This window comes from Ochotona princeps, chromosome 8, assembly GCF_030435755.1.
Source record: "Ochotona princeps isolate mOchPri1 chromosome 8, mOchPri1.hap1, whole genome shotgun sequence".
NCBI classification, from domain to species: domain Eukaryota; kingdom Metazoa; phylum Chordata; class Mammalia; order Lagomorpha; family Ochotonidae; genus Ochotona; species Ochotona princeps.
In genome coordinates this window covers 44150554-44212208 of record NC_080839.1, presented here as the reverse complement: position 1 = coordinate 44212208, position 61655 = coordinate 44150554, and the positions used below count along the sequence as shown (strand labels likewise).

General features: G+C 45.8%; 2 protein-coding genes across 3 annotated transcripts; both read right to left on the bottom strand.

The window, feature by feature from the left end:
* Nucleotides 1-11950: 11950 nt before the first annotated feature.
* On the bottom strand, nt 11951-38785 carry MXD1 (MAX dimerization protein 1). Of its 2 annotated transcripts, none has more exons than XM_058667922.1 (6): nt 38606-38785; nt 37108-37207; nt 32160-32189; nt 16464-16578; nt 14786-14945; nt 11951-14519 (listed from the first exon to the last, which is right to left on the bottom strand). In XM_058667922.1, the coding sequence occupies exons 2-6, from the start codon at nt 37182-37184 to the stop codon at nt 14332-14334; spliced, it is 570 nt and encodes a 189-aa protein (XP_058523905.1). In that variant the 5' UTR covers nt 37185-37207; nt 38606-38785; the 3' UTR covers nt 11951-14331. The 2 variants fall into 2 exon arrangements, with proteins under 2 accessions (XP_058523905.1, XP_004580121.1); XM_004580064.2 differs by lacking the exon at nt 38606-38785 and adding an exon at nt 37923-38252.
* An 8889-nt stretch (nt 38786-47674) lies between these two features.
* Nucleotides 47675-61361, bottom strand: SNRNP27 (small nuclear ribonucleoprotein U4/U6.U5 subunit 27). The gene is made up of 6 exons (XM_004580066.4): nt 61258-61361; nt 60370-60490; nt 58339-58451; nt 56635-56714; nt 49131-49195; nt 47675-48079 (listed from the first exon to the last, which is right to left on the bottom strand). The coding sequence occupies exons 1-6, from the start codon at nt 61289-61291 to the stop codon at nt 48025-48027; spliced, it is 468 nt and encodes a 155-aa protein (XP_004580123.1). The 5' UTR covers nt 61292-61361; the 3' UTR covers nt 47675-48024.
* Between the last annotated feature and the right edge of the window lie 294 nt (nt 61362-61655).

The following is a 61655-nucleotide window of genomic DNA, read 5'->3' as shown; positions in this document are numbered from 1 at the left end:
CAGGGAACCTTTAAGGAAACTCCAGGAGGCCAGGAAGGCAGCAGATCTAAGATGGATCCAAAAGTGTGTTAGGACACCCTGGAGCATGAGCGGACATGCCAACAGACTATACCCCTCTCTGAAAAGCAGTGACGTGTGTGGGGCAGTGCGGGCGTGAGGGATATGAGAAACACCTGACCTCACCTCAGGTACAGCTCAGATCCACGTGCTGCCTGGGGGCAGTGCCACGGAGGATGCTGGGTTTTTGTCCAGAGAGAGCCAGGAAGAGACCGTGATTGATTAGTGATGTCTGCCCCAGGAGGGAAGGTGGTGAGTGGACGCCTCTGCCCTGGGGTCCTTCAGGAAGTGGGAGCCACGTGGCAGTGCTGTAGGCAGTACAGGGATGCTATGACATCCGCCTTCTTCGTGGACTGAACCTCAGGCCCCCAAAGATGTCAGTGTGAGCGAGCTGTTGTTTTTAAAGGTGTTTTCTGTAATGAAAGCTAATTGAGCCCGGGGCTGCGTTCTCAGTTCACCCAGCTGCTGAGAAAAACATTCTGGTTCACTTTCCGCTCTGGACTGGGGACAATCCCAGCATCCCATGCAGCAGGGGCATCTGTGGTGCAGTTGCTCCGTGCTGCAGCTGCCTACCATGCTGGCAAGCCACATGTCTGTGCTGCTCCCCGTACCAGGCCTGGGGCATCAGGAGCCCCGAGTCGCAGGTCCCACCCTCCCAGTCGGCAATCCCCGCCCCCACTGCAACCAGCCCCCACCATAAGGAATGCCACTTCCTCAAGGTCGTAGGCTGCCTGCCCAGTGCCTGTCAAGCAGCTCTACCCACCTCACTCCAAGACCATCCTGGGACTCTGCCCTGTCCAGGCCCTGGGATACATGCTCATTCTCGGGGTTGGCCAAGTGAGAAGGCCGGGACTGGCACTGCTGAGAGGCCTGGCTGTTTGCCCAGGCACGACCAATCCAGGGAAGCAGGTGTGGCTCATCCGATGCCTGCTCTTGCTCCTGCCATGCCTTCTAGCAGCCCTGGGACAGGGTAGTGGCCCGGGGACCCAGACCCAAGGGAAGGAGGTCCATAGGTATTGGGGTGGGGAGGGCGGCTGGAAGGGGCTGAGCCAGCCAACGGGAAGGGGGCATGGCATGGAGGAGCCAACAGAACGGGGCTGACTGTGTACTATGGAGGTGAGAGGGGGCACGAGCCCAGGATACACTTGGTGGCTGCTGACCTTGCTGGTGTTCAGCAGAGGCTGGGGCTGTGCCAAGCACCCTGGCACACAAGTCCCTCCCCCACCGGGAGCGCCTCCTCGCAGCAGGCACCTCCTGGGTGGCTCACGTGGCCGCTTCGTCCTCATTCTCACAAAACCATCTCCCCTGGCGATTTTCTCACCATCTAACGGAGGGTGGTTGAGATTCGGGAGAGGTTGATCTGCTCAGGGTCGCTTGCGGATGAGTGGCAGCTTGACTTTGGAATGTTACATACGGGGGCGGGGCGGGGGGGAGCGCAGCCCTGTGGACAGAGAATGGAATGAATTTCAGGTGTTTTCATCTGTTACAAATAGAGCAAGTAAGACCAATGGGGGGAACAGCCTCAGAGAAGAAGCCCAGGCGTGCTGGCTAACTCAGTAGCGACTGTTCTGTTCGTAAACCCCAAAACATGTTAGCAGTGGCTGGAGACGGTCCTTTTTCATCAACTTAGGGAGGTAAGAAATTTACCAAAAAAATAACCAACAAGTATAGGAGGAGACATAATTAGCTAAAAATAAGCCAAGAGGACCCAAATACTAACTTTTTTCTTTTTTGCTTACTGCCTTTAAAAAAAAAAAAAACAAAAACCAACAAAACAACAACAACAAATGAGGGCTTGTTACAAGAAAATGACAAATTTAACATCAGTAAAGAACATATATGGGACCAACAGCATGATGCAGCAGTTTAAGCCGCTACCTGCGACTGCTGTGTCCCATCTGAGCGTCTGTTCAAGTCCTGGCTGCTCCTTCTCTGACCTAGCTCCCTGCTGAAAGCCCGAGAAAGCAGTGGAGGAAGGCTCTGGTGCTTGTGCCTTGCACCTGCATGGGAGACACGGAAGAAGCTCTGGTTGTTGCAGTCGTTTGGAGAGTGAACCAGCAGATGAAAGATGTCTCTCTCTGTGTCTCTCCTCTCCATAAATCTACGTTTCCAATAAAAAGAGATACTAAAAACAATACGTGTAGAAAATCTCCATCAAAGAACCACACATCCACTTACCCCGCTTAAGTCAAGCCCAACATATTTTTCCAGACCTTTCTCTACCAACACTCATCGATCCGTTTTCTTTCTCTTTCCCTCTCCAGCTCTTGTTTTCCCTTCATTCCTTTGGGAAAAGAGGAGATTCCATGGCTTTGTAAAGACCCACGCTGTATCTAATGCAGTGCTAGTTTTGGACGCATAGAAGGGTTCTGACCATGTGTAGTTATGAGCTCCTGTGGCGGTAATGAGAAGCAGTGCCGTGAGCTTATGGTAGCCATCCATGCCCACAGCACCAGCACTCTTGGAAAACACTGCCCAGGATGCTGAGACCCAGCCTTACGTGGCTTGATCCATGCCCCCCGCCCCCCAATTTTGGACCAACTATATTGTTTTCTAGCAAGGGGCTCTCTCTCTTGAGCAAGCTGTTTGTCTTTTTCTAAAGCCTGGCATTTTCCGTGGCCCACACTGGGCTGCACAGCTCTGCCAGGCTGGGGACTTTCACTCTAAATTGTTGTTGTTGTTACTTGTTTTCATTTTATCCAAAAGGCTGAGAGAGGATGAAGCAGAAAGAGTGTCTACGCATCGCTTCATGCCTCGTATGCTCACAGCCTCCACGTCTGGGCAGAGTCCAAGCCTAGAGTTGCACCCCACCCAGGGTTCCCAGGCAACTGACAGGGGTCCGAGCATTTGAGCTGTCTCTGTGCCTCCCAGGGTGTGCGCTAGCAGGAAGCTGCATCTGAAGCTGAGGAGCTGGGGTTCAAACTTGGCAACTGACATAGACTGACACCGATGCGAGTTTCACAAGCGCTGTCTTATTGCCAAGGCTTTCCTGCGCAGAGTCCTTAATTTATGAAAATCACACCTAACAGGTGTCATCTGCCTTGGGGGCCATGTGGCATTGGAGATAATTTTCCTGCTTTAGCTCCCAGCCTTCAGTTTGCCTCTCTCTCTCTCTCTCTCCCCCTCTCTGTTTTTTAAACTTTTTAAAAATATATTTATTTATTTTATTGGAAAGTCAGATTCACAGACAGGAGAGACAGAAAGATCTTCCATCTGCTGGTTCACACCCCAGGTAGCTCAAAAGCCAGAGCTGAGTCAATCTGAAGCCAGGAGCCTCCTCTGGGTCTCCCACGCGGGTGCAGGGTCCCAAGGCTTCAGGCCGCCTTCGACTGCTTTCCCAGGCCACAGCAGGGAGCTGTACGGGAAGCGGAGCAGCCGGGACTTGAACCGGCATCCATATAGAATCCCGGCTCATGCAAGGCAAGGACTTTAGCCACTAGGCCCAACCTCTGTCTCTCTTAAAGAACATCCATCCATCAGTCTATCCCGCCTCCCACCCACTCACAGGTGGGTGTTGCTGAGCCCCATCTGGGCACCCCTCCATCAGAGGGCCCTGGACAGTTCAGTCTGTGTCCTGATAGAACTCCAGATCTGAGCCCAATAAACGCTGAGAGTCATGTCGAGGAGAAAAACCAAATGGGGCAGTCAGTCAGAGTGAAGATGAGGAGAACTTTGCCCAGAAAACTGAATGAAGCAAGGGAAAGGGGGCCTTTCCAGGCACACAGCGAGCAGGGTTCGGCATGGGAGCGGATGAGGTCCCGACCAGAGGGAGGGAGACGCGTGCTAGGAGAGGAGGCCAGGAGGGTGGCCAGGGCCAGGGCAGGCTGGGCTTGGGGCTACAGAGACCTGACTGCCATGCTGGGCAGGAGGGCTGGCCTCTGGCTCCTGCTTGAGCAGGACCCTGTTGGTGTGTGGCAGGGGAGCAGGGGAGCAGGGGGAGGCAGGAGACCAGTGTGGAGGTGCCCAGCAGGCCCAGAGCACAGAGCCAGCTCTCGCGGCCCAGTGACCCAGTCACAAGTGGCTTCCATGGCTCTGGTTTGATGGTCTTGCCTCTCCCTGAGGCTTAGGGCTTCCTGCCAGAGTGGTGATCCCTGCCCTGGGGAGCCTGCACTGAAGTTCTCCAGTCACGGCACCCTTTTCCTTTGGACCTGCCAGGCAGGAACCCCGTGCAGGTCTTGGTCTTACTCTTTTTAATTAATTTATTTGAAAGGCAAAGAGACAGGGCCCAGCATGATGGGTCAATGGCTAAATCCTCACCTTGCAAGTGCGGGGAATTCTATACTATCCCATACCAGTTTGTGTCTCGGCTGCTCTATTCCCATCCAGCTCCCTGCTTGTGGTTTGGGAAAACAGTAAAATATGACCTAAAGCCCTGAGACCCTGCAGTCACATGGGAGACCAGGAAGACACTCCTGGGTCCTAGCTTCAGATTGGCTCAGCTCTGGCTATTGCAGTCACTTGGGGAGTGAACCAATGGGCGGATCTTTTTCTCTGTCTCTCCTTCTGTCTGTAAATCTGACTTTCCAATAAAAATAAATAAATCTTTAAAGAAAAAAAAAAGGCAAGGAGACAGAGTGGGAGCATCCATTTGTCGGTTCACTGCCCAGATGCCCCCAAAGCACCCCAGGATGGGACAGGGAGCCTGCAGCTCTCCCCTCCCTAGGTTTCCCACATGGGTGGCAGGAAGCCAAGGAGCTGAGTGTGGGGTGATACCAGCTGCTGTGACAGAGAGGCTCCCCCTGTCATCCCAGTGAGTTTTCCTGAGTGGCACTGGCTTCCCGCCCCTGATGAGCGAGTCAGCCCAGGTCAGCTGGGCTGCTGCCTGCAGCCTCTGCGGGACACAGCCCCCCACCCTGCCCTACCGGGAGCCTGGGCAATGCCCCGCTCTGCTGTTTCCCCTCAGAAGCCCACATTCACCTTCCTGGTCCACGCTGCTGACCCCAGGGAACTCAGTCTTGCTTAGTCAGCCTCTACTTCTTATCTATCATCTATCTATCTATCTATCTAGTCATTGCACACAGTGATCTTGCATGACAGTTAATGTTCCTCTGTTCCCTACCCAGACTTCGGAAGTTAGGTAGATTAAAATCTGAAAAGTTGGGGGTGGCGCTATGATATAGTAAGCTGAGTTTCCACCTGTGGAGTCAGTATCCTGTATGGGCACCAGTTTGTATCCTGGGTGCTCCGCTTCCCATCCAGCTCCCTGCTTGTGGCCTGGGAAAGCAGCAGAGCATGGCCCAAGGCCTTGGGACCCTGTACCCACGTGGGAGAACTGGAAGACGCTTCTGGTTCCTGGCTTCGGATCATCTCAGCTCCAGCCGTTGCAGCCTTTTGGGGAGAAAATCAGAGGATGAAAGATCTTTCTCTGTGTCTCTCCTCTGTGTAAATCTGACTTTCAAATAAAGATAAAATATATCTTTTACAAAATACGAAAAATTTTAATTATCCAGCTCAAATAAAAGACAGACAAAAGAGAAACTGACATGCAAGTGCGGGAAATCATAGTCTTACGAAATGACCAAAGGTGAGGTGTAACTTTAACTCTGAGCTTCCTGGTAGCCAAAGCAAAAAGAGAAAGATGATCCATTCCATGATTCACTAGTTCCCTGACATAAACACACACCCGCCCTTCAGCAGGAAGCTATGGAACTCCTGCCATGAGTTCTCAGAGAACTGCTTTGCCCAACATTACAGTGACCTTATCCAAGTTCCAACCAAGAGGTCTTTTTCTGCCAATGCCCCCTCTGGGCACCTGGCCCTGTGCCGTGCTAGGACTCAGCCAAACTGACCCTCCACACAGTGGAGTGTTCCCTGAGGGTCTGGCTGGGGTGTCCCCACCGCCAGAGGCCAGCCTTGTCTGTGCCCCCTCGGTGAGCTTCCAGCTTGGTTCTGACTTTCCGCATGGCACCCAGGGGAGGTGGCACCTGAGACCTGCTCCCCTCCCCCAGCGTCAGTGTCCCTGAGTCACCCTCTGCTCACTCTTGCCGTTTAACCACTTCCTGCCCGCTATTTGCACAGTCAGAATGACACACAGGAACACCCGCCCCACCCCCAGCTCCTGCCCCTGCCTGGCTCCTGTCACCTCTGAGAGCTAGAATTGTGCATTCTGAGGATGCCCACACTGGCCTGGCTGCCAGCGCTGGAGGAGGGGCTGCTGTGCATGTGTTGGGGCCCTAGATAAGCCCTGGGTGTTCTTCATCTCACCTAATCCCCCCAGCAGCCCAGAGAAACAGCTGCTATTATTATCCTCATCTTAGAGCTCAGGAGAAATGGGACTCAGGACAGCAGCATGGGTCGCCCAGAGTTGAAAGGATGGAGCAAGCCAGCTCACCAGCAGGTGCACCTGGCCCATCGGCCAGCGCCGGACACGTCTGTCCACCTGGTCGGCAGGAGTCTGCCCCGATGCTTCCCGGCAGCACCATGCACGACAGAACAGAAGGATTCTGGGGCTCCCGCGTCCTCGGGCCCTTGCACAGGTGGTATTGCCCTGACCATCTTGGAGGTCACCAGAGCAGGGGTGGGGTGGAGGCAGGGTGGGTGGGCAGCACCCTTCTCCCGTTCCATGCTCTCCCTTCCTGGGAGTTGCCCCTCAGGGCCTTGGTTTCCCCGATGGTGACCAGACAGCAAGTTTCCTGCTTACCCTGCCACCCTCACCTGGGCTCCAGGAAGGCCCCTGCCAGCCTCCCCTCTCTGCCTCCAGGGCCTCCTGCGCCTGGCAGGCACCCACAGCCCTGGCCCAGCCACTGTCATCCGGCGTAGGGCCTGTGACCTTTGTGTGTGTGCCTGTGCGGGCCTTGGTCACCCTTATGGACAGGACAGGCCTTCTGAGCCCCCCAAGTCCTGAGTCTGCACTCACTCTCACTGGGGAGGCCCCCATGCCCTCCTGACCCTACAGGAAGTTGCCTTCTCTGCCAAGCAGGTGGTGGCCTCTCCTCTCACGTCCACCAGGGTGTCCTGCAGGGAGCCCTGCAGAGGATTGTGGGCAGCAAGCTGGCCTGTATGCAGCTGCTTGCGGAGACCCCACCTGTGGGACTGATCTTTGGCCACCGGGAGCTAGGCAACCCTTGCTAATGGGAAAGAACAAGAGGGTCTTGACGAGGGCCTGGGTGTGTCCCTCCAAGGCTTGCCACTCAAGACAGCCAAGGTTGCCAGTGTCTGTTGTGGGATACAAGAGCTCATGCCGGACATGTCTAGGATGTATTAAGGAGTCTTTATTAACCAACCTTGGTGATGGCAGGCCCCATTAGAAATTAGCAAATGACAAGTCTGCATGACAATTCAGTCTAAATCAAACCCTGAGAGGGACAAATGGTCATTACCATGAAACCCATCCGTTAAACTGAAAACCTACGTCCCAACTTTCCCAACAATATAAATGCTCTAACAGACATGCAGCGAACAACTTGGACACACTTACAAAGCTGCCAACATTCACCTCTTCTTGGCTTCTCTGCCCACATTCCATTACTGCCAGGCCTCACCTCTCCTGGAACTCTTCAAAACACACAAATTAGAAATACAAAGCATCTTAGCATTTGCATCTTCACTGTCCTGCGGAAACAGTAAGTAGAGGGTGAGGAATACAGACATACAGGGGCCATGCTCAGGGCCTACCTTTCCTTGGAGTCTATCCCAGGGAAGCCAGTACCTGGGGAGGCCAAAAGTTGGAGTGTGAGAGCAACAGAAGTATACAATCAAGAGAGTGAGCCCTTCCCTACTGTGGGTCTTTATGGGGGCTTGCGTAGGGAGTGGTTATGAAACAACACAATACTACACCCTCTCATGTTCTAGGTGATGATACGTGAGCATCACAGGTGGGCAGAAAGGACTACAGAGACGGGGGAGGTGTGTAGACTAGCTGCCTAAGACCATACCAAGTTGGGATGAGTTGTATACACACTGACTGGATCAATTGCCTGTGTCACTGGGCCCCCAGTGAGAGAAGAAATCCTTGTCATCTTTTCTGAAGCATGTGTCCCTGGTGCTGGCTGGTCACTGCCCCAAACCCCAACAAGGATTGATGACAGCAGGTGGCACCTTATGCTACAGACACCCAAAGCAGGCAGGCAAGCACAGGATGTGCCAGGCCAGCATGACACAGGTGTCCACTCCTCTAAGTGGGAGTCTCACTCTATAGAGGAAAGACACCACACATCTTTTGCAAAACCTGGGGTGTCCAGTCCTGCCTGGCTGTGCCTGAGTTTTCCTCATCTGCAAAAAAACAGCCCTTCTTCCCCAGGATACTGAGTTGGAGCCTGTAGCGTGGAGTGGGTGTGGGCCAACCAGGTCATCTGGCTGCTGAGAGCAAAGTCAGGAACCTTGGGAATAAGATTTGTCATCTTGTGGGGGCCTTATCTCTAAGGGCGGCTGTCTTAACAATCATCTACAGTTCAGGGCGTCCTCTGCAAGCACGGCAAGCAAGAGAGCCTGATGCTTCCGGAGGAGCCCCTATGGTGGTCATCACTAGCAGTGGAAGCTGGGTGGGTCCTCCAGGGGGCCCATGTACAGCGATGGCTGCAATTCTCACATTCCTAGCAGGGCCCGGCACACATTCCCCTCCTCTTTAGGGGAATGCAGATGACTCAAGCCACTTTTGCAAAGTTGAAGGTCTGGAAAGGTCCCTTTTCATAATCAGACCCACAGGCCGCCTGCCACTGTGGGTACCAAGGGATCCTTTCAAAACTTTTAAGGTTCTAAGAATGAGAAGTCACAGAAAAAAAAAAAAAGATGCCGTTTTTCTTCCCTGAATCTAAACAGGTGCTTTCCTGGGCGAGCCAGGACACAGGTGCACAGCACAGATGCCACGTCATGGGCTCGGGCTCCACACTCAAAAGGCAGGTCCAGCAGGACAGGGGCAGTGAGCTTTGTTGGGTGATGAGACTTTGGCTTCATGACAGAGCCTGACACTCCACCCATATTGGTAAATGGATGAATGAAAAGTATTGAGACTATTTTAAGTATGGTCATGTTTACATATCATAAATGTGAATGCTATCAGCCCAAAGGGATTAACATGCAGAGAACCAATGTTCTACACCAGATGTCATGCTCTGCTCAGTGGGTGTTGTGGCCCACCAGGTCTCCTCCTGTTCCAACCCTGTGTGCCCTATGACTTTCCTATGGCTCACGATATTGGTGCCCAACCATGCACCTTTCTCAGCAAACACATACTCTTGCTCTAGGGCCCTCCTCCAATGTACCCCTTCTGAGATGGCTCACAGATTTCCTGTACTGCGTGTTTCCTCAGCCAACTCTACAGTATGAAGTTGGGCTATGTCTTCCCAACTCGACTCTGGAGACTTCGTGGCCATCACTGCAGTCCCAGAGGCATGTGCACCTCAACAGCAAGTCGGCCAAGAGCAAGTGGGTGAGCAGGTGAGAGGGTCATCATCACAGAACCCAAGGGTAGGAAATGCTGAGCCAGAAAAATTCTCCTTGAAATTATCAATGGGCACAAGGAGTTAGATACCTGTGTCTGGGGTCTGAGTCCTGCTGCTACTCCTGACTCCAGCTCCCTGCAAGGCAGCAGGTGATGGTTCAAGCATTTGGGTCTCCCCCACCCATACAGGAGACGCAGATGGAGTTTCCAGCTAGGGACTTTGGTCTGGCCCAGCCCTGGCTGTTATAGGCATTTGCAGAGTTGAACCAGTGAACGAGAGAGAGCTGTTTCTCTCTGCTTTTTGAATAAATGAAAAAAAAATTCTTTTAAAGAAATCACAAGAAGACAGTTAACTCATTTCTAAAATTCCTGAAAGGGTAATCTGGCATGCAAAACACCAGCAAGACCAACATTCCTTTCATAATGAAATAATTTATTATTTGTTAATGGTTGAACAACACAGAAGTTTACATATACACAGCAAAAATTCTCTAAAACATGTAATAGTTTCTAAAAAACGCATGTGCTAATAACTGTAGTAAAAAGCACCATTTTCACATAGGATTTACATTGGCATTGTATTTACATAATGAAATAAACATCAGCATCTCATACTTTCTCCTACTGCTCCCTGGTTTTCAGGCTGTGTGTAGCCCCCAAGCTGATGGTTAACAGCAGTTATTCCAGGAGTTCCAACTAAAGGGACAAGGGGACCAAAGGCAAGTTTGGGTCTCAGGTAACAGCGAAAAGGAAGATGCCTCTTGACCTGTCCCCCTTCCCTCTCCTGCAGACAGAACATGAAATCAAAATCCAAAACTTGGATAAATGTTAGAACTGGGAGCCTTACTTATTCCGTTTGTATGATTTTGAGAGAAGACAGAGACACTCAATTTCTTCAGCCATGACCTGGTGGAATCTAGCAGTGCCCATCATTTCCTCTTTTCAAAGAAAATCACCCACGTAAGAAATACTGCTAATGAGAGAATCATGATACATCATGTATTGCACCCTGCCCTCCCACTCAGCATCTTCAAGAACAAAACACCCTGCCGTCTACTGCGGTCTGAGCGAGGGGCAAGTCCACCAGCCCTCCAACCCGCCCTTATCCAAACAGGTCTTTGGGTGGTCTTCTCCCAGAAGTCCTTTCAGCAGTAGCCAGTGACCTGAATGCTGAGTCAGATGTAAAGACAAAACATCAAACACAACTACGCAGGACATCGCCTTGTGCCTGTCGCCACCTTGGTGGTCAACGCACAGGGAAGGTGAGGAGGGAAAGGCAGAGAGATTTGCAGAAAGATCCAGGGAGACCAAGAGCTGCTGGGGGGGGGGATGAGTAAAGAGCATCATGAACATGGTCTTACAAATCTAGTTTCAAAAATAAACTTTCTCTTTAGTGGACAGGGAAGCAAGCCAGGAGAAGGAGGTCCACAGAGTCCATGACGGAGCCCGAGCTGTGGCGGGACATGGATTTTGAGCATCACCGTTCCCCCTTACACTCATTTCTCTCACCCCAGGATTTACTCTCGCCTGCCCAGGTGAGGACTTTGTATTTCTTCTGGAAATAAGTAGAAATAATGAGGAAATGCCCACCTTAAAAAAATACACACACAAAAGAGCAAGCACAAGCATTGAGAACAGCTGATTGCAGGTGGGGCTGGGGTATGCCTCCTTCACCATTCTGAATCAGGGACCACCTGAGTTGGGGCTCATCAGGGTGAATCTAGGCCCTGGTCACAAACGAGGTTGTTCTTTGGACTGCCAACCTAACGTTTGGTCTGTGACCAGCAGAAGGAGCCAGCAGTCATTAGTAGCACCTTAAAGAATCCAACATCTCTGCTCAGCCAAGGAAAATCAAAAGAAAGATCCCTGGGCTGCTGGCCCTGCCACTGACAGCTGGGAGCTGTATTTGAGGGACAGAAGTCTTTTCTCACGACATGGAATTCAGTGGGACAGTAGACAGCACACTCTGAGCTTTCCATTTGTGTGGTGCTGGTGTCCGTGAGTGCAGCTGGGATTTCTTTTTCCTTTTTTTTTCTTCCAAAAAGTCAACTTCCACACAAAAATATGCATGTGCCTACGTGTAGACACATCTCTATTTACATACAATTGTCAAAGTCTTAAAGGCTGGGGTCTATCGTTTTGCCCCCTTTCCCCACCCCACCCCCACACAACCCTCGTAGAAAGGTTTTTTATTTTGCTTGAAGCAAAACAAACAAAAAGGCTCTGTACTCTTAGTGGTGGTGCTGGTGGGTCAGTGAATGAGAGCGGGCTGGTGGGCCGGGACAGCCGGGAGCCAGCCTCGAGGAGGGAAATGGAGTAGCTGCCATGGGCGAGTTTGCAAGCTTACAGTTTTGGTTGGAGAGAAGCCAGTCTGGCTTGCTGACTTGGTCCACCCGGGGCTTTGAAAGGCGCATCTAACCCTGGTGGCGGCTTATCACAAGTGCATCAAATGTATAGACATCTATTGAGTTCCATGTCTATGCAATCCAACGGAAAAGGACCAGACAAACAGTGCAAAGGTCGAATCATGTCTGCTTTATATTGGGACAGTACATTTCATATCTCAACCAAAAGACAAAAATGCAGTGTAACTCAAAGGCACAACAAGTAAAACCCAGAAAATAATGGCATCCCTCAGATGCCTTCTTTCTAAATGAAACGAACAAGTATACAAATTTTGTTCCCTTCCCTCCCCCAGTGCAAGTCCACAAGCTTTTTTCCCCTCCCCCCCAAAGTCTTGAGTCTTCGATGCCATCCAACATCGAGCATCATGGACTTGTGAGGTGCTTGAATGTAGCAAGTCAACAAAATGGAGAGGTCTTGCGAATGGCATTCGAAAGGGACCTCAAAGTGCAGATACTTATTTTCCCAATGTGTTACAGGTGGAGCTGGCTTGTGAACATTATCACTCTGCTTAAACTCAAGGAAGCAGGCTTTCAAAATGCAAAAGGCATACAAGTTGTATTTCAGTGCAAATCTTCAGCTGGTAATCAAAAAAGATTCCAACAACAACAACAAAAATCTTTTGTGTCCCTTGTCCCTCCCCCCACCCAAAGCCAAAAGGAAGAAAAATCAGAACAAAACAAAAGCAAAAAAAAAAAAAAGTCACAGATTGGTTAGAAATATGCTACTTCTAATTAAAGAAAAATGTAAAACATTAAAGAATTATTTTTTTGAAAAGTCCCACAAAAGTAATCTTGTTTTGTTTGGATTGAATGGACTTCCATAGAGAGTGCATTTGAACTCTGACCTCAGTGGTGTGGCAGGTGGGGTGCTGGCTGAGCCGCGAGGCTGTGTTGTGCCAGTGACTGCAGGCCAGCAAGGGCGAGCCCGGTGAGGGCCCACTGCGGGTCAGCCCCTGAGCCCTTGGGTCGCAGTGCATCTGTGGATTCTCAGAATGCTCCATCCTTTGTGACACTCTACACATACGGTTTCACCATCACCGGTTTTACAAATGGTTCAAATTCAATGAAAAAGATTTGCCAGAGGCTGAAAGCATCAAGACCTCAAAAATATGAATGCAAAAATATTGAGGGGAATGAACCAATTTTGTAGATACCTACATACAAAGTTTCTAGAACATCTATAAAAGCACAAAGTCATAAGAATTTATTTTCCATTACATTAGTTTATATAAAATGAATAAATAGTATTTATAGATTTAATGTCTTATGTACATATACATGTGCTCTGTTTTAGCTTAAATAAAAATGCTACAAAGTGGGAGCCCACTTTCAGGGAAAAATCATAGCTAAAAAGAAAATTCAGCCTTTAAACTATCAGCCCAAAAGCCTCCATAAAGAAGTTTCTGGGTGTATCCAAAAATAAGGAGTGGGAGGCTAGTAACACTGTACCTCCCCTTCTGTTCACCTGCAGCACACAGAGTAGAAATGTGACTTTTTTCCTTCACTGATGATGGCCACCAGCTCAGCTAGTGCCAAAACTCAGTTATTGCTGAAAGTTAAATAGGAAAATAGATTAGGCCTGGACCAAATGTCATTTATTTGGCGGGGGAGAGGTGAGGAGAGAAAAAAAAAAAGAGGCATAATCACTTTGTGTTAAGTGGGAAATGGAGATCTCATTTATCTCTGAGGTAGGAAAAAAAAATGTTCCAGAGACAAGTAGCATTGACAAACTTTGAGGGGAAAATGTGCCTCGAGACAGCAGTACCCAGTGCAGCCCCACAGACACCGCACACAGACTGTACCGTTCCGCTTGGGAGAACAAACAGCGGTGGAGCTTCCATTGGCTGTGCAAGCCCAGAGATCCGCTGTCAAGCAAGAAATACTGCTCCCATCCACGCAGAGCGAGGCGGGGTGCGCGTGGGCGCCGTGGGCCTGGGTGGTGTGAGAAGGGGCTGTTTGCTGGAGGTATTCCTGGCTGCCTCAGCGGGGCGAGGTCCGCAGGCAGGTGCTCCTGAATGCCGCTGCCAGAGCTGACTGGAGTTCTGAGAGCAGGATCTCCACTTGAAAAGTTTGCTTCCTTCAGTTCCCTAAGCACAAGACACACTGAGACGTTTCTCTTAAGCAGGTAACATAGCAAGCCAGGAAGCTTTCCAGAGACGTAGACTACACGAGGAGAGGAAAGGAGAGCGGGAAGGTTGCTGAGATGTGAAAACTGCTTCCTTGGTCTAAAGAGGCTTGGGTGCTTCAGGCGGGTTGGAATGTACAGTCTCTCAGAGACGAATTTTGACGGAGAGAGAGAGAAGCTAGTAGGTGCCCTCTGATGCCTGCAGGCCTAAGCCCTTCCTTGGGAACTGTGACCCAGCTGATTTGGGTAAAGGTGGGGTACCCGGATGGTGATGTGCAAGGGCGAGGCGGGCAGGTCCAATACACTACCTAATCAGAGCTGGCAGGGAGAACCCCTGAGGGGGGGCAGCTGCAGCGACTACTCTCTCATAGCCCCAGACACACGTCGCGGCTGTCCTGCAGCTTTATCCTCTTGACGCTGGAGCTGGAGTAGCCCTCGTCACTGCCGAGGCTCTGCATGCTGCCCCGCTCGTCGGAATCACTCACACTGCTGCTGCTCCAGTCCAGGTCACCTGTGAGATAGTCTGTGCTTTCCACATCCACATCAATTTCCTCTGTGGACAGGGTGCAAGAGGGCGAGAGAGAAAGAGAAGAGAGAGAAATACAGACTGTAAGTGAAGGTGGCCGAGCGCAAACGTGGGTTGACGATCAGATTTTCCCCAAGCAAACCCTTTGGCCGCGGCAGACTAACATCCGTAGAACGTAGAACCCAGGGACTTGTTGATGGGCTAGACTCTGCCTTCCCCCGTCCCCGCCCAGCAGTGCTGGCTCCTCACTGCAGGGGCCTGGCAAGGGAGGCGAGGGCAGAGGGTAGGCTCACCCCGGTCGGAGTCAGAGCGCTCGGAGGAGACGGTGGAACCAATGCTGTCCATGCGGATCCTCTCGATGCCCAGCTTCTCCAGCTGTCTCTTCAGGTGTCGCTGCTCCCGCTGCAGCTGGTCTATTTGGTGAACAGCTTTTCTATCGCAATCTTCAAGTTTCTGCAATTCAAAGGGGGCAGCGTTGAGCCCACAGGCAGATTGCTAAATGGCTAATGGGCCTGCATCTTCCTCCCTGCGGTGAAATATGCTGGCTGTCCTCAGATGCCATTTGCTGTGTCCCTGGGATGGGGAGCTGGCTGGCCTCACCTCTACTACACTGCCATGACTGTGGGTGACACGCTGGGTCCCTGCCACTCCTTGGTTTTAATATAAAAAAGACCACAGACAGGAGTTCCCAGCCTGGTCTTGTCCACAGCCATCCCCTGAACACCCAAGCTCAGGGAATTTGAAAGCTGCACGTGATGGAAACTTGGGAAACACACTTCCATCTGAAAAGATGTTTATTCAAGTCCACGTCCCAATTACATATGCACTTTTTCAGGTCATTCCAAACCTCAATTAACTCCTGTTTGTGAACAGGAGCCAAGAGTCCCCTTTGAAGCACCAATTCAGAAATGTTTCACCAAAGAGCTTGGTCTACTGCCTGCTTCCCTGTCAGCCCCCTAGCTTCTCATATTCTTTGGATAATTAAGATCATTTAATTGTATTGTTTGGCTTTAAATAGAATCTCCTTTTCTCCCTGAATTGTCCTGCATGTGGGCTACTAACCACGATTAAAGTGAACCTGGTGCTGCAGAGCAACGTGGTTGCTGCTCTCAGGGTGTGAACACAGCTCGCCTCACCATTGCCAGCCGCGCCCTGAGCTAGACACTGCAGAGCACAGAACCTGCATGCCCTGCCCTCATGGGCCCTGCAGCTGAACGCTGATAGTGACAACCCGTCACACAAACCACAGTCAAATGTCAACTGGGACAAGTATCAGACCAGAGAAAGCCAGAGGCACAACCACCTGCCGGGGGACACGGGACCGAGTTGGGAAGGCTTTGAGCATGGGAGACCCGTGTTGGGATCTGCAGTGGGGCTAGGTGGAAAACACAGCGGGAAGCACACGGACCCGAGGGTGCTGTGCATATGGCTGGCCATATAGAGTGCAAGAGTCAGAGGAAGATCTGAGGAGAGGGGGTGTGGGCTGCAAGATGCTGCCTTAGGTGAGGGCCAGGTCAGGCAGAGCCTGGAGTAGGCCTGGTGACAGTCTGGCCTACTAGAGCAAGGGGTTGGTCTCGGGAAGCAAGAGAGCAGATGGGGGGCGGCAGGCAAGGAGATACCTGAGGAGCTGAACGCAGAGGTTGGAGATGGGTTGAAGGCCGAAGTAGGTCAGGGTGAGAAACACGGAAGCCCAGAGGTGGCTTAGATGTGGATGACTGGGAACAGGGGCTGTGGAGGACTCCTGGCTTCTTGGCTGTACAAGTAGATGGCAAGTTGGATGGAGCCCTTCACTTCTGGAGCATGGGGCCGAGTGACATGCAGTCGGTTTGGGACATGTTGTGTGTGAGCTGTCTGACTCATCTAAGAGGCAGGCTGGAGTTCGGAGGAGAGGACTGTTCTAGACACCGTTCTGGTTTGTCCCATTGGAGAGGGAAAGATGGCGTGGCATTATCCTAGGACAGAGGTGCTTACCTTTATGTGCAATTTGGCTTTTGTTAATAAACTCAAAGTAGTATGTCGATTCGATTCGGGCCCAAGTGGTACCAGCCCCTTGAGCTTCTCCAGGCACAAGCGAAGATGAGCCCGTCTACAAAAACAAGAGCACAGCAGCACCTAAGAATCCCACAGTGAGGCAGCAGGCACTCCAGGAAGGAGGGATTCCGAATGAGGGTGCGGCGCATGGCCAGCAATGGCAAACACTAGCGGGAGCACCTGCCGAGTAAACACGCTGAGTCCAGATAACCCTGGTGCAAACCAGGGACGCCGGGAGTCCAGTGACACTCTAAGATATGCCTGCCTGACACGGGTACCGGGGAAGGGTGTCACCTCTGCTACCAGTGAGGGCAGGATGAGGCTCCCTCTGGGTTTTGGGGTTGCCATGTGGTCCACAGGACATTTCAGCCAGGAAATCATGATATGCCAGGGTGAAACTGCTTTGAACCCATACTTCCCTTTTTAAGAGACTCCATTTAAAACCACAAAGTCACTGTAACTGTATCACTGTTGCAAATGAGTATTTACAAATGTGAATTACACATGTACAGGGTCATTCACAAAGACCAACCCAGCCGAAATGCTCAACAGTAGCAAACTGGTTAAATAAAGTATGGTACAACAACACTATGGAGTACTACACAGCTATAAAAAGAATGGGGCTGTATTCTATGTTCTGCTAGGAAGGCTTTGCTGGATAAACACTGTTAAGTGAAGAAATGCAAGATATCAAACCATGAATAACACATTATCTGTGTAATGTGTAACACTGGAAGGAAAACAAGGCTATGTCCGTGTTCTTTTGTATGTACACCAACTCTGAGGTATCATGTAAGAACTACTGACTGTAGCTGAGCAGGCTGAAGGCAGCGGCAATCAGAGAAAAGGAGCTAGAGGGAGGGGAATTTTACTCAGTAACTTTTCCTTCTGTATTTATTGATAAACTAAGTTTATTTATTTTGATACTTGAAAGGCAGAACAAGGGGGGTGGGGAGAGACAGAGAACGATAGTGAGACAGAGAAATGGACACATCTTAAATCTACTGATTCATTCCCTAATTGCCCACAACAGCAAGAGCTGGGCTACGTGGGAAGCCAGGAGCCTCCAACTCCATTCAGGTCTCCTGCGTGGGTGGCAGGGGCCTGAGCGCTGTAGCCATTATGCGCTGTCTCCCAAGATGTATCAACACGAGGATCAGAAACTGAGCAACCAGAATTTCAAACTGCTACTCCAGCACAAGTTGTGGGCATCCCAAGAGGTGGCTTAACCTGCTTCACAACATCACTTGTCTTTGAGTCATTTTTAAAATATTTTTTGGTTTTTCAATCACATGCACACCCTGCTAATTAAAAAGTTACATAATGGAAAAAAATAGAGGAAAGTACATTAGTGGCTGCTGTACCAACATCCATGCTGAGCTGCAGGTGACAAAAGCCACTTCTCCCTGGCAGACGTGTAGGGAGCAGAAAGGGAGGGCAGGAAGGCTGGATGAAGAGCAAGGCACGGCTGCTCACTGAACACAGCACCTTCCGTCACAGACCGACCAGGCACATGCAAGTTTCCCTGACTTGCGGGAATTCACACCTCACTGAAACCTTAGTTTGGGCTTTATTCTAGATCTAGAGGATTCCATGAATGAAAGAACAGTTAAGATACAGAGTTTTGCTTTAAGCCCATCACCTCTTAGAGCCTTCTCAAGCTGGGGCAGGCCATAGTACCGCCTTCATTTTCTGAGTGTTTCCTCCTGAGTTATCTGTTGCCTCGTCATTCCTCATAAACTTCTTAGAAGGCTGGCGCTGCAGCTGCAGTGCCATGTGCCTCCAGCACACACATGCTCAGTAACTGCTTGCTGAACAGACTGTGTCATCCATGCAACCAGACCCGAAGCTTCCAGAGGGCAGAGTCCTTCTCTACCACATCTCTGCACTTTGGGATTTCAGCTGAATGTCCAAGGCTGCTGCACAGCCACCGAGCACAGCTCCCTGCAGCCCGGGGGGCTGCTCTCCGGGTGAGCCGTGAGAAGCAGGCCAGGCCTTGTGCTGTGCTCTTTTTACCTCTTAAGGGTTTTTCTGAATTAGCAAACATTGGGAGTGAGAGCCAAACAAGAAACTTGCTTCTGAAAACTCTAGGATAGGTGAATGCACATGCTGTGGAATTAAAATTCACACTCTCCACCAAGAGTTTGGGATGCTCCCCAAAGGCAGTTGCAATGGGTTTGCCATCCTTCTGGGCCAGTAGGATGTGAGATGCTCCAAGGGCCCTCGACGCCTTGGCAAGCTGGCAGGGTACAGCAGCCATGTCTGAACTAGGAGGATGCAGGCTACAGGTGCTTACTATTTCCTAAGAATTCACCTTGGGCAACATTCTTCCAGAAAAGCCATGAAAATAGACCTTGTTGGGCCCGGCGGCGTGGCCTAGTGGCTAAAGTCCTCGCCTTGAAAGCCCCGGGATCCCATATGGGCGCCGGTTCTAATCCCGGCAGCTCCACTTCCCATCCAGCTCCCTGCTTGTGGCCTGGGAAAGCAGTCGAGGACGGCCCAATGCATTGGGACCCTGCACCCGTGTGGGAGACCTGGAAGAGGTTCCAGGTTCCCGGCTTCGGATCGGCGCAGCACCGGCCGTTGTGGCTCACTTGGGGAGTGAATCATCGGACGGAAGATCTTCCTCTCTGTCTCTCCTCCTCTCTGTATATCTGACTTTGTAATAAAATAAATCTTTAAAAAAAAAAAATTTCTGTTTAAAAAAAAAAAAGAAAATAGACCTTGTTAATAACACTGGGAAAGTAGAACCAATCTCTTACTTATAGTTATCCAACTTATGCTCACTGTCAAGTTTACAGACTAATTTTCAAATTAGGAGAAAAGCTCATGATTTTGAAATATCGCATGATTCAACAGTGTCATATTAGTCCTTTTATGACACAGGGTTATATACAGAGATGAGTATGTACATTTTTTAGGAAGTTTGTCTGTTGATAATAATATAATAATAAAGTCATGGCATGATGCAACCTCATTTCTAGTTATCCACGGAACCAGTCCAGAAAGTGTGATTTTCACTACCTGAATGTGGGTTTCCAAAGAGTGCTCCCAGTTGTGAAACTAGAAATAAGCCATTTGACTCTTGAAGCTTATGGTAAGACCTGCTCAGCCACTGTTCTCCAACCTGCTTTTTAAAAGCAGGACCAGAGTGGTTTCTGGAATTCTGGAGAGATGCAAAGCCAATTCTTGTCTTTGGCAGTATTTGCCTCCTTGGCCTTCTTCAGTGTGTGACTGCTCCAGCCTGATGGCTGCTCTGCCCACACGCCACCACCTGCAGACCAAGCCCACACCAGGGCTCTGCCAACTGCAGAGGGATGCAGGCTCAGTACCACCCAAGAAGAAGAATATGCAATCCCTAAGCCAGACACAAAACCAAACAGTCCCCTCCGCATAGCTTCTACAAAAGACCCCAAACTTTCTCTCTCTCTCTCTCTCTTTCTCTCTCTCTTTCTCTCTCTCTCTCACACACACACACACACACACACAATTTGGAATCCTTCAGCTGGCTCTGAACAACCATGGAGCTCCAGATTCAAAACAAAGAGAACAGGCCCCTTGTCTTGGCTTTCCCTTCTCAGGTTGGCCCACGGTGCACCAGGTCTATCTCCTGCGGAGGAACTAGCTAGGGTTTTGCCACATATTCTCAACAAAAAGTCACAGAATATCTCAATCTGACCCTGTCACTTGACCTTTTACAAGAACATTTTTGTCAGACCACTGTCCTGTTGCTAAGAGCTACCTCCCAGCTTCTTGCCTCCTGCAGAAAATGAATATGCCAAACCCTGGCCCCGCCCTGTTCCCACCACTTCTTTTAATGCTGAACCATACTACTTTTTTCTTTTCATTTTTAACCTAGGTGATGAACTTTGACAATCTGCTGACTCTCTGAAAGATAACTTTAATTACTCTGAACAGGCTCATATACCTCTGGTCTTCAGTCGCATAAGGAAACCAATGCTTGCCTTTAGTATAATTAGAACCAATGATGGCCTATAAGTAGTGATAACTAATTTAGTACAAACTATAGATTCTCTTTAGTTTCATTTTTAACTGTTTCATATTTTATGTATTTTTAAAATCTGAATCTATCAGTCATGATACATCCAATTATCAATGTAGTGATTAAGAGTAAACATTTGGCAGGGGGTGGCTGGGTGTTTAATCTAGCAGTTAAGATACCCATATACCACATTGTAGTACTTGGGTCCAATCCCTGGCTCCAACTCCTGACTCCAGCTTCCTGCTAATGCACACCCTGGGAGGCAACAAGTGACAGCTCACGGAGCTGAGTTTCTGTCACCCATGAGAGAGAGAGTTGCATTGAGTTTCTGGCTTTGCTCTGGCCCAGCTCCAGCCACTGTGAGCATCTGGGCAGCAAGTCAGTGGATAGGTGCTCTCTCTGTAGATCTCTCCAAGAAATAAGTTAAAGTCCTTTTTTTTCCAGCTAAAGATTTGAAATCATGCTTACTTTCTGGGTGAGCCTGAGCAAATAACTTGGTGAATCATCAGTTTCCTCATCAGTAGAGTGGGGATGACAATTCCCACCTTGGTGGGTCATTGTGTGTATTGCCTGAGACAAGGTAGGGAAGCCGCTGCAGGGTATGACACGGAGTAACGCGCTTAGGGCAGTAACTGCTCTTCTTTCAGTCCTAGCTTCCTTTTGCAGAAGAACAATAACTGTGGGCAAATGTAGGCGATTATACTACTATAATATTCCTCTCACAGTCAATAGGAAACTCCAAAGTATCTCATGTGATAGAGACTATCTGCTAAAAGTTCACTGAAATCTTCCTTTAAAAAATATGTACATTGGGGGCCCGGCGGCGTGGCCTAGTGGCTAAAGTCCTCGCCTTGAAAGCCCCGGGATCCCATATGGGCGCCGGTTCTAATCCCGGCAGCTCCACTTCCCATCCAGCTCCCTGCTTGTGGCCTGGGAAAGCAGTCGAGGACGGCCCAATGCATTGGGACCCTGCACCCGTGTGGGAGACCTGGAAGAGGTTCCAGGTTCCCGGCTTCGGATCGGCGCAGCACCGGCCGTTGTGGCTCACTTGGGGAGTGAATCATCGGACGGAAGATCTTCCTCTCTGTCTCTCCTCCTCTGTGTATATCTGGCTGTAATAAAATGAATAAATCTTTAAAAAAAAAATATGTACATTGGGCCTGGCAGCGTGGCCTAGCGGCTAAAGTCCTTGCCTTGAGTGCACCAGCATCCCATATGGACGCCGGTTCTAATCCCGGCAGCTCCACTTCAGATCCAGCTCCCTGCTTGTAGACTGGGAAAGCAGTCGAGGACGGCCCAAAGCTTTGGGACCCTGCACCCACATGGGAGACCTGGAGGAGGTTCCTGGTTCCCAGCTTCAGACTGGCGCAGCACCAGCTGTTGCACTCACTTGGGGAGTGAATCATCGGACGGAAGATCTTCCTCTCTGTCTCTCCTCCTCTCTGTATATCTGACTTTGTAATAAGAATAAATAAATCTTTTAAAAAAAATGTACATCTTCTGTCATTAAAATTATTAATGGAAAATCTATTCTATTTTCTATGGAAACACACATCACTGATGCTAATGGTATTTTTCCCCTTTACATTAAAAAAGTTAGCAAGGATTTTATAAAACTCATGGATGCACAAGGAGACTCCTTCATGGCTACAGTCGCGTCACGAAGAGGCAGAGGCAGAAGGGTTCCCAAGCTGCAGGAGTAGCACCTGCCTCCCTTCAGACTCACTTCAGCAGCAAGTGTTCAGGAGGGCCCAGGTCTCCCTCCTCCAGCTCTGCTGCAGGGGCTGAAGGGAAATAAAACTAGAGATAGAAATGTATAAAAATTGTTGTGGGAAATTCAAGCATATCCAGAGAACTTACTGAGGTGCAATAGTAAAGAAGAAAGAATAGCATATTTAAGAGCAAACTTAAAACAGTTGGGGAAAGATCTATGTGAAGAAAACTATAAAACATTGCTGAAAGACACAAAATCTGAATAAATGGAAAAACAGAGCACATTCCTGGACAGGAATCTTCAAAGTAAAAACGTCAATGTTTCCTATGTTTGTCTACAAATTTAACACAATTTCAAGAAAAAAAAATACCAGCATTATTCTTTTTAATGCTGGGAAATTAGTCTAAATTTCATCTAGAAGAATAAATGTGTGAGATGTTGCCAAAATTCTTGAAGAATAATGAGGAGGACTGCACTGTACCAAATACTAAATTGTATTATAAAGCCTCAATAATTAAAAACAAGTGTGGCATTAATGCAGGAGGCAGACAAATCAAGTGAGCAGAATAAAAATCCCCCGAAACAGACCTCAGAATAGATATGAATTTAGCACATAATGGATATAACACTGCAAAACTCTGGGGAAAGACTAGATTATTCAGAGAATGGCAAGGGAGTAAGGAAGTTAACGTCAAAATAAATCCCAAATAGAGTAAAAGTTTAAATAAAAATATATTGAGAGAGTTCTGTTATTAATTTTCACAAACTCTTGTCATGAATTATGAAAACTGGATATTCAGCTGGAGGAAGTTATTAATGGAGAAGGCTCTGGGTTTTCCGAAGCACCACCTCCCACCAGAGCTTTGGCACCACCAGCAGGCGCTGGGGTTAACCAGAAGGTCCTTAGATAACTCTGAGTGCAGCTCGTCTTATTTCTGTCTCCAGGCTCAAGCCGCCTTCACCCTACCCAGGTTTCTTTCTCAGGCTGGAAGACTTGTAAATGGTGGCACAGAGAATAGGAAGCTGGGTAAGATGGCACCATGTGTGGACAGCTGCTGCTGGATTGCCTCTCTTCTCCCCAGAGTTCTTCTGGACTTGGAAACTGTCAACACCGAGAGTGATAGCAAGTGAGGTGTGAGTGTGTGTGCCTCTGGGTGTGTTTGTGTGTTTGAGTTCTTTTCTTTATTGAAGGTGTAACTGAAATTATTCTTTTCTCAGACTTTGACAGCAAAGTGTATGACACACAACAAAATAATTATGGGGTCAAGGCAGAGCACACAGGATGGTCGGAAGCAATGAGGTCACAGGTAGAGACCAACCACACACACTTGCTTCATTTACTCATTGATTTCACTTGCATTTCTCAAAGGAGTTCTATGTGCTGCTACTTTCTTGGGTGAAGAAATATCTTTTGTGTCTTTTTTGTGTCTTTGGGATACTTAAAATTTTGTTGTAGTGTTTAAATGTAGAATGAATAATTACAGATGATTTATCTGTGCTAACTTCAAACTAATAATTATCAGCTCCTACCTAAAGTTCTACAATAGGCTTTCCTTCTACAAAACATCACCTTTCTTCTCACCACAAACACTTTGCTTCACTGTGCTTCTCCACAGAGCTTTTCAGACTTTCACAACTGACCATTACCTCCTTTTCCTTCCCTAATGGGACACATTCGCTTATTCTTTCATTCACATATTGTGCGCTTCTTATCTATCAACTCTTCTGTTTCTTTCATTATGAAGTAATGGGAGGGATCAAATCTTCTATTTCTTGATAGCCCATTGAAGCTGAGAAACAATAAGACATCTATAGGCACTGACTTTAGAATTTGGGTCTTTGGTCACTTGTGTCTCTTCTCTTAGAACTAAGCGCTACTCAAGCAATACATTTGTCCTTATTGAGTACCAGTGTTTTCTTTCAAACTAGATCTGAGACTACTAGCCAAAGGACAGCTGCCTATTCAACTCTGAGGTTTCACCATTTTGACTCCTACATTGGTGTGGGCAGACTTTGCTAATTAAATAGGATCATAAATCCTACAGAATAATTAGAGGTAGAACAAAAATAATTTCAGATATGGGTGTGAGTAAGCTGCAGAGTAAGAAAAAGGGGGGCATTTAGTATAGAGTAGGATGAAACAAATCTTATTAAAGGATCAGAAATTACTTCCTAGCAGTGATTAAGGGTCACAAGAGATTCTGAGTTGAGAACAAAACTTACTTGGTTAGACAAAAAATCCAGGTAAAAACTAAGTCATCTTTTGATGAAATAAGAAGCACTTTCCTCCCCCCCCAAAATGACTGTTGTACAAGCAACTGTCAAATACATCATCATTATTAAATTAACTAGGACCCCAAAAGACTTGGAAGGTTTTGCATGATTATGCTGATTAATACTTTTAGACAATATAAGGTAGTAATGTACTCCATGAATGATGCATAAATATCAATTTGTGGTGGTAATGTTTTGAAGATTTAAGACCATTTCCTTACGAAAAATAAGATACAAAGCATAATCTCATTAATATTTTCATCCCTAACCCTAGTGTTTGAAAATATATGTGTGTTTGCACAAATAAATACATCAGCAAATCATCAGCATAGACCGGATTTGTGCACCCATCCTTCCATCCCACCTTTGTAATAAGCAGGCTGTGTCCTTACTTAATGAGGCAACAAAGGTGGACTTGTTACGACATCCTAGAGTGAAACCTGACTGTGGTCAAGAGGGCGTAGCAGCAGTGGTGCAATGCAGACCGCAACTCAGGCCCCAGGCCAAAGTTAGGCCCCATCCCTTCTGATATAAGGACTTTGGTCATTTGAAAAGTCAAAACCCCAAAAGAAAGAGTTCTAGGGACCTCCAATCAATGAGAATATTCTGCTATAAGAGCCCTGACTGACGCGGTTCCTCCTGTAGGTCCTGATGTCCCTGACATCCTATTTAGCCATATGAAACCAACATCTTGGATCAGGATGCTGAGTCTTCCCCACTGAGCATGCACATCAATCTGTTCCTAGACCAGCTGCCTAACTGCCGCAAGGCCTCATGTATACCAATCCAGGAAAAAATGGGTGTCCCCTATCAAAGGAGATGCCAGAGCCTTCTGAGAATCAGCTCACTGATGACCTGACCCCCTGACCTATCAGCTGCTATTTCCAGGCGTTCACTCAGCCTCCACCTGTTGAAGAACTTTACGAAACGCATTTAAGCCAGAGGAATCCCCAGTGAAAAGAAACCATGGAATTTTCATCAATAAAGGGCATATTAAAACAATGAAAATCTTTCCTATATCCCATTGATAAACAATTAGCAAGCTACAACAGGAAACCGATAGCAATCTGAAAATCCATATGATTATCAATGCCTTTTACAACAAAAGTGCAAGACCTACAAAACAGAGACAGAAAAGAAAGCGGAATAAATTAAGAAACACATCAAATCCTGGTTGTAAAGACAACTTATTGTGAGCATTTTTACAGTTGATTTATATTTAATTATTCAATTTGTAGAAACTTCGATTTTTCTTCTTTTTTTTTTTTTTTTAATTTTGAAAGGTAGAGAAAGGAAAACAGAGATCTTTCATTTGCTGCTTCACTCCCCAAATGCCTGCGACAGCCACGGCTAGGCGCGGTTGAAACCAGGATTCAGCAGCTCAACTGGGGTCTCCCATGTTAGTGGCAGGGATCCAGGTACTTGAGCCATCATCCTCTACCTTCCCAGGATGTGTTTTAGTAGGAAGCTGGATTGGAACTCAGGCCAGGATTTGAACTAGGCACCCTGATGTGGGATACACGTGGCCCAAGAAGTGCCTTCACTATTGCACCAAATGCTAGCTTGTACTTTCAGTTATTCAAATCATAAAACAGAGTACAAGGGACAAGGACTTGACATACTGATTATAAAATCTGTCTGCAAAAATACATTAATGAAAATGGGCATAGCATGAGAAAATTAAAATGGGAGGTGAACTGAGGGAAGAGGAGAGATCTGCTTTACTAGAATGGGAAAACTCAGTGATTAGGGGCAAGTGCCATGATGTAGAAGGCTAAGTTTGTGATATGGCATTGCCATCCCATATAGGTGCTGGTTTGAGGCCTAGCTGCTTCACTTTTGACCCAGTTTCCTGCTTATGGCTTGGGAAGGCAGCAGAGGATGTCTCAAATATTTGGACCCAGAAGAAGCTCCTTGCTCCTGGCTTTGGATTGGCTCTGCTCCCATAGTTGTGGTCATTTGAGGAATGAACCAGCAGATAAAAGACATCTCTCTGTGTTTCTCCTCCTTTCCTGCTGTAACTATTTTAAGTAAATTAAGTAAATCTTCACAAAAATATAGAGCAACAACAAAGAACACTCAATGATTAAAACACTGTAGGAGTGGGCATTGTGGTATTTGTGTCCCATTTCGCAGTGCCTGGCTTGAGACCTAGCTACCCTGTTTCCAAATCAGCTTACTACTAATTTCCCCAGGAGCAGCATTTCAAGCACTTAGTCCCCTGCCACCCACATGGAATTCTTAATATCTGGCTTGGGCCTGGCCCAGTCTTTGATGTTTCAGGCATTTGGGGAGTGACCTAGCTGATGAAAGTGTTTTCTCCTCCATCCTCTAGCTCTGTTCTCCACTTGTCATGCTGCCTTTCAAAACAAAAAAGTTTTTTTAAAATTCACAAAAAAATGAATTAAAAGGGAAGCTTATTCAACAAATCTGTTGTATACTGGCACAGGATGGACACATGAATCAATGAACTACAAGAGTTAAGTAAACACCACAGGCAGCAACTTCAGTCACTGAGAAAAGGCTGACTTCACAAAGGCAAATGATAAAATTGGACAACTCTGTCCCATGAAGAGGAGCAATTGTGGGACTGGCATTAGGAGTTACGCCCTCACCCATGAGTCTGGCATCCCAATTGAATACTGGCTTGTGTCCTAGTCCTAGTTGCTCTATTTTCAATTACTTCCCTGCTAATACACCTTGGAAAGCAGCAGCAGAGGACCCTGCCACCTACTTAGGATACCCAGATGAAATGCTTGGGGGATTCAGTGCCCACTTCTGGCTCCTGCCAGTGCAGGCCCTGGGAGGAAGCAATGGTGATTTTAGTAATCGGGTTCTTGCCACTCACATGGAAGACCTGGGTTGTATTCTAGACCCAACACAGCAAGCATTACGGGAATGAACAAAGATTTAGGGGCCCTTTGTCTCTCTCTGCCTATTTCTGTCTCTCTGCCTTTCTAACAAATAATTAAATATTTTAAAAGGAAAGGAAAACCATGTGCATATATCAAGGTGTTTCCTTGGGAGGCTAAACTGAGAAAACTGGTTACAATGTGGAGCAGCACTGTCCATCAAATGTCAGACTCCTCTGGAGTGATAATAACCCGAGTTCCTCCATGGCAGGTGTCTCAGGCCCAGGACTCTCAGCTCCAGCTACACAGCTTCTCAGGTGCTCAACAGACACCTGTTCTGCTGAGTGGAACATACCATCATCATCATTCTGGACATCTTTTCTTTCTTCTTCCCATCAATTCTAATCCTTAATTCTAACACACCAATTCTAATACTTAAAAGTGAAAATGTTGAGTATAATATCCTGGCACAAAGCCCTGATATCTCAGGGTTAACAGTTAACATTCATTATTTAGATTCTCTAATATGCCACAACCAAAGTTTCTGTTTTAAAAAGCCTACTCAATCAACTCAAAAATCAACTCTGCAATATCAAAGAGGAGAAAAGTCTCATTACTAAGAGTGTTTTTCCTGAGTTGCCTTTTTTATTTCTCTGCGAGCTATGGCAATATTTATGTGACCCCTTCAGGTTTTATAAAAATTGCATACTTGCATTAGCATATAGAAGAGTGATATTCTTTTTTAGGACTCAACAACCCAAACCAGGGAGACCACAGGGTGGCACTGAGCTGGTCCTCAAACCCTAAAATTCCTAAGTATCCACAACAGCACGAAATATAAGAGTGGCAATTTAAACTTCTCCCCTAAACTGAAGTAACCAGTGCTTGGTTAATTTAAGAAAGTTGAGTTCTCGGGCCTGGCGGAGTGGCCTAGCGGCTGAAGTCCTCGGCTTGAACGCCCTGGGATCCCATATGGGCGCCGGTTCTAATCCCGGCAGCTCTACTTCCCATCCAGCTCCCTGCTTAAAGCCCAGTGCTTTGGGACCCTGCACCCGCATGGGAGACCCGGAAGAGGTTCCTGGTTCCCGGTTTTGGACTCCTGACTTTGTAATAAAATAAATAAATCTTAAAAAAAAAAAGAAAGTTGAGTTCTGCTTTCTATTTTTTTTAAAGATTTATTAATTTTTACTGGAAAGGCGAATATACAGAGAGCAAGAGAGACAGAGAGGAAGATCCTCTGTCTGATGGTTCACTCCCCAAGCAGCCGCAATGGCCAGAGCTGAGCCAATCTGATGCCAGGAGCCAGGAGCCAGGAGCTCTTCTGGGTCTCCCACATGGGTGCAGGGTCCCAAGGTTTTGGGCTGTCCTCCACTGCTTTCCCAGGCCACAAGCAGGGAGCTGGATGGGAAGCGGGGCTGCCGGTATTAGGATCCCACATGGGATCCCAGCGCATGCCAGGCGAGGACTTTAACCATTACACTATCGTGCCAGGCCCAGAGTTCTCCTTTCTCTTTCCTTAGATTAGAGACAGAATTATTAAGACTTTAAGAGACCAAATTCCATACACGTAATAAAAAGAAACTAAATAACTCACCCTTCAACAAGTCAAAGCTGACTGACTGGTCATATAGAAGCTATCTGAATGATACACAGTTTGCCTAGTGGTGACTTCAAATTCATTTTTCTAGAGTTTTTGGCTCCAAACAGTCCTATGCATATTCTTATTATTTAATGTGTTACTTGAAACTGTCTACAATTTCCTCAGTAAAGATAGACTGGAAATTTCTATGAGAGACCTTGTTGATCTAATACTCCTGTTTGACTCTTTTTTTTTTTTTTAAGTTAACAATTTCTTTGAGAGGCAGAGACAGAGTTCCCATGTGCTGGTTTGCACTTCACATACTGTAGCAACCAGGATTGGACTGGGCTGGAGCTGGGAGCTGAGAGCGCCATCCAGGCCTTCCACAGGCTGGCAAGGATGCAGCTGCTTGAGCCACCACCTGCTGCCTCCCAGGCGGTACATCAGCAGGAACCTGGAATCGGGAGCCAGAGCAGAGAGCCAAACTCTGGCCCTCTCACATGAAATGCAGGCATCCCAACTGCTGGGCCAAATGCCTTTCCTCTTAGCAATTCACATAAGACCTAGGAAAATCACAAGTTCTTGGGCAAGAGCAGACAGAAAATGCACATGTTCAAGTTGCTGACATAAATGACATACTCACCAATGTGCAGGATTCCTGCAGAGGGAAAAGACACAGGAACTGCCAGAAGCCTGAGAGTTTTAACTGGAAGGGATGTAACTTTACTAATAAAGAGACTAAATACCTAGTGAAAAGTTAGAGGGGAGAAGAATTAGCAACCTTTTCAATAGAAGACTCCAGGTCCCCCCAGTTCACTGCAGACGCAGGAAGAAGGGAGAGAATCTAAAGATGAGAAAGAGAAGTCACACTTGACTACCTATTCCTTTAAGAGCAGACACTCAGTGAGTTTTCTAGTTTGTGGTATGTGAAGCCCTAAATTAAATGTGGCGAATTAAAATGTGATTGGTCACAATCACAGTGTGATTATCACAGCAGGCAGAGGAAGGGGGAGAAGCACACGCATAGGGAGGTATTGCCATCGGACACATCCCTGCCATTCCACAGGGGGGCCAAACTCAACATCCATTCACCCTCTTCCCAAGACCCCATCTATTGGGCAAGGCTCTGCTCTGTCCTTTTACTCATAAAAACACGTTATTCAGATCTTGTCTTACAGAGTGAGGCTCCTTGATCAAAGAGGGCTTGCAGGAAATACCCACATATTATTTACAGAGCCATCATGACTCATCTTCACTCAGTGCCCCGGGAAAACCACTCAGTTCGGATAGGCAGCCTGTATTTGACACTGCTGGGCGCCCAGAGATCGCAGCAAGGCTTGTCCAGTGGCCTCAGGCCTGGCTGCATGTGAGCATCACCTGGAGAGCTTCTGAAGCTGACTCGTGCAGAGTCTCAATCCACAGCAATTAAATCGGAGCCGCTAAGGCTGAGATTTACACACTGGTTTGTTTTTGTTTTTTTTTTTTTTAAGCTCCACAAAGAATTGTTATTAATTAATTTTCAGCATGGTAAAAACAGGTGATTCTGGTTTTTTTTTTTTTTTTTTTTTAGAAAAGGTATTTTCTATAGATACATTTACTTTCAAATATGACGTAGAGGGGGCCTGGCATAGTAGCCTAGTGGCTAAAGTCCTTGCCTTGTATCCACCAGAATCCCATATGGGTGATAGTTCATGTCCCGGTTGCTCCACTTCCCATTTAGCTCCCTGCTTGTGGCCTGGGAAAGCAGTGGAGGACGGCCCAAAGCCTTGGGACCCTGTACCCGCATGGGAGACCCAGAGGAAACTCCTGGCTCCTGGCTTTGGATCAGCTCAGCTCTGGCTGTTGGTGGCCACTTGGGGAGAGAGCCAGCAAATGGAAGATCTTTCTCTCTGTCTCTTCTTCTCTCTGTAAACGCAACTTTCCAATAAAAAAATTAAAATCTTTAAAATAAATAAATAAATAATATACGCCTTAGAAAAGAGCAGTTGCTATTATAGAAAACTGCAAAATGCCAATAATTATGAACGCTGGTTGATGGATACAAAGGTCTCAATTATATTATTTGCCTTTCATATATTTAAAATTTTATGTTATTTTACAAAATCAGCAGAAATAAAAAATTGTTCTTTGTGTATCAAATTATATCCAAGTGCATATGTAACATATATTTAACATAAAAAGGTGACAAAAATTCATAAAGTAAAAGCTCAGCAAGTGATTCTAATGTGTAACCAGAATTGAGAACCACTGAGCTACACCACTGAAGGAAGGGCAATCTGATTTGGAGACAAAGATTTTAATAAGTAACAAGAGACAATCCAGGGAAGAGAGATTCAATTCAGGCTTGTGGCCAGATGAATACTGATGAGGGCTGCTGGCATCCTCTGTTCAGTCACCATCTCCAATTTCTGTCATCCTTATATCTGCCCAAGCTTTGAGAATCCTCATTCAAAAGCAAACTGCAGGGCCCGGCGCCGTGGCCTAGTGGCTAAAGTCCTCGCCTTGCATGCACTAGGATCCTATGTGGGCACTGGTTCTAATCCCGGCAGCCCCACTTCCCATCCAGCTCCCTGCTTGTGGCCTGAAAAAGCAGTTGAGGATGGCAAAGCTTTGGAACCTTGCACCCGCGTGGAAGACCCAAAAGAGGCTCCAATTGACTCAGCTCCAGCTGTTGTGGCCACTTGGGGAGTGAATAAGCAGACAGAAGATCTTCCTCTCTGTCTCTCCTCCTCTATGTATATCTGACTGTCCAAAAAGATAAATCTTAAAAACAAAAAAAACAAACTGCAAATTCTCTCCCTCCCTCCCTCTCTTTCACACACATATAACACATCTATATTCAAACCTCTGTATGTGTACACATGATTTAAGACAGCATTGGAAATTGTATTCAGTAGCATGTAATTTTTTCAGAACCCATTTCTGGAAACATTGCCTATGACCTATAATGCCATGGTCTGTGGAACAATCCCACAAAAGCATTCCTCAAGCGTGGCCTGGAGGGTGAAGGTGGAGCATGTGGCTTCTGGAACTGGTGAATTCTCCAGCTACCTAAGCAAATTCAGGGCAATGTTGCTTAGAGGGTCCTGGGCAGACTCTAACATCAGATGTAACCAGCAGGAAGGATCCAAAATAACGACCAAGGGTCCACTTACTGAACACAGAATGCATTGAAATTCCCCATATGGTATGCCTCCAAAACCCCATTACTCACCTATTCTTCTCCATTTCATTGTGAGTTGACCTGAAAAGAGAGAACAATAAGAAAACGTGGATTTTTTTGAAACACTATTTCAACACCAACATAATTATTTTTAAATTCATTCTCTCTTAAATTAGTAGGAGAGAAGATTAAGAAAGTGATAAAAATTCATTTGGCTCCTTTAAAGAAATTAGTCCATTTGAGAATGAAATAAATACCAATATCTTAGAGTTTGGGGAGAAGTGACAAACTAAGAGACAAGCATTTCCTAGTGGGAAAAAAAAAGTAATCCTTTTTAAGAAAAGAAATAAAAGGTCTATTTATACGAAGAAACAGTTGCACAACACAACATGAATTTGGGTTATATAATACCACAAATCCTTCTTGAGGCTGCTCAGAGTAGAACAGTAGAGGTGGTGCCCCTATCCAACCCCTATAGTTTTTCCTGGGTGTAGCATATGCCAGGATTCGATGTGGTTTTTCTATAAGGATATAGTTTTAAATGAAACAACCCTCCTCCAGTCTTTTAACTCTGAAGTAACCATCTTATCATGTATAACCTCCTGAGTGATTCTACTGTTTAACAGCTACTACATGAGTTTAGGAGTGGGTTTCCCAAGTTGAGCTCAACAGAAGGCTGGTTAAAGGAGAAGTTAGGTGAAATCTGAAGTCCAGCTTTGCCACTGTTTGGTACTGAGGAACTATATACATTTTACCATCTTCTGCTTGGTTAACCTCTCTGGAAAATGGGAGTAAAAATTGACAATAATCTACTGAACAACCCTGGATCAGTGAGGTTACAACCAGAAAAGTCATTAGAGAGCCTAGAATGAAAGGTGTGGTAGACATGAAGTCACATCATTAGTATGTTTATAGCTAACCTTGAAGATAAGGTCTGGTCTAAGATTTTATGGACAGGTATGCACAAAGTCACCTGAAGTCAGTCAATGTGGCCTCTTTAGTAACTCCCTTAAACAACTCTTCCCTAACCAGTTATAAATTTAAGGAATCTCCTAGTGGCATATAATGGAGTTGAATCTTGACCTTTCTTATGGAAATTTTGTGGAATCTAACCAGCTCAGGAATTTACTCTCTGACTCAGGACATGAATTCTGCAGTCCATAATTGGTACCTTACTGGACCTAGGAAATATATGTGCACAGCAGTCACAGGACACCACTATCTCTTCTACATCAGGGCACACCATCACCAAGCTCACTCACACCCAAAGCCGGGGATGAGGCATGCGCTTGTGCATACACATGTGTGCATATATGTGTATGCAAAGGGTTGTCTAGAAATGAGAACCTCCATACAGCTCTGGGGAAAATCAATTTTCACTTACAAGGACTAACAAATGACAAAATAATAATAGTGTATGACAATCTATTTTCTAGGTAAATGATATGTAGATATCATTTAAAGTTGGATAACATAAAAGCTTTAAATTGGAGCTGCCACTATGGCTAGCAGGGCAAGTTTCTACCTGCACCCCTGGCATCCGATATGGGCACTGGTTCAAGTCCCAGCTGCTCCACTTCCCATCCAGCTCCCTGCTTGTGGCCTGGGAAAGCAATGGAGGATGGCCTAAGTTCTAGGGTCCTTTACCCACGTGGGAGACCCGGAAGATGCTCCTAGCTCCCGGCTTCAGAGTCACCTAGGCCCAAATATTGCAGCCATCTGGAGAATGAACCAGCAGATGGAGGCTCTCTCTTTGTCTATGTTTCTCTTTCTCTGTAATTCTGCCTTTCAAATAAAAATAAAATCATTTTTCAAAAAAAGTTTTGAATTGATTTGCTTGTTTACACCAGGTATATGTTCTTCAGATTTGTTTTCCTTCCATGGCAAGCAGATACCATAATTAACAAGAACTGAAGACTTTTGGTTTTATAGCACTTGGCATTTTCATTTTAACTGGAAATAGTAAGGTCAAAGTCTGAGAGATTTTTAAATAGATGAAAGTATATGGCCACAGATGGTCAAGATTTCCCTGTTTAAGTGTAGACAAGTAGGTGAAAGAGGAGAAGGTAAAAAGGTTGAGAAAGCAGTAAAGAAATAATACACAGGCTACTTTAAGCGAGAGTTTCTTGATTCTTTGAAAAGCTATAGCTAGGATGGCAGATAGAGTTACATATATTTGTGTAAAATTTGAAATCCCCAAGAAACACTTGTTAATAAGAAACACAATTCCTTCCAAACTTTAAACAGAGTTTTAGATACATTTCGCTTGATTACTTACTGTGTTGAATGCATGCCTCTGTTTAAAACAGAGTTTACACATAATAGCTAGGGTGATGTTGAAGTGTATTAAGCTTACCGAGATTAGCTAGTCATTAATTTTTTTAAAAAAGAAAGTAAAGTCATTCAAAATAACCAGTTCACAGTTCACCTCCATTGATGGGGAAACGCTTATAAATGTAATTAAACCATTATAAGAATGCATGGATACAACAAAGCTATTTTCCATATTACTGAAGATTTGATAGTTCTGTAATCACGAATAGATTTGAAATTTCAATAGTTAAAATATATTCTGATTAAAAATAAAAGGCAACAAAGCCACACCACAGTGTATGTGAGAAACAGGAGAAGTCGGGCTCACAAGGATCCCATGGCAGGTCAGCTACACAGACAGTGGAAGAACGAGGTGGCAAATCCTCAACTTCCTCTTTCACAGGAATGGCAAGGCCGATCTCATTAGTACAACAAAACACACCTTCAAAGCTCCAGATTTCAGATCTAAATAATTAGTAACTGATTTCAAAGATCAGAAGGAAAGATAACATGACTCCATCTTACTGTGCTACCTAGTAAATTTCTGGATGATTCTAAAATCAATATTCACAATTTCTTCTTTTGCTGTTGTTTTAAACAAACAGCTTTTAAATAAACTGCATTTTCCTTTCCTAAGATGTTTGATGTGTAGCTAAGTCATATTATTTCTTTCTTTTTTTTTTAGGAGTAGTAGTCATGTAGACTCCACAAGTAACCATCACAATGTTTCAACCTGAATGAATATGAACCAGCAATAATCTATCTCAGATCTCTCCTCAAGTCAAAATCCTGACCACACATGGCCTGGAACATAGGCTGAGTCAAGTCAAGAGGTCAAAATGCTTTCTCTGTGGAGATTGTTTACTTCTCAGGCAAGGGGTGTTTCTGATAGGTCATCCAGGAAGTGATCATATTTAAATCAAACTGCCTGCTACTACCTGTTCTTACTTCATAACATTTGCTTGGGGCCATCTCCAGGCTTAATCATGGCCTCTCAGCAACCCCAACATCACTCGGCATGTTATACCATTTGTGATCAATCAGTACGGATAGCCTCCTGTCTGACCACGTTCATGAACAGAATTTAGGATTTGCAGCCATTTTTTCCCCTGGAATAACATCTGGTTATTAAAAAGAAGAAAAGAGAAAGAATTCATTTCTTGGCTTGAAATTCTTAACTATCGTTTTTCCCCCCTAATTACCTTTTGGGATCAAACCATTTCTCTTTAATAACCTCTCTTTTTTTTCTCCTTACCACTCAGCATTTCCCCCTCCCAACCTTCCTAGTGAAACTTGGAAGAAGTTTCAACAGACAATGTGGACAACTCCTCTTACATCATACAAAAACAATAAAAGCAAAAATGAAGTCTACTTTTTCAGGAAAATTAACTGAAAGGCTTCAAAGTTCTTCCAAATTTTTTCAAGTAAATACTGTGACAAAATGTAACACGGCTTAACTAAGCTTTTATCCCATTGCACAGAATCAGTGGCTGGCATTAGCATCCTTCTTACAGGGCCCTAGTACCTACGCACATGACTACTGGTTACCCCTTGCAGGAATTGTGACGCCAGAGGACAAGGACAACCCACCAGGTAATTACCAGGCTCATCCTTCATGCGTCTTGTTAGTCAAGAGCATGGTACAAGTGTGCTGCTCACATCCTGGGCTTCCACCACCAGCTCTAACGACAATGGGGTGAACAAAGGACAGAGGAGGCAGAAGAACAGGAGGAGGCTGAAGTGTAAGTGAGCACAGCCTGGCGCTGGGGGACTGTATGGAAGCCACAGGGGCTACTCAACTGGTTAGCTGTAGGAAGCTGTGCATGAGGAGGGATGGGTAAGGAATCTAGATCAGTGATGAAATGTCAATGATTTCAATTTATTGGATTGCAAGGTATAATTGAATGGCCCTAATAAAACAGGTTTCCTAGCCAACTAATATTTTAAAGGTAAAGAAGGGGGAAAAGGGGAAAAGGGCAATAACATTGATGGAATATTTATATGTAGGCTTGGGACTTTAACAGGCGATTTCACTGACCATGAACCAAATACTCTCCTGCGATACTCATTGCTTTTAAGAACTATAAGACAAGCCAGAAGCCTAACAGGAAAGGTTGGCAGCATATTATCACTGTAATATTACATGTTCCTCCATCTTTAGAGGTAGGTTTTAACCATAAGAATTCCTTTTTGCCACATTATAGATATACATGACAAATTAATTACCCAACCCTTGTAATGAATTTACACATTAAATCACCTCTATCAAGTCCTTTTGTTGATAAAAGCATCACCAACAAAAGTAAAAGAATTGATCATGTGCAGCATTCTGAATTACAGAAAGCAAACCCACAATCTACAACTTCTGGAGGCAAAATAGTGAACCTATGGCGAATATCACTTGAGGTTTCCACAGTGTTTTGTTCCAAAAGAAAAGCAAAAAAAAAAAAAAAAAAATTTTAAGTCATAGAGAAACATGAATGAATTTCTATTTTTTTTCTTTTCAGTTCTCTCCACTTGAACAGGAGAGCCGCTTCCTCCAGCAGCTTCTGACCATGTGTGTGTTACCAGATCCCCAACACCCCAGAATGTATTCACAGGGTTAGATACAACACATAACTTACATTCTAAAGTCTGTGCCACCTACAGCACAATCTAAAAGAAAGAGAAATATTTACCAAATTACCTGTTACTGCTGTTGTTCTTCTTGGATTTGTTCCTCCGTTTCAAGGCATCTCTGTCCTTGTTATTGTATGGTAACATGGAGGCATAACCATGTTCAGCTTCTAGAAAACCGGAGGATCCAGTTAATGAATGAGCCCACAACACTGAACACTCGCTCCCCTCCACAGTGTTGCCTCGTCCACCGATTTAGCTTTCAAAGAATATTGTGGGGCTAATTCAACGGAGCAAGGTGGAATTCTGAGAAGAATGATTTTTTTTTTTTTAATTGAGTGCCCTCAGTTTGGAGCAGGTGTAGAGGAGGATTCCAGCTGCTCATTGTTGAGAAAGCCACAGCAAGTGGCCCAGCTCCCGAAGCCGGGGATTCCCACGGGCAGCGACCAGCAGGTTGGCGTGGGCTCTCCGCGGGACCGGCCTCGGGCGAAGGTGCGGGACCAGCACACTGAGCCCGGGGACAGGGAGATGGGGCGCCAACCCTCTTGGGGGACGGTGGGGGTGCCTCCCGGGACCAGCCCAGGTGAAGTCAACCCGAGGAGACCGGCGGGGAGAGCCGCGGACATCCCACTCGCGCTGAGGGACAGCGCTCGGGACCCCGGGACGACGGCAGCCCCTATCCCGCCCCCATTCATTGCTTTGGGGAACAGTCGAGACCTCCCTCGGGGTCGAGAGCCGGGAGAGCCAGAGGGGTTGGGAGCGCTCGCGGTCACGCTCTCCGCTCCTCCAACCACCCCCGGAGCGGCCAGGTGCCCGCCTCCGCGGCCAAGCTCCTCAGGGTCCCCGGCCCCGGCTCAGGCTGGACCCCTCCCGGTCCCCGTGCACCTCTCTCTCGCCGCTCCAGATAGTCGGCCGCCTCCAGCAGCATCTGGATGTTCATCCGAACCGCCGCCGCCATTCTGCACCCGGGGGCCGGAGCCACGGGACCAACCCCCACTGCCCACGGGCTCGCCGCTGCCGCCGCCGGACACCCGCGCCCCGCCGTGGACCCCGCGGAGCAGGGCTGAGGGAGCCTCTCTGGCTACCACGCTCGCCGGGAGGGGGAGGGGACCAGGGAGCCGGGCACCACCGACACCGTGACAGAACCCTGACAGAGCAGCAGCCGCCACCGCCGCGGAGTGTTTATCCCCGACTCACCATCCCCCCGCCCCCAGCCCCTTCTCTTGACAGGCCCGCTTCGGCTGCATTCCTCATTGGGCCCTCCAAAGACCGCCCCGCCCCTAGACTTGTGCGATTGGGGAAGGGCTTCAGGGACCCGCCCCCTAAAGTCCGCTCCTCTCGTTGGTTGGTCACTCTTGACAAGAACCGGGCACCACCCCCTCTCTCCAATTGGTGACAGGATTCGCAACTCCGCCTCGTGCCCCTTCCTTGTTTTCCATTGGTTTCATACCGACAACCGGGCCCCCTTTTGCTTTGTTAGTATTGGCCAAGAGCTGTAGACAGCGAGCCCCTTCGCCTGTCTCCCATTGGTGAAGCCTTCGGACACCTCCCAGCCACGATGATGTCACCTTTCTCCAGGCCCGCCGAGTCCTGAGTGGCCGCTGGTCAGCAGCCCGGCGGCACCTCCCCGGGTCCAGCATTGGCTGGGCCGGCCGGCCGGGAACTGGGCGGCCCTGATTCACCGGCTGCCGCCGCCGCGCTCGGCTCTGCCCGGCCCCGCCTCGGACCTGTTGCCAAGACCTGTCTCCGGGGAAAACTTCCGGGGATCTGCCGGGCGTCCCTCGAATGGAAGGCTGGCACCTCGCGTCTGCCCAGGCTCTCCTGCCCTTTGGGGTTCGGGTGTCCTGACCCACAGGGCTCCAGCGGCCGAGTCCCCCTTCGGCAGTCTGGCGAGCGGCCGGTGGGGCAGGGGCCCTTGCGGCGCCACGTGGCCGTGGGAGTCGGGGGACGCCTGGCCCTTGTCACCCGTGCCGCCGCGCACGGACCCGGCAGCGGTAACCGGCGCTTTGCCCCTCTCCTTCCCTGGAAGCGTGTAGTTAGTGTGTCACGCGAGCGGTTTCAGAAAGCTCAGAAATTTCCTGAACCTACAGATCATGTAGAAGCCTCAAGATTCCTTGGCCCACATCTCTTTTAGGGTCCATCTTTTTCCATTCTAGATTTAAAAAAGAAAGAAAAAAATATGCTGCCTTTTCAAGATGGCTGCAAATGCTTGCATGTGGGGCGGTGGCAAAATATAAATGCTTAACAGACTATTACTCGTGAAAAACTAAAAATCTTAAGGATCTCTCCATTAACCCTTCAAGCGTTCTGAAATTAGATCCAAGTTACTTTGTTACGGATGTCTCCCACTCACTAACCTCTTGACAGCGAGGCCATGAAACAAGTAAAATAGGAAGATGTTTGTTTTTGTAAAATCTGCCCTTGTCGATATATGACAGAGCAGACGCCTAGGCCTGCTTTGTGTCAGGGGACGCCCTGGAGTTACCACCACCCCTCTGTATCCCCTCACCAAGTAGGCTGTGTTGGTTGTCCACGTTTTCACGTGAAGGAACAGGCCTCAGAGGTGGAATGCCTTTCCTGGTCACCAATTCACCTGCCCAGATGGGAACTTGAACCTAGGTTTGCCTCACCCAGAGCCTGGGGGGGGGGGGGGGGGTTAAATTACAGTTAAACAGATTTCAAGATTAAGTCACAAAATACTGATTAAACACTGGTTAGGGGAAAGACAAATATGTAACTATAATTAAGGTGAGAAAGTTTAAACATGGCTTTTTAAATGGTTTATAAATTCGTTAATTAAACTTAACAGTCTTAAGTAGAAAGTCCGTAGTAAACCATGCTTTACATATAGAAAATACACCTTTTGGCTTTAATGGCTAATTCAATCTAAAGGCTGGTTCTTCCTCAACATACCAATTAAATACATTGAAGGTAACGGCCTTAAAAAGGCAAAAAAAAAAAAAAGTTGGAAAAGATTACAGAGATATAAACAGCTTGTATGTTGCTTGCAAAGTAATTTTGAACACCATAATGAAATGGATGCAATTCTATTGAAGTGCCCCACTGATTACACTACAAATGTTTCCTTATATTAACATTTTGGATTTTCTGTGCCATATTTCAACTTTTGCTATATTCATGATGTATACCTTTTTATTCTCTCTTAATCTCAATCTTTTTTTTATTCCAGTTCTAGTTCTATATCATGACTCCTCCCCTAGAATCACTGATTGAAAATCACTTAAGGAAAACGTGGCGGTGATGGTGGCGTAAACTCCAAACAAAAAGTACCGAGTTACATTTAACAAAAGGATTAGACTACAGAATGTGCTGTTTCTGTTCCCTGGTAGTGGAAGGAATGATCAACTGGCCAGCAACACCACCATGGATTCCCCATGGCCAACTTCAAAGGGTGGTTGGTGCCATCTACTGGAAGGCAAGCAGTAGGCAGAGAGCAGATTCTGGGGTTTTGTTTTTCTCCTGGAAATTATCTTACACATACACAATGACTAACAAGGCAATCGCAAAGGACAAGTTTCCAAGAGTGAAAATCCTAAGCCAAGGGAGAAGTTACCGGCAAGCCCAAATGCCTTCTACCTCAACAGCATTTAGTAAGTGTTAACAAATTGATAGCTACAGCCACATACTGCCAACCAAAGAATGGAGAATTCTAGCAGGCCTGAACCTGAATTTTGAGTAAAAATCTCTGTAGGACAGCACAATCATGGGATGACAGCCATTTATGCAATTTGGTGCATACTGCAAGATAAACCGATGGAACTGCAGTTGAAGATGAGGAAGAACAGACACGCATGTATTGAACAGTTCATCTTTCCCGGGTCTCGGGAGAAGCTGAGGCCTCCTCTGAGGGCCTCCTCTTCCCTGCAGGCACAGGCAGGGTGCTCAAAGGTTACCAGCAATGCTAGGTGCCACCTTCACGATGGGTGATGGGATTTCTGACAGAGGTGGGTGTTCAGCACCTCACAGTGGGCAGAGAAGGCCATAAATCCTTTAAGTGTCCATAAAAGTCACTCGTTAGGGGTGAGCATTTGGCTTAGCTGTTAGCATGCTGCCTGTACTACCTGCATCCCATATCACAGCACCTGGCCTAGTGTCCCCAGCTCTATTTCTGATTCCAGCTTCTTACCAGGGGTGACAGCCCAAGTGCCTGGGTCCTTGCTATACACCTGGGAGGCCCAGAATGAATTCCAGGATCCTACTATCAGTCAGGCCCAGCACTAGCTGTAGGGGAACATTTTTGGGGCAAGTTCTCTCTCCCTCTCTGCCTTTTAAATAAAGACTTTAATTAAAAATAACTCTATTCATAATGAATTTGACATCTATCTACTATGACATTAAAATAAATTTTTTAAAAGAGCAATGGCTATTTTTTTAAAAAAGATTTACTTGAAAGAGTTACGGAGAGAGGGAGAGAGATCTTCCATCTGCCCATTCAGTTTGCTGATGGTCACAACTGGCAGTACTGGGCCAGCCAAGTCAAAGCCAGGAGCTTCTTCCAGGTCTCTCACATGGCTATATAGGCCGAGTCACTTGGGTGAGCTTCCAGTGCCTTCCCCAGGACATAAGCAGGGAGCTGGATCAGAAGTAGAGCAACCAGCCCTCTAACAGACATCCATATGGGACACAGGCGTTACAGGCAGCAGCCTAACTTGAAATGCCATAGTGCTATACTCCGTAAAATGTATCTAAAATTTTCTTAGAAGTTGACTTTGTTCTTTGAAGTGTAAAAAATCCGGACTGAGCGTTTTTGTTTCAGTAATATTAACCTTTTCTCTTGTGTCTGCTTTGCACACTCAATATCATATGTGATATATTAAGCTGCAAAATCTTTAAAAATACTGCTTTACAATAATTTTTCACTCAACAAGTATTTGTGGTTTTAAAAACAACAATAGCTGAACAAACTGTGGTATATACATTACACAAAACACCACCAGATTTTCAAAAGGTAAATGTACACATACTGGCATGGAAAGATCTCTAAGGTATAGTGTTAGTAAGTGAGGTGTAAAATGATTCATAGTTGACATTTGTGTAAAAGAAAAAAGCCCAAACTGTGCACTGTCTTCATTTGCAACCATGACATCCATCCATGCATAAACAAAGGAAGGATGCTTGAGGGGATCTGGGGTGAAGAACTCACAATCAGACCATGGGTACTGTTCTGATTAGCTTTGTCTGGGTTTGAACTTTAAAAAAAAAAATGTATTCATGTATTTCTTGGGTAACGAAAGGTCAAGATAAAAGCCAAGAGAAGCAGCTGAAGAAAAAAAGGTGAAAGTCTATTCATGAGTTCAACTAACACTAAGTGTTTTAAACCCATGTCAGGCACCTGTGTGATGTTGGGCTGTCCAAGCTCACTGTCTACTGAAAAAAGCACACAGGAACAATTGACTACAGACCATGCTTGTCAGGCAGCAGTAAATGGTGTGAGAGAAAGAAAAGGAGGACCTGGGGACTATCTGAGGAAACAGGACTCTCACATATTGCTGGTGAAGACATAAAACAGTGTAGCTGCTTTGGCAGACAATGTGTGACAAATGCCTGAAACGTTATACACAACGTGTGACAATAATGATCCAGCAATCTCACCTCCAAGTATACAACGAAGAAACTGAAAACATATATCCATACAAAAACTTTTATACAGATATTCATGAAACAGTCAAAAAGAAAAAAATAGAGCTCAATGGATGAATTAACAAAAATGTGATGATATCTATACAGAAGAACATCATTTGGTCACAAACAATAGTAGGTACACTGATAATTGTTACAGTATGGATGAACTTTGAAAACAGCATGTTACATGGAAGAAGTCAGATGCTGCAAAAAGCTACATTTTTTATGATCCCATACGTATGAAACTCCACAACATAATGGTTTCCACAAGTGGAGGATGGATACAAGGTTTCTTTCCAGGTGATGCAAACATTCTGGAATTAGACAGTAACGATAGCTTATAACTCTGGGAATCTTCTAAAAATCACTAAATTATAAATGTTAAAGAGGATAAATTTTATAGTATGCATTTTATCTCAAATGTTTAAATGTCTGAAAAAAAATTGTCAAGTGAGATAAAGGGATAGAAAGGAAAGGGTTTGCTATTTTGAATAGAGTGGTAAGGAATAAACCTTAGCTTGAGCAGAGACCTATACAATGTAAAGAAGCTATCCATGCAAATATGGAAAGTGTGGAGAGAGACAGAACATTCCTGAAGGAATGAAAAACATGGAAAGAACACCAATAAGACCAGCCAGAGTGCCTGGATGCACTGAACAAGAGGAAAGCCTGTGGGAAGCCAGGGTCCAGGATGTATAGAGGCCTGTAAATCACAGGAAACATTGGACTTTACCCCCTCATGGCAGAAAACAACGGCTGCCAGGAGCAATGTGACCTGAGACACATGATGAGAGGTCCTTCTTTCCTGCTGGGTGGAGGATGAATAAGCAACAACAGTAGAAGGAGAGAGATCTACATTACAAGACCACTGCAATGTCCAAAATAGACAAGTGGTCAGTTTAAAACCTACTGAGGAACTAAGCATGATGGCTCAGTGACTAAATCCTCACCTTGCAAGTGCCAGGATCCCCTATGGGGGTTGGGTTGTGTCCTGGCTGCTCCACTTCCCATCCAGCTCCCTGCTTGTGGCCTGGGAAAGCAGTGGAGGACGCCGCAAAGCCTTGGGACCCTGCACCCGTGTAGAAGACTCAGAAGAAGCCCTTGGCTCCTGTCTTCAGCTCAGCTCAGCTCTGGTCATAGTGGCCATTTGGGTAGTTAACCATCAGATGGAAGATCTTTCTCTGTCTCTCCTTTCTGTAAATCTGATCTGCTTTTCCAATAAAAATAAATCTTTAAAACACACACACACACACACACACACACACAATAACATACTGAGGTTAGAGTCAATAAAATCTGCTAATGAATCAAATGGAACAAGAGAGAGCAATGAAGGATGAACTCAAGAATTTTGGTCTGAGTGGAGTGGATGTAAGGGTCATTTAATAAGAAAAAGCCTGAGAGAAGGAGTTTTAGCACACAAATCATAGTTCAGCTCAGTTCATTTTCAATGTGAGCAGACATGAGTGCAAGACTGAGTCAGGAAAGTGGTCGGGCTGGAAGTGCGCATATGAGAGGCACAGAAGTTTGAAGTCATGTGACTAGAGAAACTAGAAAGTCTAAGCACTGAGCTTTAGAGCACTCTAGCATTTAGCTGTTTGGAAAAAAACGTTCACAACAATACTATGATGCTTGCTTCATGTTGTTCTTCCAGAATTAAGTGATCTATTGGCTGAAAGTTCCTTCAAGGGGCCAGCACTGAGGCATATTGGATAAAGCTATTGCCTGCAATCTGCTCAAGTCTCAGCTGCTCCACTTTCAATCTAGCTCCCTGTGATGGTCTAAAAAAGCCACAGGGGATGGCTCAAGTGCTTGGGCCCCTGCCACTTCCCTGAGAAACCAGAATGAAGCTCCTGGTTCCTGGTTTCTGCCTGACCAAAACCTGGCTACTGTGGCCATTTGGGGAGAATACCAGTGGCTGGAACATCTTTTCCTCTGTTTCTCCCTCCCTGTGTTTCTGCTTTTCAAAATAAAAATAAATAAAACTTTTAAGTTTTTTCAAATTAAGACTTCTCATAAGATGAGAGGTTTCTTCTCAATAAATTTTAAAAAATTTCCTCTTCTATTTTTTTGGTGCCAGCTCATGGGCAACAAAACTACTGATGTACTGGGTTCTTCATTTATCTTTTAAGAATCACAAGTCAAATCTCTACTAATATCATTACCAGAAAAATGGCAATCCCAAAACTAATTTAGTTTGGGGCATAATATTGGGTCCTAGAAGATCTGGCTTCCCTATTAACACAGTAATAATTAGGTCTGCACAAATATGGCCAGAAACAGTCCTTGTCATGAGTAATTGAGAGCTACACAGATTTGTGGTGGGTAGAGTCTTAAGGGATTATTTAACTCAGTGGGCAAGAAGTCTAAGCAAAATAATCAAACTGCCTAGGGTCGCAGCAATTGTGCAATGAGCACGTCAAGTTGTGAAACTCATCTATTTAAATAGTGAAAGCAGAAGGTGGTGTAAACATTGATAATTTCTAACTTTTTAGTCTGAATAGCCTCAGCATGCTCCTCTTGGAAATAGAACAGTATCCATTTCATCTATTAATGATGAAGTAAAGTAAGGTGCTCTGCATATTGTAGCAGGCACTGCTGAAATTATTTTTTACAGGGAACTAACTTGCAAGGTAAGATTTTAAAGATGTACAATAAGTGGTCAAATTTCAGTGCCATAAGGATAAGACTTGTAAAATTATATGAACATAAGGCAAATCATTACAGGATTATTTAAGTAGTGAAAGATTACAAATAATTTGAATGTCCTTACATATCAATTAAACAAATTATGGTCCCTCCTACAATGGGCCACAATGCAGTACCCACAAAAGAGGTAATCCCACCTACACTGATAGGACACATCTTCAGATGTTCCGGTCAGTGAAACTAGGCCAAATGCACAACATGGTATACGGTTTGCTTCCATTTGAATAATAAGATACACATAAATAGGTATGTTTGTATGCACATGAAAAAAAGATACAAAACTAACTCAGCATTAGATACTCTTTATCATCTATGTTTCACTCTTTTGTAGAATTTACTAAAAACAAGACAGAACAAACAAACAAAAAACCCCCAAAATTTTAGACTATAATCAGAGCTTTAATACTGACAAGATATGACACAAAATGGGTGATGGATATTAGCTTCAATATACAAATAAGTTTTTTCAAATGAGAAAAACAAAAGCTTGCCAAAAAACAAATGTCATCTAAGATCTGTAATTAAGAGTTCACAAAAAATTCATATTTTAAAATCTCACTTTTCTCTATAGGATCTAAGCAAAAATAAAGCCAAATACCATTATTTTATCCATTTGAAAGGAAAACTTTAAAAAAATTATTACACCTAATATTTGTGAATACGAGATGGGAACACTTACACTCTACTAAGAGTCATCTGCTACCCTCTAGTTTTGCATGTCAAAGCTTTAAAAAAAATACACACACGAGCTCGGTGCTATAGCCTAGTGGCTAAATCCTTGTCTTGTACCATAGGATCCCATACGGGAGCCAGATTGTGTCCTGGCTGCTGCACTTCTCATCCAGCTCCCTACCTGTGTTATGGAAAAACAGTAAGAGGATACTCCAAAGCCTTGGAACCCTGAATCCACATGGGAGACCCGGAAGAAGCTCCAGGCTTCTGCTTTGGATCAGCTCAGCTCTGGCCATTGCAGTCACCTGGGGAGTGAACCAGTGGAACAGAAAATGTTTCTCTTTCTCCTGTCTGTAATCTGCTTTTCCAATAAAAGTAAATCAATCTTGGAAAAAAAAAATGCACACAAACACCTTTATCTTATCCACCAGTGCTACATTTAAGAGCTGAGCCTGAAGGAACAATGGACAAGTATGATATGTATGTACATATATATCTACATGTCTATCCTCACATGTGTGTGTTATAAAACCTACATACATGGGTAGAGACACAGTAGTCATAAGTCAAGGGAGACAACCCAATGTTTACCATCAATAGATTAGCTAATAAGCTAGTACAACAACCACATACCTACTAAAATGTCAATTTCCAAATGAATGTAGAAAAGATGTTCATGGGGCTGGTGTGGTGACATAAAATGCTAACCTCTACCAGTGGTGCTAGCATCCCACAGGGACACTGGTTCATATCCAGCCTGGTTTACTTCCAATCCAGCTCACTATTAGTGGCCTGAGAAAGCAGAGGTGTATGGTCCAACGCCTTGGGCACCCACATGGGAGAGCCAAAAGAAACTCTTGACTTCCAGCTTCTGACTAGCCTAGCTCAGGGTGTTGCAACTATTTGGGGAGTGAATCAGAGGCAGAATAACTCTCTGTGTAACTTTTCAAATAAAAATTTAAGTAAATCTTTAAAAAAATAACTGAAGCATTTATATATTCTTACCTTATAGGTGAAAAATATACCCACTGGCAACATACAAACATATACCAAAATGTTAACACTGATTATTTCTTCAGGTAGATTAAAGAAGGTTTTGGCTTTTCTTTTTACTTCTTCAGTTTCTCCTCTCATTTTTTTTTTTTAAATAATGAGCATGTACCTCTTTCATATAAGGAGTTGAAGAAAAAGTGTTTTCATTCTAATTTTTCTTTTTAAGACTTCTTTATTTTTATTGGGAAGGCAGAGTTACGGAGAGAAGGAGAGACACAGAAAAAGACCTTCCATCTGCTGGTTTACTTCCCAAATAGCTGCAATGGCCAGAGTTTTGTCTGCGTCTCCCACTTGTGTGCAGGGTCTCAAGGCTGTGGGCCGTCCTTTATTGCTTTTCCCATGCCACAAGCAAATGTGGGAAGCGGAGCAACTGGCATATGAACCTGTGCCCATATGGGATGCTGGTGTTTGCAAGCGAATTAGCCAACTGGGCCATCATGCTGGGCCCTTCATGCTACTTTTTCAAATGCTAAGAATTAAGATATCCCAATCAACATATGAAAAAAAAGGTCTAGGGAAGCTGTTTTCGAATCTAGCAATAAAAATACTTATGAAATATAAAGATTAGAAATATTGCTTTATTGGAGAAACTTACATCCAAATTACTGTCATTTAAAAAAAAAGTCCTAATGCGCATTCAAAAAAAAGCACATACAGTTCCCACAGGAATAAGCACAAACAAAATGGGCTGATGACTGCCCCAAATGTTATTTCCTAAGAGAAAAAATGTAATGTTCCACTTTCCTTCTCTTGAGGCAAAAGGTAACTGAGCTATACACACTATAAATTAGGTTTTCTTACTTTATAAGGAGGAAGAACTGAGATCTTCTTTTTGATGCATATTAAATACATGTATAAAATCCACTCTGATCAAGATGAAAAAAAAATCAGCCTTCAACTTTTCCATTTCTCAAGCAATGAAATCCAAAGGTCTGTTGAATCCACCTTTTCGGTTCATGTACTGCCTATGATGAAAAGATAAAGTCGAGTGCTTATTAAAGGAAATATTCTAGACCTCTCTTATAAAAAAGCATAACATGCTTCAGAAAAGACATTTACAGGCCATCTTTAAAATGGTAAAGTTCAGGGCAGAAACTATTCAAGATTACTTCACATACATTAAGAAGCAATTACTTTCAAAATAGCCAAACCCTTTCAGATTTTTTTTTTTTTTTTTTTGGAAATTTCAAGTAACATTATGGATATACAGTTTCAAATTATTTTGGCGAGATTCTACAGACCTGTGAAAGAACTGGATATATATGTGTGTGTGTGTGTGTGTGTGTGTGTGTGTGTGTGTGTGTGTGTGTATACATACGTATATATGTATATATTTCAGAGAATTCTAAACAGTTTAAGGACACAGAGAACAGTACCCAGATGGGGATGCATCAAATAGATTCAATGGCACACTGTAATGGTCTTCCCTGTTAATGAATGAATTCAGGTAATCTCACAAGACACTGTCCATGATGATGCTAGTACTACAGCACACAGAATTCTCAAGTCACATTATTGTTCAAATTAATTGGAAAATTAGTCTTTCAACAGTGGTAAAGGTGAAGTAAAAGGCAAAGCCTGAATATGCCTTCATTTTTTCATTCATTAGGAATTTTGTAAGATTCTAAGTATAAGTGGGTTTGCTCCAAATCTGTGGTACAAATAAAATCCGCCCATACTTAATGGAAGAATGTATTTACTGCTGAAATCCTGGCAGTCAATCCAGATACACTGCTCAGGAGGGATCTCTTTCATACCTGTAGTTACAATGACACTAAAGCCCAAAGACTTGAGAATATGCTTTTTAGAACGTGTCAGCCTACTACTCTCTCTCCAAAAACTAGTAGCAAATAGGTAAGCTGGAAACCCATTTTAACAGACTAAAATAAAAGCAAGCAAGACACTACTCCATCAAAGCAAGGGGCATTTCCAATGAACATGATTAATGTACAACATATTTTCCAAGGATAAAACAGATTTCTTCAGTTCCAACGTATTACAGGGGACTATACATACCTGTACTTCCTCTTCTGAGACACATTTATGGCATAAGCATTTACAGAACCATCCACCTTCTTTCCCTGGAAAGCACAATAAACAAAAAACAGGAAGGACACATTATAGGGCTGGATCAAAGATTTGGATGACGCACATGCATTTACAGGACAAGTGGTCATTTAGGCAGTGAATCAGCAGACAGTAGAGCTCTGTGTGTATGTATATATTACTTTTCAAATAAATAAATCTTTCAAAAAATGTCTATGAATAAAAACAAATGTAGCTGCTCATGAAAAAGCACCCAAGGAGAGCAAGACAATTTTCAAATTCCTATGACATCTCATGAGTTCCTAAGCGATACAACTCTCCACTCATCAAAAAAAATTTTTTTTATTTATTTTTATTGGAAAGGCTTTCTATAGAGGACAGAAAGAAAGATCTCCCATGTGCTGGTTCATTATCCCAAAATGGCCACAATGGCTGGAGCACAGTCAATCTGAAGCCAGGAGCCAGAAGATTCTTCTGGGTCTCCCATGTGGGTGCAGGATCCCAAGGCTTTGCGCTGTTCTCCACTACTTTCCCAGGACCCAAGCAGGAAGCTGGATGGGAACTAGAGCAGTCAAGATACAAACAGGCACCCATATGGGAGCCCGGCACCTGCAGGCGGAGGATTAGCCACTTCAGCCATCATGCCAGCCACTCTTGCCACTCGTTTTAACAGTCACATGTAGAAGGTATATGTATTTTATGCAAAGCATGCCTGAAAGTAGGAGCAGATTCAAAGAATCTTTTGAAATCAAATAAAAATTGTGGATATTATCTAGAAAACTTAGGTTCACACAAAATTTAACTTCATCTTAGCTCACAACGTTTTCAAACCATGAAGTCAGGGTATTATGTATCACATCTTGGCCTTTGTAACTGTAGCTGCACTCTCATTTTCACTAACTCCAGTAGGGATCTTTTGATCCAGTGAGGGTGACTTCCCCCTACTCACTTGCTCCCTTAAGCAGCTGCTCCCACCTGCTCCGTCTTCCTTGCCTTTGTACAATCTTCAGTTCTCTGGCTCTTACTGGCAGTTCAAGGCCAACAGCAACGACCCAGTTGCCAGGAAGCACCCTCTTGTCTAACTCCTGAAGAATACTAAGTGGGTTTTTCTCATAGGAGCCTCCATTTTCTACCCTATATTATCAGTGTATGTCATGGTATTATTTCCCCTGTGAGACTACTTTTTTATTTTTTTTAGATTACTTATTTCTGGGCCTGGCACCATGGCTTAAGGGCTGAATTCTCACGTTTTATGCACCTGGGTTCCATATGGTGCCAGTTCATGTCCCGGCTGCTCCACTTCCCTTCTAGCTCCTGGCTTGTGGCCTAGGAAAGCAGTAGAGGACAGCCCAAAGCCTTGGGACCCTACACCCACATGGGAGACCTGGAAGAAGTTCCTAGCTCCTAGATCCTGATTAGCTCAACTTTGGCCATTGCGGCCACTTGTGAACCAGCATATGGAAGATCTTTGTCCTTCTCTCGATTTATTTATTTTTATTGGAAAGAGGCAGAGTTACAGAGATGGAGAGAGATACTTTCTATTCATTGCTTCACTCCCCAAAGTGGCTACAACAGCCAGAGGTAGGCCAGACCGAAGCCAGAAGCTTCAGCTGGGTTTCCCACATGGGTGCAGGGTCCAAGAACTTGGGTCATCTGTCAATGCCTTCTTAGGTGCATTAGTGGGGAACTGGATCCAAAGTGGAGCAGCTGGGAATCAAACCAGAGCCTACATGGGATGCTGGGTTTGCAGGCAGTGGGTTAGCGCGTTATGCCACAGCGCTGGCCCCTGTAAGCTTGCAGAGGAAGATATCTGAGAGTCAGCCTGGTAGTCTCACTTCCCAGATCACTGTACTCATGCAGCTGTTTAGAAAAGGACTGCTATTCAAATGATCATCGATGACTAACACCATCTCTCTCTGACACTCAGACACACACCCCGACTCCTCTCCATTAGTACTCCTGGGAGCAAAGCCCGTCTTTGTATATTAGATAGCTATGTTAATGTCAAAAAAGAATTCTAACCCACAGATCTAAAGATTACACAGGCGAGTTACGCACTTGAAATTGAGTAAAAATAAATCTATCTAGACTTACTTCCCTATATTTCCCTACACTTCCCTTGTTTTCAATTCACTGTGAAGGTCGGGCTGATACTGGAGAAATTATCTGAGATATATGACTGTGACTTTCTAAAAAGACACAGGCAAGACTTGGAACAAACCGGCTTTAGTAAAAAAGGTTAGCATCATTTACTATTTTTTTCCAAGTAAGATTCCTAAAAGCTGGTGGATATTTGGAAACTTTTCAAAGAATTTCGAATTATTAGCTCTAGTTTCACTCAAGTACATGCTAGAATAGAAAATTATCCATTAATAAATACAATGAAATAATGGAACTTTCTAGAGGAAAATTAAAATAGAAGGGAAAATAAGTGGTTACACTAGAATATGAATGAAAAGGTTTCACAGATTAACAATGAAATATCACAAAATACATCATTGAAAAACACAAATGAGTCCAGAGATTTTTCTAAAAATGTTTAAAATATTTACTTATTTATTTGAAAGGTAAAGTGACAGAAAGAGGATAAGGTCTTCCATCCACTGCTTCACTCCCCACAATGAGCCAGGCTAAAGCCAGGCATCAGGAATTCCTTCCTGGTCTCCCACGTAGGTGACACAGGGATCCAAGTTGTTGAGCCATCTTCTGCTGCTTTCCCAGGCACATGAGCAGGGAGCTGATACTTTCGGTACGGATTGCCAGCATTGCAAGCAGCGGCATAACCTGTTACATGATGCCAGCCTCACCCAGAGACTAACGAGTCAGGAAGGCAGGTGCCTGTGTTGCCTCCATAGAAAATGCTAAAAAACTGACATTTCATGTCATAATCTTTTTTTTTTTAATGGATTTTCACCTGGTTTTTCCTTTGCAAACAAACATCCTCAGCACTGACTACATTACAAGGTACAGGGAGGGCACAGATCTTGTGGTTCAGTAGTTAGCTAAGATGCTGGTGTCCCTTAGCCAAGAGCTTGATTTTGACGCTCAGTTCTGCCTCTCGACTCCAACTTCTTGCTACAGACGACCCTGCGAGACAGCACTACGTCTCTTGAATATGTTTATATTCAAGTGAATCAGGTTCTACCTGATTCTCAGGAACTTCACACATAAACTGGGGTGCACAAAGTGGCACAGGCTAAGTTTTCATTTGCAACACCAAAATCCCATATTAAGGCAAAGTACCAGGCCTAGTGTGAGTGGCTCAACTGGCTAATCCTCCCTACATAAACACTGGGATCCATATGGGCACCAGTTTGTGTCCCAGCTGCTCCACTTCCCATCCAGCTCCTTTCTTATGGCCTGGGACCCTGCACCTGTGTGGGAGACCAGAAGATGCTCCTGACTCCTGGCTTTGAATCTGCTCGGTTCCAGCCATTGTGGCTACTTGAGTGAACTGGTGAACAGATCTTTCTCTGTGCCTCTCCTTCGTTCTGTAAATCTGCTTTTCCAGTAAAAATAAATAAATCTTAAAAAAAAAACAAGTATAGTAAATAGCTGGAAGCAGAAGTGGCATTCTATTGTGTGTGTGTGTTGCAGACTTTTTAAATTATTTTTTCAAAGATTTATTTAATTTTTTTATTGCAAATTCAGATATACAGAGAGGAGGAGCAACAGAGAACAAGATCTTCCATCCAATGCTTCACTCCCCAAGTGACAGCAACGGCCGGTGCTGCGCCGATCCGAAGCCAGGAGCCAGGAACTTCTTCCAGGTCTCCCACGTGGGTGCAGGGTCCCAAGGCTTTGGGCTGTCCTTGACTGTTTCCCAGGCCACAAGCAGGGAACTGGATGGGAAGTGGAGCTGCCGGGATTAGAACTGGTGCCCATATGGGATCTTGGCATGTTCAAGGTGAGGACTTTAGCCGCTAGGCCATGGCGCCGGGCCGAAGATTTATTTATTTTCACTGAAACAGCAGATTTACAGAGAAGGAGAAACAGAGAAAGCTCTTCTATCAATTGGTTCACTCCCTAAATGGCCGTAATGGCTGGAGCTGAGCTGATTCAAAGTCAGGAGCTTCTTCTGGGTCTTCCGTGTGGATAAAACGTCCCAAGGACTTGGGCCATCCTCCATTATTCTCTCAGACCATAAGCAGGGAGCTGGATGGGAAATGAAGCAGCTTGGACACAAACAGGTGCCAATATGGCATGTCTAACTTGCTGTGCCACCATACCAGTCCCCTACTTACTATACTTCTGATCCAGTATCCCACGAATGCTCTTAGGAAGGCAGCAGGTGATGTTCCAAGTGCTTGGGTCCCTGCCATCCATGTGGGAGACCAGGATAGAGTTCTTAGTTTCTGCCATTGGCCCAGGCCAGCCCTGGCTGTTGCAGCCATTTGGGGAGAAAAACAGTGAATGGAAGATCTTTCAGTCCCAATCTTGACCCCATCTCTCTCTCCACCTGCCTTTCAAATAAATGAATAAATTGAAATAAATCTTTCTCCATTCTGCCTTTCAAATAAATAAATAAATCTAAAAGAAGAAAACAAAACAAAAAAACCAGACATCTATAAATGAGGCAATAGTGAAACCAAACCAAACAAACAAATAATTCCAACAAGTTCCTCCCTATTCTTCCTTGTTTTCACTTACAAAACACTCCTTGGCATATTCAAGGGGAAAAAAAAAGCTGACACATAAACCACATTCAACCCTAAAATAGAGTTTATAAAACCATTTTGAGAACATGAGTTTGTTTTTAACTTTCTTACCTCAAAACAGTCATGTCTCAATGCTCCTCTGACATTTTAAATTATGTGAACCCTACATGAATACATTAGCCAGCAAGAAATGCTTAAAGATCTAACACTACTGCCCTCATGGAATAAACCAATGAAATCTAAGACCAGGGGAAGTGGTAATTCTTCTTTAAAATCTCAATTTGCATTTGCAAAATTAATTGTAAAGCCTTAAAAATCTAGAAAAAGACAGTCTAGAAAGTACACTCGCTCCCAGGCCCGGCACGATAACCTAGCAGCTAAATCCTTGCCTTGCATGTACTAGGACCCATACAGGCACAGGCTCATGTCCTGGCTATCCCGCTCCCCATCCAGCTCCCTGCTTGTGGCCTGGGAAAGCAGTTGAGGATGGCCCAAAGCCTTGGGACCCTGCACCCATGTGGGAGACCCAAAAGAAGTTTCTGGCTTCTGGCTTTGGATTGTGTCAGCTCCAACCATTGCAGCCACTTAGAGTGAATCAGTGGACAGAAGATCTTGTTCTCTGTCTCTCCTTCTGCCTGTATATCTGTCTTTCCAATAATAAATACATAAATCTTTTGTTAAAAAATGTATATTGGGGCCGGCGTGATAGCATAGCAGCTAAAATCCTCTTCTTGATATGCACTGGGATCCCATACGGGCACTAATTCTAATCTCAGCAGCCCCACTTTCCATCAAACTCCCTGCTGTGGCCTGGGAAAGCGGTGGAGTATAACCCAAAGCTTTGGGACCCTGCACTTACATGAGAGACCCGGAAGAGTCTCCTGGCTTTGGATCAGCACAGCTCTGGCCGTTCAGCCGCTTGGGGACTGAACCATAGGATGGAAGACCTTCCTCTCTGTCTTTCCTCCTCTCTGTAAATCTGACTTTCCTATTAAAAAAAAATTCTTAAAAAAAAGTATATGTACATATATGTGTGTGTGTGTGTGTGTGTGTGTGTGTGTGTGTGTGTGTGTGTGTGTGTGTATATATTCTTCCCCAAAAGGAAACAGTTTCACTCTCTCCTCCTCTCTAAACTGATTTCTCCATCTGCTCTGTCGTTCTGTACTTTCTCCCCCGCCCCCAATCTACCACCTCTCTCCCCCTCCTTTGTCCCCCTCTCCTCCCTTCTCCCGGCATCATGAAGAAAGCCAAGCAGCACTGACTATAGTCCAGCACAGGGCTGGGAGGCTGCGGCCAGCTCCCGGTGTCATCTTTATCTGACAGTTAACTTCCTTCCTGCTGCTTCCCAGCAGCCGCCGTCCTGTGATCCCACTCCCACACCTGGGAGGCACAGGGTCTTCTCACTGCCCTTCCCACTTGGCCTGGCTCCTGAATGGTCCTCAATTCAGGTGGAGCTTCCATGACCTTTTTTTGCAGGACTCAGATTCAGATGGAATCCACCTCCCATCTCTTCTCCCCAGAGTCTCCTTCCTAAAACATACATACAATCTTGCTTAAAGTCATTGCTCCTCTTCTACACACTAACAGCATTCTCTAGCACATTCTCTGCCATAATAAGGGCACGCGAAGTCCCTGACCTCACTCCCACCTGTATTTCTGGCCTCAGTCCTACTCACTGGCACATCAGCACCCTCTGTCAGTCACTGATTTATAATTTCCATAGCACTATGTTAGTTCACATCTGCATGGCATTTGTGTAAGCTCTACCCTCAAATTTACAAGCATGTTTTAGAAAATAAAAAATGTAAAAATAAACAAATACATAAAAACATGTTTTAAAATGCATTTTACGTATTTGGAGGGCAGAGAAACAAAGAAACAACCTCCCATCCACAGGTTTACTCTCTGGACAGCAAAATAGCTGGAATGGGGCTGGGCTGAATCCAGGGCTCCCACATGGATGGCAGGGACCTGGTTGCTAGAGATGGCACTCACTGCATCTCAAGCTACACAGTAGCAGGAAGCTGAGAGTAGGAGGAGAACTGGGGCTAAACCTCAGTTATTTCAGCAGCAGACGCCAATATCCCCAAGACATGTTTAACTTCCTAGGCCACATGCTTGCCCCTTCCCCCCGGTCACTTCTAAGTACAGCATTCAAAAAGTCTGTGGTAAATGCACACTTAAGAAAAAAAAAATGCATGAACTTTAGATTTTTTTGCACCAAAATAAACTTGTCTTTTAAAGAATTCTTATTTGAGAGGCAGAGAGTGCCAGCACAGGAGACAGACAAAGGGAGAGGCCCTTCCTATTACTGGTTGATTTGCACTGCAGTGGGGTGAGGCTGGGCCAGGGCTGATTCTGGGAGCTAGAAACTCAATCCACATCTCCCGTGCAGGTGACGGGCACTGGGTCCTCACCACTACCTGGTGGGGGTGGCAGTAGGAAGAAGCTGGAGCCAGGGAACAGGGCTGGGGACTGAATCCTAGTCACTCCAGTGTGGGAGGTAGGCATCTTAACCAGCATCTTAATCGCTAGGCCAAAGGCTCATCCCTAAACTCAACTTCCAATTACAATTTTTCCTGAAGTGCTCGAAGCACATATGAACTTGCCTTTGGGATTTTACTCACATGTCATCCCTGCCAAGCACTCTGGATTCCAGGGGCAGTTCACTGCTCCCTCCTTGGTTTTCAGCTATTGTCTTACAACCAGAAAGTTCGATCAAAGGATACCAATGGCAAATGATACGAAAAGAATATGAAAATGAGAGTCACAATGGAGTCATTAAAATCAGAACAATTAGCTGGCTTCATACTTACTTTTGTGGAGTCAAAGGACGCAAACCCCATTAACTTCATCATTTCTATTTCTTCTTCTGTTTTGCCTTCCAAGTCTTCCTCTGCAGAAATAAATAAGCCATAAGACTCTCCTCGGCGCCATGGCCTAGCAGCTAAAGTCCTCGTCTTGAACACGCCAGGATCCCATATGGGTGCCAGTTCTAGTCCCGGCAGCTCCACTTCCCATCCAGTTCCCTGCTTGTGGCCTGGGAAACAGTCAAGGACGGCCCAAAGCCTTGGGACTCTGCACCTGTGTGGGAGGCCTGGAAGAAGTTCCTGGCTCCTGGCTTCGGATCGGCGCAGCACCGGCCGTTGCGGTCACTTGGGGAGTGAATCATTGGACAGAAGATCTTGTTCTCTGTCTCTCCTCCTCTCTGTATATCTGACTTTCCAAAAAAAATATATAAATCTTAAAAAAAAAAAAAGACTCTCCTATCATGTGTACATGTGTATTAAAAAAGAAAAAAGAAAAAAGAAAAAAGAATTGGTGGCAACATATTAACACTCATTCTACCACATCAGTAAAGAACTCTTAAAGATAAATCCAATATAAAAAACTCCCAGGGTCAGTGCCAGCATTCACTAGTGAAAGCATTTTTTTTTTTTAAGCTTTATTTTACTTGAAAATTAGAATTACTGAGAGAGATAAAGGAAGAAACAGAGAGAGCTTCCATCCACTGGCTCATTCTCCAAATGACTGCAGTGGCCAGAACTGGGCCAGTCCAAGGTTGGAAGCCAGGAGCTTCTTCTGGGTCTCCCATGTGGGTGCAGGGGACCAAGGACTTAAGCCACTTCCCTGCTTTCCCAGGCTGTAAGCAGAGAGCTGGATCTGAAGTGGAGAAGCCAGGACATGAACTGGTGCCGATATGAGATGCCAGCACCACGGATGAAGGATTAGCCTGCAGCATGCTGGCCCCAAAAGTCTATATCCAAAAGTCTATACTTCTAGGGGCAGGTGCTTGATGTAAAATTTAAGATGTTGCTTGGGATGTTCACCTCCTGTATCAGAGAATTCTGGGTTCAAGTCCTGAATGCAACTTCCTGCTAATGCAGACCCTGGGAAGCAACAGATGATGGCTTCCATGGTTGAATCTCCACTATCCAAATGGACAATCCAAACCGAGTCAGTCCTGGGTTCCCAACTTCAGCCTGGCCCACACATGGCAACTGCAGATACTTAGAGAGAAAGAGAATTGGCAGATGGGAGATCTGTGCCTGTCTGCCTTTCAAATAAAATATGAACAAATTTCTACAAATTAGACTTTCACAACTATATCAAGGCTGATGGTACTTAAACAAGGCTGCACCTTTTTTTCTGGTGCCATGGCTCAATTGGTTAATCTTCCCCTTGCAAGCACTAGAATCTTATACGGGCACTGGTTCGTATCCTGGCTGCTTCACTTCCCATCCAGCTCCCTGCTTGTGACCCGGGAAAGCAGTAGAGAACAGCCCAAAGCCTTGGGAGCCTGCACCCACATGGGAGACCCTGAAGAGGTTCCTGGTTCCTGGCTTCTTATCAGCTCAGCTCCAGCCATTGTAGCCACCTGAGGAGTGAACCAGCAGATAAAATATCTTTCTGTTTGTCTTCCTTCTCTCTCTGTAACTTTGCCTTTCCAATAAAAATAAATAAATCTTTGAGAAAAAAAAAGACTGCACCTTTTCTGGTTAGTTTTATAATGACATTACCAGTTATCTGACGCTCTTTGTTCTTTGAGTCTTTGCTGTCCTTCTTCTCATCATCTCTCCTCTCTTTCAGCCGGGAGGGGGACGGTGATGTGGACCTGTGTCTTCTGGGAGATCTATGATGGACAAGCAGCAATGACAGAAACAGACACACACACAGGCTTAGTACTGATCAGCACCGACACACCAGAGTGTCTGCAAGGGGAAACGATGCATGAGCCAGGCTCCAGGGAGCCTGTAATCCATTCCCAGCTCATCGTGAGGAAGAAGCTTTTGGCCAGGGCCTGGCTATTAACAAAAATCAACAGTACAGTCTACTGCATATTAACTGCATCATCAGTTGTACTTATAATAGCTGTTGCTAGAAAGCTTTTTGTGACACAGAAAAATATAACTTAAGGGCCCAGTGCCATGGTCTAGTAGGCTGGCCCTCTACATGTGGTGTCAGCATCCCATATGGGCACTGGTTCGCGTCCTAGATGTTCAACTTCTGATCCAGTTCCCTGCTGATGGCTTGGGGAAAGCAACAAAAGACGGCCCAAGTGTTTGGGCCCCTGCACCCATGTGCAATTCATAGTTGAAGCTCCTGGCTCCTGGCTTTGGATTGGCACAACCCAGAGTGGGCCATTGCAGCCATTTGGGGAGTGAACCAGCAGACAGGAGAGCTCTCTCTCTGTCTTCTCTATTTGTAACTCTGTCTTTCAAATTAAAAAAAGCAACAATAAAAATTTTCTTAAAAAGCCACATAACTTAAAAACTTCTAATTGAAGCAGAATTGGTGCCTATTACGAATTAAGAGTCTTAGGCTTGGTGGCGTGGCCTAGTGGCTAAAGTCCTCACCAGGATCCCATATGGGCACCGGTTCTGGTCCCGGCAGCTCCACTTCCCATCCAGCTCCCTGCTTGTGGCCTGGGAAAACAGTCGAGGATGGCCCAATGCTTTAGGATCCTGCACTCGTGTGGGAGACCTGGAGGAAGTTCCTGGTTCCTGGCTTTGGATCGGCATAGCACTGGCCTTTGCAGTCACTTGGGGAGTGAATCATCGGATGGAAGATCTTCCTCTCTGTCTCTCCTCTCTGTATATCTGACTTTGTAATAAAAAATAAAATAAAATAAATCTTAAAAAAAAAAATTAAGAATCTACGGCAGCACTATGGCACAGTGGATTACACCACAGTGTGGCACACCCCAACCCATATCAGAGTGCCTAGGATCAATTCTCGCCTCCATTTCAGATTCATCCTCCTTGTTAATGTGCTTGGAGACAGCAGATAACCGCTCAAGCACTTGGGTACTTGCCGCCCACTTAAAAGACCCAGATGGAGTTCTTGGTTCTAGTTAAGCCCTGCCTGTTGCAGACGTTTGGGGAGTGAACAAGCTCACCCAGGAAAGAGTTGTTTTGTCTTTCAAATAAATAAACAGAAGAAATAAATAAACAGAAAGAAAGAAGAATCTGTTTCTACGATTCTCCTAAGATCTTCCATTCCATAGTATATAGCCTGAACAAATGGTTACCACCAAAAGTTAATTTAAAAAGTACCAAAGAATAAAATACATAAATTTTTGTTTGTTTGAACTATTTGAAAGACACACACAGAGACAGAGAGATCTTCCTTTGACTAGTTCTGTTCCCATTGCTTACCATGGCCAGGGTCAGACAAGGGCAAAGCCAGGCGGCAGGATTCAGTGTGGGTTTCACAGTGGCTGGCAGCACTTGGGCCATCATGAGTAGGAGGCTGGGCTTCTCAGCAAGGTTCCCCATGTAAGACACAGGCATTCCTCCTAGTGGCTTAGCCCCCTGTGTGACAACACCCACCCTGTGAAATGTGTGTCACTTGTGCCAAGCGTCAGGCAAAGAAGTTTCCACGCATTCTCTTCCAGTTTAACTCTGTGATGCAGTGTCATTAACCCCGCTGCATGGAGGGTAATGCTGGCTTGGGCATGAAGTGGGATTAAGTGCCCCCCATTTCATGGCCAGAAGATTCTGTTACTGAAAACCACCAACCAACATGTTAAGGGGCAGTGCTTCAGGTACCTGGAACGCCTTCGGTGCGGGGATCGCGAGCGGCTCCTTCTCCTATCTCTATCCCGCGAGCGGGACCTTTCCCGGCGCCTGCGTTCCCTCTCGCGGGACGTGGAGCGGGACCGCCTGCGTTCTAACACAAACACACGACGGGAATGACCTCAGGCAGGGAAAGCCGAGCCCCTGGCCAGAGGTAAACAGAGATGGGTGGCGTGAGCCCTAAAGAGGCCGGCCTGGGAGCAGGGGAACATGGAAACAAAACCCAACGTCTCCCGTAGGACACGTCCTTTCCCCCCAGAGCAAACCCTACGTGCATTCGAGGGTCAAGCACTGCTCACGCACGGGTCTGTCCCGCCCCAAGAAACTGGCCTCCCCGGTAAACTCTGAACACCGAGGGCTTGGGGGGGGGGGGGGGGCGGAGCTCCTCGATGGACGCCTCAGCGTCTGCCTCGTGGGGTTCCGGGGCTCAAACTGCTCCACCTCGGTCTCCCTCCCGGGAAACGGGCAAGAAGCCGACGTTCCCGGAGCATCTGTGGACCTGTGGACCTGGTGGTGCCAGCTACTGAGCGTGAGGGTAAGGGATTCCAGTGAGAAAGGCCGGGGCACCTGCCCGCGGTCACCCACAAAGAAAGGGAAGGAACTGTGCTCCGATACTAACAAACACTACTGTCCGAGGCTCACAAGGAGCGAACAAGTCACAGGGAGCAAACAAACTCCAACTGACGAGTCCCGGCTGAGGGGTGTGGGGCCCATGTCTTCGTTCCCACACCCACCCCTCGCTCTCATCCTCAGGAGAAAAGAGCGCCCCTCTCTGCAGTCCTGATAGTGAAAAAGAAAAAAAAATGAGCGTCGCGCGTACGATAGGGGCCCCGGGCTCTTTTGATTTCCTTCTGGACTCACCCCTTCGCGGGGAGCGGCTGCGGCTGCGACCCATTGGAAGTCCGGCTCCTCCTCACACCGCCCCGGAAGCGGCTGTGTAACAACTTCCGGGACGGGTAGCCGACTAGAAACCGTCGAAACGAGTTAGGAAAGTTCCGGTTTCCTAAAAAAAAGGGAGGCTGCGCGGAACTCAACTCATCCTGATCCACGCGGCCCCGCCCCGGATGCGGCCGGCTCTGAGCCCAGAGATTCTGCTGGAGGGCTTGCAGAGTGCTCCCTCTTCTTCTGCGTCTCTGGTGGACTTTAAAATAAGTCTGCTTGATGCTACGATAGGAGGTGTCTGGAAAATTAGATCGTACACCCACCTTTCCCCCTTCACCCCGTATTTCTTGTCTTTGTTCTCATACATAAAATGCATT

Bases quoted from the DNA above. Each gene is read 5' to 3' on its own strand.
- SNRNP27 (XM_004580066.4), bottom strand. From the start codon at position 61,291: ATGGGTCGCAGCCGCAGCCGCTCCCCGCGAAGGG. The intron at 56,715-58,338 runs GTAATGTCATTA...TTATTTCTGCAG, and splicing joins CAAAGAGCGTCAGATAACTG to AGGAAGACTTGGAAGGCAAA. The intron at 48,080-49,130 runs GTATGTATAGTC...TTTTCATCATAG, and splicing joins TCTCAGAAGAGGAAGTACAG to GCAGTACATGAACCGAAAAG.
- MXD1 (XM_004580064.2), bottom strand. From the start codon at position 37,995: ATGGCGGCGGCGGTTCGGATGAACATCCAGATGCTGCTGGAGGCGGCC. The intron at 32,190-37,107 runs GTAATTTGGTAA...CTCTCTTTTCAG, and splicing joins AAGAACAACAGCAGTAACAG to GTCAACTCACAATGAAATGG. The intron at 14,946-16,463 runs GTAAGCACCTCT...TTTGAATTGCAG, and splicing joins AAGCCAAATTGCACATAAAG to AAACTTGAAGATTGCGATAG.